The sequence below is a fragment of the Rattus norvegicus genome, chromosome 3 (assembly GCF_021556685.1).
Source record: "Rattus norvegicus strain SHRSP/BbbUtx chromosome 3, alternate assembly SHRSP_T2T, whole genome shotgun sequence".
NCBI classification, from domain to species: Eukaryota; Metazoa; Chordata; class Mammalia; order Rodentia; family Muridae; genus Rattus; species Rattus norvegicus.
Genome location: NC_141536.1, coordinates 118,748,061 through 118,820,149, shown reverse-complemented (window position 1 = coordinate 118,820,149; position 72,089 = coordinate 118,748,061).

The window sequence follows — 72,089 nt, the reverse complement described above, 5'->3', positions numbered from 1 at the left end:
CATGGGACTCTAGGAATGGACATACCTTTTATATCTATCGGGTTCCTTGCCCCGACATTCTAGTACGCAAACCTGGCTGAGGGACTTGTCCTGTTGGATTCCTGAGAGCTAGCAAATACAGACCAGAGTTCTCCATAGGGGTTCTACTCTCCCCACAAGCCTACCTGACAGTGGCCTCCTCCACAGGAAGGCTTGCCCTCAAGTAGACCCTCTGTACCTCCGCAGAGGTAGGTCTTTCCATTTGTCCTGGGAATATACCCGTCAGGGGCCACACACAGATCCAGAGCCCCTGCGGATTGAATTGGCGATAGTTCTCCAGACGAACTTTAGAGTCCACGAGCATACAAGAACAGTACTAAAGGAATGTCTAGAATCATACCCTACCTATATTCTGGCCGGAGCTGGCTACACAAATCTGTGTAATGTTGAGTGTTGGGCGGAGCTTGAAACTTCACAGCTGAAGAAGGAAAAGGGGAAGGGGCGGGGCAACTAATGCTCCACTGGGATCTGAAAGGAGTGTTACACTACAGGTGGGAAAATTATCCTCCCTAGGATCAACCAAGTAGCCAAGTAAAATTCACTCGAAGTCAAACGAACTGAGTTGAGTCCAAAGAAAAATCAAATGGTAACTTTGAAGGGTAATCTTCGTTAAACAGTGAAGGGCTCCATTCTCCCAAGTACAAAACTACGAAGTTAAGGAGTTTGTGGTGTAATACGGAGGGCAAGGAGCAGTAACTCAGAGGCACTGATCTGCCCTTGCCAATATGCCCCAGACCGGATAGTTTACCCTCTTATGCCCAGAACAGTTCCTCTCATCAGAGAGCATTTGGATCGAGAATGAAGAGTCGTTTACTGTTTGCCCATTGCACTCGTAGAAACAGGAAATGCTCCTGAAACGAATCAGTTACAGTTGAGTCAGACTGCTGAGAAATGACTCCTGGAAGGACAGGGCAACACATCTTAAACCATGAATCTATCCAGTGCTCCATCAGCAGCCAACGCTACTCTTTAAACAGGAAAGGCAGTGTTCGGGGTCTTGGGGGCTGCTATAACCAAACACCACCACTGGGGAGATTATAAACAACACAAATTCTCGCAATTCTCGAGGCTGGCTTGTTGGCTCACAGCCAGGACCTTCTCAGGGTCTGTTCACTTGGTGGAAGGGTCAAACATCTCAGTGGGCCTCCCTTTCTTATAGCATTAACACCAGTCAGGAGGGCTATCACCTCCCTACTTCCCACACGGTTTGAAACAACACAACAAATTTAGGTGTGTGTGGAAGCACAAATGTTTAGGACATACACAACAGAGATTCTCATTAGCATACACAAAACCTAACGCTCAAAGCATTCTTATTTTTGCTTGAAGATTTCAGATTCTGTACATTTTAAAGGAGCATAGCAATTATAAAAAGTTCATTCTCAGATATAACAGAATAAAGCTAGAAACCAATATAAAAAGTACCTGAATAAATTCCCCTGAATATCTGTACATTAGACAATGCATTTCTTTATAACATACAATGAGAATAAACAGGCTAAAGACGAATTAAAGATCTTTTTGAACAAGTTAAATGTTCGGGTGCAATCCATTGAAACACATAGGCTGCTGCAACAGCAGTGACTAGAATCTGTGGCAGTGAGTGTATATACTGGAAAAGAAGATGTGAATCCCGTCAGTATGGGAGCCCTGAGAAAGAAGAGAAATTTAAATCTAAAGCAGACAAGTCCAAACAAACACCAAACCAAGAGGAAAACCAGAAACAAACACAAACACAAGTGCATAGAAAAAAATCGGTAAAATTCATAAGTATCTAGCTTGCTAACTATGGAAAAAATCCACCCAAAATGCCAATATGCAAAATAAAAGAGAGGTCATCGTTAATGATGCATGGATGCTGTACAAATAACTAAGGAGCGCTATGAGCAACATCGAGCCCACAAGTTTGATAAGTTGGATGAATGGACCACACACTTGAAAGATGGTATAAAAACCCATCCAAGACAAAATGAAGAACATGATATCCCTGTCTGTCAAAGGGACCAAATCAAGACTTTGTACATTTTAATAAAGATCTTATTTAGTTTTAAATAAGACCTCACATAGATGAGGCTGCCTTCACCATCACTGAATATCTGAGCTCGACCTTGACTCTACCTCCCAAGCATGAGGCCAGCAAACCCAGCCATGAATAACTTAGAAATGAGATGTTTTCATGAGTTGAGAAAGGGAGTGGGTGTGGGGAATCACACCTCTTTAATCCCAGTACTCTGGAGTCAGAGGCAAATGGATCTCCATGAGTTCAAAGACAGCCTGATATACATAGTGAGTTCCAGGCCAGTCAGTACTGCATAGCAAGACCTCCTCTCAAAACAAGAGTTGAGAAAGAAGGAAAGGTTCTTAAAGACAAATTTCTTTTAATGTTTCTGTTTGGAAACATTAGGATTTGATACTGGAAATGAAAAATGGAAATGTTTTTACTGCGTTTACTATGTGCAAACCAAGAAGCTAACTACACGCTGTAAAATAAAGAAATAAGAATCCTGTTAAACACTCTGGAGTGTTCATAATTTCTCCTTAACTATGTGTTCATGGAGTCAGACTACCTGAGTTCAAATCCTGGCTGCACAGTTTGTTGGTTGCGTGACCACTGGCAAATTCATCTCTCCTCTGGGACAAGGAGAGAAATGTAAAATGGGGACAGTGTTGCACTTGCCGTGAAGAAAATTACACAATCTGCGTTCATTATAAGTGAAATCAGACTATGAAATCGGTGTTTTCATAGGTCAAAGCTGAAGCCGTTGTCAATTTCATGAGTCAGCTAAGGAGCACTCTGCCTGGAGTTACAGTCATCCCCCCCCCCCCCCCCCCCGCCTTGAGCTGATGAAATGTGAATGCGTTAGTATTTAACACATAGTAGCAAATACGGTGACATAGTAGTTATAAAAGAGGAACACACAGCGAAGCGATAAAACAGTTAAAGAGCCGGGCAACACCACCCTTCCTGAAGTGTAAATAAAACTGGAGACAATTTTGTCTTTAAAATTAGCAAGACTTTCTTTTTCTTAGTTCTTTGAGAGCTCCATCCCATGCCATTCCTCCCTCAACTCCTCCCACATCCACCCTCCCTTCCCTACTTACCCAACTTTGTGTCCTACTTTCTTTTAATCCAGCTCAAGCTCCCCAAATAGTCTTCCACTGGAGAGTGGTCAGTGTGGCAGGGGCTACAACCTTAGAGAAAACTGTCTCCCTTTCCCAGTAGCTAACAATTACCCACAGCTCCATATCTAGGGGTGGCATTGTATGCCGCTCCGCTCTCCGTGCTGGGATTCTGTCTGGCATGGGCCCACACAGGTCATTTGCATGCTGTTGCAACTATTCTGAGTTTGCATGTTCAGCTGCCCTGCTGTGCCTGGAAGACATTGTTTCCTCGTAGTCAGCCACTGCTCTGGCTCTCAGACACTTTTGGTCTCTCTTTTGCAATGATCCTGAGCCTTGGGGGTGGTGGTGGTGGATATCTATGTTCTCTTTAGGGCTGACCCTTCTGTAGTCTCTCATTCTCTGTACCCTGACCAGTTGTGGTCAGGATGGTAATTACCATCTAATGCACATAGAGGCTTCTCAGATGAGGGTTGGGCATACATTGAGGTGAAGTGGGTGTGAGAAGGGGCACAGGAAATCAAGAAGGAATTGTGTATTTCTTCTAAAGTTTTCCTTTAAGCAATCAGTGCTTGTGAGGAAGCATGAGAGGCACTTTCATTTCCTGATAGGGGCCTGGAATCCACATCACCTATCCATCCTTCTAGTAAGCAAACGAGTGATGGGAAACAACCATGCTTGTCCACCCATTACTTGTACTTCTAGGAGTTTATTTAAAAGCATAAGTCAATATTTTTCAGAGAGATATGTATGGCGAGGTTTGCCACAGTGGTTTTTATTTATTTTTTATTGCTATGCTGAGACACAAACCCAGAGCATGCCGGGTAAGTGTTATACCACTAAGCCATATCCCCAGCCCACACAAGCCCACAGAAAAGTTAATGTCCAACAGGGAGATGATATATTTTGTTGCAACCTTATTTGACACACATGCAGTCAGAAATGATTTTGAATACAATTTAGCAATATAGGAAAATACAATAGAACATTGGGAAGAAAATCGTCCAAACTGCATGTGCTTTGCTCTAGATTTTTGTAAATATGTTGCACTTGTAATTACTGAGTATGTTATAATCTCAGAAAACACATATTTTTCTACTTATTTATGACACTTCCTGCATATACAGAAAAAGAAACTCTCAGATTTGCATATGCAAATGAGTATATGTTTAAAATTATGTTTGTAAATGAAAGCAAGAGTGTGGACTCAGATCCAGTTGGACTTAAGTGGAAGATGGATGGAAAGGGCGAGGGGGCAGGCGTAGAAAGCTGTTAACAAATGTCACAGAGCTGCAGCTCAGTTAGGAGTGTGTGCTTCCCCCTGAGGGCTGGGCAGAGAGGCCTGGGGCACACTCTGCTCAGCTCTGGCTCTGTGGCCTCTCAGCGGGGCTGAGGGGCAGTGAGTGGGAGGAACGAAGCTTCCATGCATTAGAGTCGTAGCATTGATTGGACCCTGGCTTCACTCTGTAATCTGGGGAAAGCGTTTTAAAAAAAAATTTTTATGCATATGACTGTTCTGCTGCATGTACAGCTGCATGCCAGTAGACAGCATCAGTTCTCTTTATAGATGCTCACGAACCACTATGTGGGTGCTGAGAATTGAACTCAGGACCTCTGGAAGAGCGGCCAGTGCTCTTAATGTCTGAGCCTCCTCTCTAGCCCAGCGATCTGGTGAATCCTATACAGATTCCTTAGAAATCTCATATTTACAGAATAAAGTACTCAGAATGACAAAGAAAAACAAACACATCAAACTCTACTCACCCAACAACTTTACGAAAACCAAATCAGGCAACAAAGGAATAACTGTGCATCTTTTTGAAGGTATTCTGTAACCAAATCCAGCAGCCAGATAACTACCTTGCTGGAAAACAAATTCCAAATGTCAACAGCAGCTGCCACTTCAACTGGAAAGCAGGGCTCAAAAACTAGCACTGTTTTTCCATTCGAGCTCATGGGCCCTCAGCTCTGTGCATGGGGCCTAGGCTAAGCTCCTGCAACTGTCGAGACCCAGACCCCAGCTTTCCAGTCCTTCCAGGGAATTGGGAAATCAGCCTTTGATTTGTTTGTGTCCAGGAGAAACTGTGTAGCTAGCATGTCTGTGAGGAAAAAGCAGTTAAGACAAGACAAGCTGGGCTTGCTTGGCCTAACTAGAAAGGCAAATGCTCAGAACAATGAAGAGGGATGGAAGGTTTTAAACACACAGATGCAGATGTACACACGTGTCAAAAATTCCACTTCCTTACCACCACTCCAGGTACATGGTCAGTTACTCCCTCAGGCACTTGCAGATGCTTCCTACACTCCAACTGTCTCAATCCATTTTCTGTTGCTATAACAGAATACCATAACCTGGGTAACTTATAAAGAACAAAGGTTCCCTTTGCTCACATCTCTGGAAGATATCAAGGTGCTTGCATAAGTCAGCATCTGATAAGGGATTGATTTCTAGCATGGCAGAGGGTGTAATGTGGCAAGACAGATCACCTGTGCTGACTTTGATCTCTTTTTATCACACCACTGACCAGGGGAATCATTTTAGGACCTCATCGAATCCTAATTACCTCCCACAGGCCTCACCTCTGAATACCACAGGGATATACATTTGGTATTAAATTTACAGCCTATGAACTTTTGGGTGGACTGTTTGAACCAAAGCAAGGACTAGGGAGTCTCTGGGTTCCAGGACATCGTAGTTCAGGAGTGGGACCTGCTGGGTCTCATGGTCTCCACTCTGTCTTTCATTTCCACCAATCAGAGACTGCTTTTCTCACTTGAGCCTGTGCTTTGTTGAGACTGTGAGGCCCATTTATAACATTGCCTGTCACCTTCAGGGACTCCACAGTGAACCATCCTTTCAAAGTGATCTACGGGCCCCTCTCCCCAAAGATCAAGCAGGTTGGAGGACTAGCAGGACTCTATAGATCGGTCACACCTACATTGGGGATTATATTTCGTTGCAGAATGAAGATCTTTGTTCCATCGATGCCTTGAGCTCTGTGCAATCTGAAATGAATTTTGTTATCTTGGCTCTTCTTTATTGGCCTGATAAATCTCAGTTCCCTTTTTTTAAACATTTATTTTTAACCATTCGATACTGTTTTGTTTGGCATTTGTTTCTTGGAAGCACCATATAATTTAAGTTTCCATTTTAACCTATAATTTGAATCTTTCTTTAAAGATGTTTTTCTCCTGCTTTTGCTGTTGTGTATATGCAGGCTCTCTGTTGAAGGCACAGATAAGCAGGGAGAAAGACCGAAGTTACTCCATCTTCTCTCCTCAGAGGTAAATATGGGTTTCTGGACATGGCTTTGCAGTGTTCCTGGCTTTGCTAACACTCTTCCCTCTTCTTCCTAAACCACAGACTCAGCTCTCATGGCTCATCCTGGAGGCTCACACACTTTATCCTTCCATCGCCCAGGCTTGAGAAAGTTTGGAAGGGCATCTTGGAGTTCTCCACCCCAGGTTCCAGTGGAACTGCTCTTTCTCAGGGGTCACATTTTCTACTGAATAGGAAAGAGTGTTGGGGTCACAAGCAGAGTGAAGACATAGAGGGTAGAGCAGGGAGGCAACCGTGAAGGGTTTAGAACATCACGCAAGTGGCCATCACTTCTCCGTCGTCAATCTTGTCTTCTGTGGTGGTTTGAAAGAAAATGGCTCCCATAGGCTCATAGGGAGTGGCAGTGTTAGGAGGTGTGCCTTGCTGGGTGGCTTTTGTTGCCTCCTCCAGGACTGGTGCTCTCTCCCCAAGGAAAGCCTCTCTTTTCTGGAGCTTGACTCTAGTTCCTCTTTAGTTTGTGCCTCACCCGTGCCATCCACCTGCCTGTGGACTTTTTGTCTGTTTTCTTACTCAGTCTTGGGGTGACCATTTGTCACTAGGACATCCATTTTTTTATGTATATAAATTGCTGTTACTAGATTAAGAATTTCCTTTCTGCTGTTCTGTTTATGTTTTAGTGGATCTCGAAAGTGCAGAGGTTATATGCATGTGTCACCTGCTCTATTCTAATTCATTGTCTTACAATTTTAAAAAGGATTTATTTGTTTTATGTATAAAAAGGTTTTTTTTTGCGGGCATTTATATATATACAACACGTGTGTGGTTCTGTCTTTTTGCCTTGCCCCTGGGGTGTGGAAACGCTGCTGGGAGGCACTAGGCTGCATTTTACCCTATGTAGGTGTTCGGTGAACGCAGATTAAGATGAGGCCCCAGCCCAGGAGAGAAATGGTGCAGGCCAGAGCTGGTGTTCCCTAACTTGTGGATACTCAGATGCTGCTGCGAAGTTGAGAATGGGGGACTGATGAGCCCAAGGTAGAGGGGAGAAGAGAAACTCCAGTTTAACTCAGGGGGTGAGTGTCTGGGAGCACAAAGGCGTTCTTCAGGAGATGAGGAGGCATAGCTGTGTGTGACAAAGGCTTCCCCCCACAGATGACTATCTCTCTTGATGAGAAAGACAGTTCTTAGTTCCAAAATGTTTATTGATTGTTCATTGTGGAGAATAGGTGCATATGACTTCCTCAGGGTGGACCAGAGATTAAATATCTTTTGCAGGAAGGAATGTCTGGGAAGGGAAGCTTATTGGCTAAACCTTCAGGGCCCATCTAGATCCCTCATTAGCATGGAGACCTGTGTTCTGTGCTACACGACTAGTGGTCAAGTTCTTCACGTGGGTAGTTGTGGTCACGTGCTCCAGGACAGGAACCTGGTCAGGAGTAGATGAAACTCCTGTTGTTCTTAGGTATGAGGGTACCTGAGTTTCTGAACCCACTCGACCTTTCCAAGTTTCCCGGCATGGTCCACTGCCCCACAATGTGTGCCTGAGGAAGTCAGAAAAGGGCATAGGGTCCCTTGGAGCTGGAGTTACAGATAGATTTGAGCTGTCTTGTGGATGCTGGGAACCAAAGCTGGGCCCTGTGTAAGAGCAGAAAGTGGTCTTAACAGCTGAGCCATCTGCCCAGCCCCCACCAACCTATTATTATCTTCCTAACTCTTCTCCTCGAAATTCCTTTGTTCAGTCTTCTCACTGGAGTTATGAGAAAAGATCATAGCTGCATTTGACAGAGTATTCGATCTTTTCACCATTGAACTGAACAATGGGGTCTAATAAAGTCTCACCTCTGTGTGATTTTAAATTTCCTGGGGGCCTGCAGTAGAGTGTGGTATGCACAGGCTCTGGGTTTAGTCCTAGAGCTATAAGGACTAGCTCTAGAATTGACTCTTTTTTTCCTTTTCTAAAATTGTACCATTTTAAAGCTTGTTTAATCTTCTCTGTGACTGCTAAGTATTTCTCACCTCCATTTCTTCCTCTTTAAAATGAAATAGCTATTAACTATCGGGGAGGAAGGGAGCCACATCTTGAAGGTCATCTGGAGAACGGTTCAAAGAAAAGAGAGTGATTCACGTGATTCATACGAGCCACGTGAGCCAAGGCTGAGAACTCTTTGGCCGATGGATTTGGTAACGTGAAAGTTGTTGGTGACCTTGACAAGACTTGGGTTGTGGGAACAAATGTCTTGCTGGAAGGGATTCAAATGAGCATGGGGGACAGGAAATCATAGACTCTGACTGACACAGAAAACGTTTGAAAAACACTCTACAGGGACTAGAGAAATGTGGAGAAGAATGTAGGCCAGAGGAAGGGCTTCGAGGAGGGCAGCCTCCAGAGCGGACCTGAGCAGCCACTCACCTCCTGGGATTCACGATTCTGCAGTCTCCTTCCTTGTTACATCTGGGTTAGTGTGTGTGATGTCAGCATATGGCAGAAGACATGATGTGTCACAGTCACATGTGAGGGGAGTTCATAGAAGAGTGACGTTTCCAGTTGGGGGACTCTCTCTCTCTCTCTCTCTCTCTCTCTCTCTCTCTCTCTCTCTCTTCTGTGAGAAGCAATAAACGGTATCATGTGTGGCCCCATGGATAGCTCCTCCTAATGACTTGTACCAGCCGACAAGCGATGAGACTGAAGCCTGCCAGGAACCATGTAGAAGAGCGAGCTTGCAGCTGAGCTTCCAGCCTTGTTCGAAGCTTAGGCCCTGGAGTTATAACCAAGAAGGGAAGTCACTCCCAGTTCTCTGACCCTCACAGAGTGCCCAAGAGAATAAGTGTGTTGCAAGCTGCTGTCTTGGAGGATGACTTACCATATAGGCTCTCGTAGGCTTTTTAAAGAAGAGGTGGAGAATAGCACAATTGTGGGCTGATGGGAAGAACTGGGTGGCACAAGAAAAGTGATAGCACAGGAGAGAGGAAATTTCAGAAGGATGTTCTGTGCAGGTGGGACAAGCTGGGTCCCTTCCTTTGGCCCTCCTTCTTGGTTTCTCCTCTGCCTCTGTCCCTTCTGTACTTTCTCAGATTTTTTTCCTGTCATTTGGTTCTCTCCTCTCTCCCAGAGACTTAGAGATCTAGGTTGAACCAGACATTGCTAATTCTTAGATAAAGAAGCCACAGGAAGCATCTGGGAGGCAAAGCAAAGCTCAGAGATTGCAGATCACCAGATTGGAGCCCCAGGGAGCTCAGCAGGAGCTCATCTGCCACAGAGAGGTGTATCTCACATCCTAGAACCTGGCCTGCAGCGGCTTCATCTTCTGAAGAAGTTATAAATCTCTGGAGAGGGCTGCAGCCTTGCATTAAGGTATTTTACATCCCTCCCCCCTGCATTCTGCTACAGCATTGCATGGAGGCTACGAATGAACACTTTGTAATCTAGTGTCACAGGCCCAGGGATGGATGGGAAAGACTTTTAAATAACTTAGCCATTTTTAATTTTATGTATACTGGTGTCTGTCCTGGGTAGGTGAGAGTCGGATCCCCTGGAAAGGAGTTACAGATGGTTGTGAGCTGCCATGTAGGTGCTGGAAATTGAATCTGGGTCCTCTAGAAAAGCACTCAGTGCTTTTAACCGCTGAGCCATCTCTTTAGCCCTTGGGAGAGACTTTTAAGACACAAATTTTCATAACCCAGAGCGTCATGATCATCTGATTGATATTATAAGTATTTGGGCTTTGAAATATCAAAGAATGTTTTTATTGTGGCAAGAACACAACGTGGCATTTGTTTGCTCAGCAGACTTCAAATGCACAGTATCACACTGATTACTATAAGAGCAATATTGCAGGGCAGATCTCTAGAATTCATTCATCTGAAGAAAACATACGAATGGGCAATGGATACACGAAGACGTGCAACACCACTGACAACCGGAGAAGTGCAAATCAAAACCACAACGATAAAAAGAAGAAGTCAAAATATCACTAGATAAAAAGAAGTCAAAATATCACTATTTGCAGATGATATGCTAGTATATTTAAGTGATCCCAAAAGTTCCACCAGAGAACTACTAAAGCTGATAAACAACTTCAGCAAAGTGGCTGGGTATAAAATTAACTCAAATAAATCAGTAGCCTTCCTCTACACAAAAGAGAAACAAGCCAAGAAAGAAATTAGGGAAACGACACCCTTCATAATAGACCCAAATAATATAAAGTACCTCGGTGTGACTTTAACCAAGCAAGTAAAAGATCTGTACAATAAGAACTTCAAGACTCTGAAGAAAGACATTGAAGAAGTCCTCAGAAGATGGAAAGATCTCCCATGCTCATGGAATGGCAGGATTAATATAGTAAAAATGGCCATTTTACCAAAAGCAATCTACAGATTCAATGCAATCCCCATCAAAATACCAATCCAATTCTTCAAAGAGTTAGACAGAACAATTTGCAAATTCATCTGGAATAGCAAAAAACCCAGGATACCTAAAACTATCCTCAACAATAAAAGGACTTCAGGGGGAATCACTATCCCTGAACTCAAGCAGTATTACAGAGCAATAGTGATAAAAACTGCATGGTATTGGAACAGAGACAGACAGATAGACCAATGGAATAGAATTGAAGACCCAGAAATGAACCCACACACTTATGGTCACTTGATTTTTGACAAAGGAGCCAAAACCATCCAATGGAAAAAAGATAGCATTTTCAGCAAATGGTGCTGGTTCAACTGGAGGTCAACATGTAGAAGAATGCAGATCGATCCATGCTTATCACCCTGTAGAAAGCTTAAGTCCAAGTGGATCAAGGGCCTCCACATCAAACCAGATACACTCAAACTAATAAAAGAAAAAGTGGGGAAGCATCTCAAACACATGGGCACTGGAAAAAAATTTCCTGAACAAAACACCAATGGCTTATGCTCTAAGATTAAGAATCCACAAATGGGATCTCATAAAACTGCAAAGCTTCTGTAAGGCAAAGGACACTGTGGTTAGGACAAAACGGCAACCAACAGATTGGGAAAAGATCTTTACCAATCCTACAACAGATAGAGGGCTTATATTCAAAATATACAAAGAACTCAAGAAGTTAGACTGCAGGGAGACAAATAACCCTATTAAAAATGGGGTTCAGAGCTAAACAAAGAATTCACAGCTGAGGAATGCCGAATGGCTGAGAAACACCTAAAGAAATGTTCAACATCTTTAGTCATAAGGGAAATGCAAATCAAAACAACCCTGAGATTTCACCTCACACCAGTGAGAATGGCTAAGATCAAAAACTCAGGGGACAGCAAATGCTGGCGAGGATGTGGAGAAAGAGGAACACTCCTCCATTGTTGGTGGGATTGCAGACTGGTACAACCATTCTGGAAATCAGTCTGGAGGTTCCTCAGAAAATTGGACATTGAACTACCTGAGGACCCAGCTATACCTCTCTTGGGCATATACCCAAAAGATGCCCCAACATATCAAAAAGACACATGCTCCACTATGTTCATAGCAGCCTTATTTATAATAGCCAAAAGCTGGAAAGAACCCAGATGCCCTTCAACAGAGGAATGGATACAGAAAATGTGGTACATCTACACAATGGAATATTACTCAGATATCAAAAACAAAGACTTTATGAAATTCATAGGCAAATGGTTGGAACTGGAAAATATCATCCTGAGTGAGGTAATCCAATCACAGAAAAACACACATGGTATGCACTCATTGATAAGTGGCTATTAGCCCAAATGCTTGAATTAGCCTAGATGCATAGAACACAGGAAACTCAAGACGGATGATCAAAATGTGAATGCTTCACTCCTTCTTTAAAAGGGGAACAAGAATACCCTTGGCAGGGAATAGAGAGGCAAAGATTAAAACAGAGACAGGAGGAACACCCATTCAGAGCCTGCCCCACATGTGGCCCATACATATACAGCCACCCAATTAGACAAGATGGATGAAGCAAAGAAGTGCAGGCCGACAGGAGCCAGATGTAGATCTCTCCTGAGAGACACAGCCAGAATACAGCAAATACATAGGCGAATGCCAGGAGCAAACCACTGAACTGAGAACAGGACCCCCATTGAAGGAATCAGAGAAAGAACTGGAAGAGCTTGAAGGGGCTCGAGACCCCATATGAACAACAATGCCAAGCAACCAGAGCTTCCAGGGACTAAGCCACTACCTAAAGACTATACATGGACTGACCCTGGACTCTGACCTCATAGGTAGCAATGAATATCCTAGTAAGAGCACCAGTGTAAGGAGAAGCCCTTGGTCCTGCAAAGACTGAACCCCCAGTGAACGTGATTGTTGGGGGAGGGCGGCAATGGGGGGAGGATGGGGAGGGGAACACCCATAAAAAAGGGGAGGGGGAGGGGTTAGTGGGATGTTGGCCCGGAAACTGGGAAAGGGAATAACACTCGAAATGTAAATAAGAAATACTCAATTAAAAACAAAAAACCACAACGACACGATTTGATTTCAGATCTGGGGAGGTAGCTCAGTTTGTAAAGTGCTTTCTACACAGGCATGAAGACCTGATTTCAGATCCCAATACTCACATAAAAAGTTGGGCATAGTCAGGTACACCTGAAATCTCAGTGCAAGGGAGGCAGAAATAGGAAGATCCATCTCTGTGGTTCTAACTAAATAAACAAGCTCCAGGTTCTGAGAGATTCTCAGCTTAAAGATAATGGGAAAGCAACAGAGAAAAAGACACCCGGTATCTACCCCGGCCACATGCACTGGCATCTTCACTATACCTTCTCATCCAAGGAGATGGAATTCCACACCCTGTAAGAAGGCTGGTCTTTCGAAAAAAAAAAAGAACAACAAAAAAAAAAAAGAACAAAAAAAAAAAAAAAAGAAGGCTGGTCTTACAGATCAAAAGATAACAAGTGTCAAGAATGTGGAGAAGTTGTGTGCTCTTGGTAACAATTTCAAATGGTTTAGCTATGGAAAAAATGCAAAGGCTATGCAAAACAAAAGGAAAATTAAAAGAGACATTGCGGAAGCACCCACAGTATGTAGAGCGCAACTGGTCGTCTTAAAGGGGTAGAGTCATCTCATTTTGCAGTAACATTGTTCACTGTAGTCAGGATACTGTATCAACAGAAAAAAAAGATGACCTTAGACGATTTCAGTCTACTTTTAGTTGCCAGAGTTTCTCCTCCTGTGGAGGGATAGAACCTCACAGCAGTGGACTCGTGCTAGCAAAGCTGCTCCTCTCCTACATCCCAGCACTGTGCGCATGTGCAAAGTCTGCTCCCCGCCTCCATCATGGCACTGTGCGCATGTGCAAAGTCTGCGCACCTCCTCTATCATGGCACTGTGTTCACATGCAAGAGCTGCTCACCTCCTCCATCACGGCACTGTGCGCATGTGCAAAGTCTGCTCACCTCCTCCATCACGGCAACGTGCACATGTGCAAAGGCTGCTTACCTCACACATCAGGGCAGTGTGTCAAGTGGCAATGGCTGAATACCTCGTGGCAGACAGGAAGCAGAGTGGAGAGACAAGAAAGGGCCAGACGCAAGACAACTGAAGGAAGCTGTGCATCAGGGGCACATGCTTATAAATCCAACACTTAGAAATCTGAGACAGGAAAGTCAAAAGTTCAAGACCAAGTTAGGCTTCACAGGGCACTCAAAACAAGCATATATAAACCAAGACCCTATCAGAAAGGAAAATAACAACAAACGAACAAACAAAAACAAACAGAAAAAAGATACACACAAGGATTTGTCTCCAGTGTGGCATTCTCTTCCTACTAATCTGGATGTCTACATCCATGTCTGCCTGTGTGCCGCCATGCTTCCTTGTGATGATAACAGACTAAACCTTTCCTTTGTAAGTGTTGTCATAGTCATGGAGTCTCTTTACAGAAATGGAAACCCTAGCTAAGACAGAACCTCGTGTGTGCATTCGTTGATGCACAGTAAATGCTTCTGACAGATGCTTGTGGATATCTAATAAGTATCACTGGAGCTTTATGGTAACTTGATATGAAAACAATGGTTTGCAATATATACTTGGCACACATGCTTAGTAACTTGGGTTTTCATACCTTTGACCTACTTGTGGAAGGGAGAGAACGTAGTCCAGATGGAAGTCAACTCCCCCTCTGCCCTTCAGCCTACTCCAATTCTGGAGTCCTCAGCCCCAAGAAAATTACCACCATTCTTCACCACCACAGAAAATCACATGATACTTCTATCTGGTCACACCGAAGATCTCCTCATTAGGCTTGGAGGAAGAGAGAGGCATCTTTGTCCTTCTCTTTGTGGGAAGGTTCGTGTCGATGTGTTTAAGAAAATTGTTTCTTGAGTTCTCTACATCACTTCAGCTCTCTCTCTTGTTCTGTGTGGGAAAGGGTTTTGACAGAACCTGTGAAAATTCACATGATGATATGACAACTGATTTCATAATGTGTTGTGATAGCTTTATTTGAGGCTTCTGCCTCATTACCTAATTACACTGAGTTTGATTGGCATTTCTCTCTCCTCTACTAGAGTCAGCCTGCAAGGCTCCTCTTGCTTAAGCTTTGAACATGAGCAGTGAGGATAATGCCAGGCCCACACAATGGTCCACAAGCACATGATTCACTAAACAATGCACATGAAACCACTGGATCGTGGGTCCTGAATGCTATGTATACGTTTCTTATATTTCTCTTTTATGGAGGCTAGATAGAGTCATTTTCAACAGACCTTTTAAGAAAAGCCATAATAAATAGCTCCCCCCCCCCCCGAACTGCTCAGATAGGTAGATTTCATACTTGTGCCTAGGAGAGAACATAGGAAGATAATTTTTATACAAAAATAAGACTTCCCCAATAAAGTTTGCCTAAAAACCCTTCTCTAACTCAAAGAACAAAACCAGAATGTTACCTACATGTGTGCTTTACCCGACTCACTTGTATCAAAAATGCCAACCCTGACTTCTCTAACTAGAACATCCATCATGAGGTTACCCAGAGCAGGAACGAGGCTCTTCCTGTTCTAATTTTAAGGAAGTGCAATTAAACTGTCTGACTCATCCAAGCCATTCATGAGGAACCTTCACATGTTCATAAATTATGGAATGCGCTCAAAGAGTCTCAACGTCCCCTGGCAGCTCTTTCAGCATCTTGCTGGATAAGAAATGAACTGAGATCCTCTATCTTTTCAATTACTGTTACTCATTATTATCCATATTAAACAGTATGATTCATGTCTGGCTATCAAGAGAACAGAAGGATTTTAAGGGCAAACTATAAAAAACGAGAGTAAAAGAAGGAAAGGAGACCCAAAGTGAGCTAGAGTTGGGGGATCAATGGGTTCTTTCTGGCCATGCCTTTTTTACTCAGAGGTAAAGTAAGAGTCAAAATAATTTAGTACACACTTACTTGTGAGATGAGCAACATTTATTATGAAGCTTTGGTAATCAAAGCCCAACCCATTTTGATGTGACCAGAGCTCCAAAGCGAAAGGCTAATATATTTTATGGTGGATAGTTAAGATGTGAACAACCTTGGAGTGACATTCATCAGGACTGAAGCATATATAGATCCACAGAGACTCTGGCTGCATACATAAGACCTGCACAAGTTCAAGTCAGACAGTGTCCTAGGGAAGGGGACACATGGTCCCACCCCTAATCAAGAAGCTCTCTGCTATTGCTACCCACAGGCAAAGGGGAAAATAATCAGTTTTCCCTTTGTGAGTTTTTTGTTTCTTGCTTTGACAGAGAGAGACAGAGAGACAGAGAGGAGGGAGGGAAGAAGTGATCATAAAGTTGGGTGAGTATGGGGGGATGAAGGGTCTGGGAGGAGTTGGAGGACAGGAAAACATGACCATTGCATGAAAACATTAAAGGTATGACTGACTAGTGTTGGAGCAGAATGAGTTGTTTTGGGTGTCCGGGAACCATCTTCAGTTGGCAAAGTTGACCACAATGGCAAAGAAAGGTCATAAAAAGTGAAACATTTTTCTGAGAGAAGAATCCAGTAGCGCCACTCCTGGGCTGGTGGTCTTGGGTTCTATAAGAAAGCAAGCACCCTGACAAGCCCTAATGAATAAGCCAGTATGCACCCATTTATCCTTCTGCATCAGCTCCTGACTCCATGTTTCTGCCCTGTTTGAGTTCCTGTTCTGACTTCCTTTGAGGATGAACAAAGATACAGAAGTAGAAGCTTAATAAACCCTTTTCTCCCCAACTTGTTTTGGTCATGGTATTTCATCACAGCAATAGTAACCCTAACTAAGACACAGAGCTTTTAACATGTTATAAATATCGAGTTGAGATTTCGAATAACAACATCTGCATTGTTCTTTAGAAAGCGGCCAGTCTAGTTACCATAGTAACTTATTATAGACATCTACCTCCTTCTAGAAGTATGTACCTTGCTCGTTAATAGATGAGGGTTTTCATGATGTTTACATTTTATCTTTGAGTTTGTATTTATATCTCACATCTGCTCTAAATTATGCGGTTATTAAAATTATCAGTATATATAGTAAAATTAATTATTAATATATTAATTATTAATATATTATACCTTAGAAAGGCAATCATCAAACATAAAAGTTAGATGCCACTGGAAACTTTTCTTCCGGTGAGATGATTGAAAGCAGTTTTTCCCATTTAGTGTATGTCTATATGAATGATGTTACTTTTAAACTTAAGAATGAGATGATTTCAACAGAAACTGTAGCTCTAATTTTCACATCTCTATATAGGAGCACTAACAAGCCCATTCACAGATAGTGGGGAATGGAAGAAACTATGTTATAGCAATGCCATCCAATTTGTTGAGATCTTTCCTGAAAAGTTGTTAAAATTATTTTAATGATTTTAAGAAGTTGTAATGGCTCTCCTTCAGATTTTAAAGACATCATAACAATAAGAAAATAGAAGCTTCCTAAGTTATAAAAACTCAAAGAAAAAGATTTTGCTTAGTTATCAAATTCATCCACTTCTTCTGTTTCTGGGAAATGTACCAAAAAGACGACACCAAGGCTAAGCAGTGACTATTAATTATACCTATTTCTCTTTCACTTAAAAATTGTATTTAGATTACATCAAAATGGACATTCATTATGACCAAGATGGCTTCCTTCCAGGATGCAGGGCTGAGTCAACATAAACAAAACAAGAAATGTAGTACATCACATAGCTGGACTTAAAGCCGGATATCACGATTGTCTCAAGAGATACAAAAAGGCGTGCAACAAAATCCGACTTCCTTTTTAAAAATTATTTTATTTATTTACATTCCAGTCGTTGCCCCCACCAGCCGCCCTTCCTTCCACAGTTCTTCATTCCATTCCTCCTCCCCCTTGCCTCCAAGAGGGCCCTCCCTCCATCAGGTCCCCCCTTCCCTGGGACCTTAAGTCTCTTGAGGATTAAGCACATCTTTTTCCACTGAGGCCAGACCAGGTCAACCTCTGCTATATTTGTGCCAGGGGCCCCGGACCTGCTTGTCTATGCTCCTGGTTGGTGGCCCAGTCTCTGGGAGCTCCCTGGGGTCTGGGTTAGTTGACACTGCTGGTCTTATGAGGTCACTCTCCCCTTAGCTTCTTCAAATCTTCCCCTAATTCAGCCTTAGGGGTCCCTGACTTCAGTTCAATGGTTGTGTGTAACTATCTGCTTCTGTCTCAGACAGCTGCTGGTAGGGCCTCTCAGAAGACATCCATGCCAGGCTCCCATCTGTAAGCACATCATAGCATCAGTAATTGTGTCAGGTCTTGGTGCCCTCCCATAAGATGAAGCCCAAGTTGGGCCAATCACTGAACCACCTTTCCTCCAGTCTCTTCTTCATTTTTGTCCCTGCAGTTCTTTTAGACCAGAGCAATTCTAGGTCAGAAATGTTGACCGCGGGTTTGTAACCCTGCCCTTCCGCTTGTCTATCTACTGGAGATGGACTTTTCAAGTTCCCTCTCTCCAATGTTGGGCATTTTGTCTATGGTCACCCCCATTGAGCCCTTAGAGTCTCCCACGTCTCAGGTACTTTCTAGAGGGTCCTCCTGCTCCACCTCCCACCCCCTGAGGCTGCTCATCTCCATTCATTCTCTTGCCCCTCTGGGCTTCTCTGCTGTCTCTGCCACCATACCTGATCCTGTTCCCCTTTCCCTTCCTCCTCCTCCTCCTCCTCTCTCCCACCCAGATCCCTCCATTCCTCTGCCTCCTGTGATTATTTCTGTCCCCCTTTTAAGTGAAATTGAAATATCCTCACTTGGGCCTATCTACTTGTTACACTTCTTTTTGTTTTTCTTTTCTTTTATTGTATATTTTCTTTATTTACATTTCAAATGTTATCCCCTTTCCTGGTTTCCCCTCTGGAAACCCCCCATCCCTTCCCTCCACCCCCTGCCTCCATGAGAGTGCTCCCCCATCCATCCACTCCCTCCTGCCTCCCTGCCCTGGCATTCCCCTACACTGGGGCATTAAGTCTTTATAGGACCAAGGGTCTCTCCTCCCACTGATGCCCGACAAGGTCATCCTCTGCTACATATGCAGCTGGAGCCATGGGTCCCTCCATGTGTACTCTTCAGTTGGTGGTTTAGTCCCTAGGAGCTTTGGGGTGTCTGGTTGGTTGATATTATTGTTCTTCCTATGAGGTTGCAAACCCCCTCAGTTACCTCAGTCCTTTCTCTAACTCCTCCATTGTCGATCCTGTGCTCAGTCCAATGATTGGCTGTGAGCATCCACCTCTGTATTTGTCAGTGTCTGGCAGAGCCTCTCAGGAGACAGCTATATTAGGTTCCTATCAGCATGTACCTTTTAGCATCCCCATAGTGACTGGGTTTGGTGACTGCATGTGTGGCAGGGTCTGGATGGCCTTTTCTTCAGTCTCTGCTCCACATTTTGTCTCCATATCTCCTCCTGTGAGTATTTTGTTCCCTTTTCTAAGAAGTACTAAAGCATCCATAGTTTTGTCTTCTTGAGCTTCATGTCGTCTGTGGATGTATTCCAAGCTTTTGGGCTAATATCCACCAATCAGTGAGTACATACCATGTATGTTCTTTTCTGAGTGGGTTACCTCACTCGGGATGATATTTTCTAGTTCTATCCATTTGCCTAAGAATTTCATGAAGTCATTAAAAGCTGTGGGTTGTATCCTAGGTATTCTGTACTTTTTGGCTAATATCTGTTAATCAGTGAGTACATACCATGTATGTCCTTTTGGGTCAGAGTTACCTCACTCAGGATGATATTTTCTAGTTCTATCCATTTGCCTAAAAATTCATGATGTCCTCGTTTTGTTTGTTTGTTTGTTTTTATTTTTTTATGTCCTCGTTTTTAATGGCTAAATAGTATTGCACTGTGCAAATGAACCACATTTTCTGTATCCATTCTTTGGTCGAGGGACAGCAGGGTTGTTTCCAGCTTCTGGCTATTACAAATAAACCTGCTGTGAACATGGTGGAGCATTTGTCCTTGGGGCATGGTAGAGCATCTTTTGGGTATATGCCCAAGAGTGGAATATATTTACACAATAGAACCATTTCCAATTCTCCGAGGAACTGCCAGATTGATTTCCAGAGTGGTTGTACCAGTCTGCAATCCCACCAGCAATGGAGGAGTGTTTCTCTTTCTCCACATCCTCGCCAGCATCTGCTGTCACTTGAGGTTTTGATCTTAGCCATTCTGATTGGTGTGAGGTAGAATTTCAGTGTTATTTTGATTTACATTTCTCTGATGACTAAGAACTTTGAACATTTCTTTAAGTACTTCTCAAGCATTCGAGATTCTTCCGTTGTGAACTATTTAGAGCTCTGTACCCCATTTTTAAATTGGGTTGTTTGGTTTTCTAGAGGTTAACTTCTTGGATTCTTTATATATTTTGGATATTAGCCCTCTGTCAGATGTAGGGTTAGTGAAGAATTTTTACTAATATGTAAGTTGCTAATTTGTCTTACTGATGGTATCTTTTATCTTACGGAAGCTTTTCAGTTTCATGAAGTCCCATTTATCAATTGTTAATCTTAGAGCTTGAGCCATTGGTGTTCTGTTCAGGAAATTTCCCTGTGCCAATGAGTTGGAGGCTCTTTTCCTCTTTCTCTTCTATTAGATTTGTTGTATCTGGTTTTATGTTGAGGTCCTTGATCTACTTGGACTTGAGCTTTGTGCAAGGCGATAAATATGGATCTACTTTCATTCTCCTACATATAAACCACCAGTTGGACCATCTATGGTGATTGAGTGTTTTGCTGGGTATAGTATTCTGGGCTAGCATTTGTGTTCTCTTTAGATCTGGATGATATCTGTCCAGGGTCTTCTCACTTTTAGAGTCTCTGTTGAGAAGTCTGGTGGAATTCTGATAAGTATGCCTTATATGTTACTTGGCCTTTTCCCCTTATAGCTTTTAATATTCTTTCTTTGTTCTGTCCATTTTGTTTTGATTATCATTATGTGATGATATGACTTTCTTTTCTGGTTTAATCTATTTGGTGCTCCGTAGGTTCTTGTACATTTATAGCCATCTAGCCATCTCTTTCTTTAGGTTAGGGAAATTTTCATCTATGATTTTGTTGGAGATGTTTTCCAATCTTTGAGCTGGGATTCTTCACCTTCTTCTATTCCTATTATTCTTAGGTTTGATCTCTTCATTGTATCTTGAATTTCCTGTATATTTTTGGGTTAGGAGCTTTTTATGCTTTGTATTTTCTTTGATCGATGTGTCAATATTTTTTACGGTGTATCTTCTATGTCTGAGATTCTCTCTTCTATCTCTTGTATTCTGTTGGTGACGCATCTGTAGCTCCCAATCTCTTCCCTAAGTTGTCCATCTCCAGGGTTGCCTCCATTTGTGTTTCCTTTATTGTTTCTATTTTCATTTTTAGTTCTTGGACTGTTTGTTCAATTCCACCTGTTTCATTGTATTTCCCTGTATTTTTTTTCACACAGTCGACATTATTATTATTTTTTTTCTTTTTTTTTTTTATTAACTTGAGTATTTCTTATATACATTTCGAGTGTTATTCCCTTTCCCGGTTTCCGGGCAAACATCCCCCTCCCCCCTCCCCTTCCTTATGGGTGTTCCCCTCCCAACCCTCCCCCCATTGCCGCCCTCCCCCCATAGACTAGTTCACTGGGGGTTCAGTCTTAGCAGGACCCAGGGCTTCCCCTTCCACTGGTGCTCTTACTAGGATATTCATTGCTACCTATGGGGTCAGAGTCCAGGGTCAGTTCCACCTGTTTCATTGTATTTCCCTGTATTTTAAAAAGGGATTTATTTGTTTCCTCTTTAAGGGTTTCTACCCCATTGCTTGTGTTTTCCTGTATTTCTTTAATGGAGTTCTTTATATCCTCCTTAAAGACTTCTATCATCTTCATGAGATGGGACTTTAGGTCATTATGTTGTTTTTTCAGGCATGTTGGGGTATCCAGGAATTGCTGTGTTGGGAGAACTGGGTTCTGGTAGTGCTGGATTGCATTGGGTTCTGTTGTTTATGATCTTGTGTTTGCCTCTAGCCATCTGGTTATCTCTGGTGTTAATTGGCCTGGGGTATCTCTGATTAGAGCCAACCTCATTGGAGGCAGGTAGAGCCAGTCTCCTTGGAAGCAGGCAGTGCTATCTCTAGTTAGGGTGGGCCTCTTGTGTCTCTGGTTAGAGCAGCCTCCTGTGTCCCTGGTTATTGTGGACCTCCTGGGAGGCACACAGGGTACAGGAGTGGGTGAGTATCCAGCCGCTGATCTGGTCTGAGTCAAAAATCTAACTTTCATGTTCAAAGTCATGGAGGTGCTAGGAATGGAAGAACACACTAGGAATCAATTTCATCTACAATAGCCACAATAAAAATAAAAATATTTAGGAATATACTCAACCAAGAAAACAGAAGACCTCTACAATAAAAACTAAATTTAAGACACTGAAAAAGTTAAGGAAAACATTAGCAGATGGAAAAACGTTTTATACTTATGCATAAAAAGAATCAATGTTGTGAAAATGGCTATTAAAAGCAATCTACACATTCAGTGTAACCCAAGTCAAAATCCCAGGGCTATTCTACACACACACACACACACACACACACACACACACACACACACACACACCTTGAAATTTATATGGGAGTACAAAAGACCAAATAGTCAATGCAAAACTGATCAAGAATAGTACAGGAAGTGTCACCACTGTTGATTTCAAGTTATAACATAGAATCACAGTAATAAAAACAACATAATAACATAATGCTGGCACAAAAGCAGATATATAGATCAACAGAATAGAATAGAGAATCCAGATATCAGTCCACATAACAATAGGTACTAGATTTTAGACATGGACACGAGAAAACCATACACTGGAGAAAGGGCAGCATGCAATACATCAACATGCAGAAGAATGAAACTGGATCCCTACACCGTAGAGCACTCAACTCCAAATGGATTAAAGGTCTCAACTAGGACCAGACACCAGAAACTGTAAGAGGTGAGAAAGTGGCTGTAGTGGAGAGACTCAGGTGGAGACTTTCTCACAAGTCCACCAATAGATGAACGGGACCTCAGGAAACTAACAAGTGTTTGTTCAGCAAAGGGAAATGTCACTCAACGAAGAAACAGCTGACAGAGCGGGAGAAAAATGCTCATCAGTTATACACTTGGCAGAGGCCTAGAATGCAAAGAACTAAAAGAAAATAAAACCAAGAAAACAAACAACCCAATCAAAAATAGGCTTCTCAACTAAACAAAGAATTCTCAAATGAAGAATTTAAGTGGGAGCACTCAAAAAATTCTTCAACCTTTGTGGCCACCAGGGAAATGCAAATTAGAACTACTCTTAACATTCTGTCTCACCCCAATCTGAACGTTTATCATCTACACCAATGGTTGCAGATGTTGGAGAGGGTAAGGGGAAAAGAAACCATGATACATGGTTGGTAGGAGTGTAAGTGGTGCAATCAGTCTGCAGTTTTCTCAAAAACAAACAAACAAATCATCTTAGAAATAATATTACCATATGACCTACTGTACTACTTCTGGGCATATGCCAAACAGCTCCATATAACTTGCGAGTCCACGTTCATGGTGGTTCTACTGAAGTTGATAGGAAATAGAATCATCCTAGTGAATATTGCAGATCTAACTTGTACCCACTACAGATAGAACAGAAAGCATCTCCAGGCTGGAACAACCCATTTGAAGCCCAGTCCAAATAGTTGATTTCCCAGAATCATGAACCAAATAAATGGTACTGTCTCAATATACTAGGTTTGGGTGGCTTGTTACACAGAAATAGATAGCTGATACTGTGACCCTGGGAAGACAGTCATCTTGTGGTTCACACTCCCTAATTAAAAACCAGATTATACTAATGCCCACCTCAAAGAGTTACTATGACGATATAGAGATTTGCTGCTTAAAAGCCGAACATGCTTCTTGGTAATTACTAATGTGTAGGCTTAGAGTTTTCAAAAACTACTTTAATGAGGGTTCTTAAAAACTTTGACCACCCCTTTCTAACTCACTGTCCAAATGTAGGGGAGAAAAGATGGTAAGCAGGGCAAGAGGATGTGGACCTGTTTAGAAGTAGTTCTTTGGGGCGATTCTATTCTTTATTGTCAGGATCCTAACAGTACAGTTCAGTAGTTCAGGATGCTAATAGTCTAGTTCAAAAGAGTCACCAAACACAAGTCAGCAGCTGTGGCACGATCAGCAGAAACAGCCAGGCCTGTGCCGAACTGGCATGAGTCAGTGGGAATGACCAGGACCAGCCAAGATTCACAGAGAAGTTCTCTGCCGTGACCCAGCAAAGACTGAGACCTATGAAGCACTGCACAGCTGGGATGTAAGCGCCTGTCTGTTAGGTCCTACGTATATTCTCTCCAAACATCAAGTGTCCTTTCATGGGTCTGCTTCAGCAAAACATCACATGAGTTTGAATCACATGACACAACCAGAAATTTCCACTTCATAGACGGTTTAATAAATATTGTTATTGTTATTGCTGGCTTGAGCATGAGAAGGTTACAGGATGTGGCATGGTGGACACAAGGGGTTATTAAGGTTCCCCCAAATGCATTGTTCCCATATCTAGGAGGGAAGTGACTGAGTAGCTATGTCTACAGAGAGAAAAGACTTGGGAGAAAATCAGCCTGTCTTTACAGTAAGTAGCTAATCTCTGATTTTAGGTTTTCTAAATCTGGGTTTTTCTATACTTTGAGTTTTCTGGAAAAGGCTTGCCTGTTGTCAGGAATATTCTTGGCTACATCTAGAATTAACTAAAACCCAAGCAGCTGGGTACACCTGTGTGGATTTCCTTGTTCATATCATTTGAAGTGTGAAGACCCACTTCTGCTGAATATGAAAGAAGGGAGAGTTGCTACTTGAGAGAGATGATTAGATGTGGCCTTGTCAGAGTAGATGTAGCCTGACTGAAAGAAGTGTGTCACTGGGAGTGGGGTTTGGGCCTTTGAATGCTCAAGCCAGGTCCAGTGACTCTCTCTTCTTTCTCTTCCTGCTGTCTTCAGATCCAGATGTCTTCCTTCAATAAGACCACACCCACTCCAACAGACCACACCTACTAATCTCCTCAAGGACCAACACTCCCTAATGACTAAGCATTTAAATATTTGATCCCATTCTCTCTCTCTCCCTCTCTCTCTCTCTCCCTCTCTTTCAACCCTGACTTGAAAGACCCCCGGAGCTGGGAGACCCTCACTCAAGTCTCAGGATGACACGACCACCCAAGAACTCACAAAAGACCGTCCTTGCTGTAAAAACACAAGGTTTTTTGATAGGAACCAGTGCACTGGGGTCAAGACTCGTATCCCACGCAGGGGCAGAAGAATTTGACCCCCATTAGCTGAGAGAAGAGGCATTTAAAGAAAGAAACCACAACTCAAGGGGGTAGGAAGGGCATCATTGGAAAGTGTTGAGAATACCAGTGAAAAGTTGCAAGGAGCTTCCTGTTTCTCAAGATTACTCTTTAAGATTTTAATCTAGCTTTATAGTTAGCTAGTTCCTGGGAGAAAGTTGCTGAACTGGCTGGTGTAATTATGAGTTCTATGGTCAGTCAAGTTCCTGGAACAAAGTCACTGAACTGGCTAACCTACATTTTTGGCTCTACTCTGTTTGCTAGGGGGTCTGAATTTTCCTGATCCTTCAGACTAATATGTCTGTGTTAATATCTATGTTCTCAGTGTAGAATGTTAACGAATCTTTTCCCCTTTAAGGATTACAGGACCTCTACTCTGAGCACAAACTCTACTATATGGTATAAAAGGATCTGAATAATGTTTAGCTACTAATTGTGCTTGGATTATTTTTAATAAACTGGTTTTGTTCTGCTTATAATTTTACATCTGTGGATAACTTTATACAGGTAAAAAGTCTAATTCATCTTACAGACTAAAATATTACCAACCTAGCAATGGACAAGCCATAATCAAAGCAAGGAATTAATTGTCATAGTCTAGTAATTACCAAACAGCAAAGAGATTCATAAAGATTACAACGGGCTAGATTCCAATTTTCAAATTCTTTTTTGGACTTAGCTTCTGACTTATGAGCCAACTATAAATGTCTGCAGGAGAATTTAATGCCAGCCTTTGTCCAAGTGAAATCTCACCCTCTATTTAGGTAAGGAATGGAGGCTATTACAGCAGGCTGAGTTAGGATTCTTTTCTAAATCATCAGTTCCTTCCTAGGATTCAAACTGAGAGTCTGTGCCAGGCATGGTGGTGCAGAGCTTAATCCCAGTACTCAGGAGGCAGAGGACGAAAGATCTGAGTTTGAGGCAAGTCTGGTTTGCACAGTATGTTCCAGAACAGCCAGGGCTAGAGAGAGAGAGACAGAGAGAGAGACAGAGAGAGAGAGAGAGAGAGACACAGACACAGACAGAGACAGAGACAGAGACAGAGACAGAGACAGGGGGTGTGGAGAGAGAAAAAGGCCTGATCTTGAACTTGCAGCCCTAAAAGAGTTCTGGTTTCTGGCTTGCTCCTCATGGCTTGCTCAGCCTGATTCTTTATAGAACCCAGGACCACCAGCCTAGGTCCCCATCAATCACTAATTAAATCAGAGTTAAAAAAGAATTTCCTACAGCCCGATCTTATGGAAGCATTTTATCAATTGAGGTTCCTTCCTCTCAGATGACTTTTGCTTCGGTCAAGTTGGTGTAAAACTAGCCAGTACAGGATCAAAAAGAAATCAAAAGAGAATATAGTTTATATCTTTAGAGAAATTAAAATGAAACAACATATCAAAATTTATATAATGCAGAAAGTCAGCAATATAAGAAAGTTTATGCTGACATGGATCTCAAAAAAGAAAGATCTCAAACAACATAATTTTACATCTTAAGGAACCCAAGGAAAAAGATCAAATTAACCCGAAAATTAGTAGAAGAAAGAAAATAAAAGTTAAAATAAAAAGAGAAACAATAGCAAAAGCAACTGAAACAAAAGGTTGGCTTTTAGGAAAGATGAACAAGATCACAGACTTTCAGTTGATCTAATTAACAAAAAGGAAAAATGCTCAGCAAGACAGGAATGATAGCAAAGCGTTATAATTAATGCAAGAAACAAAAAAAAAGAGCACGAAGCTATTATGAGCAATTACTTACCAACAACTTAGAAGCACACAATCTACAAATACCAAGAGACAAGGAAGACAGATAAGATAAACAGATCAGTGATGAATAAGGGAATTGGATCAGTAATCAAAAGCAAGCAAAAAACAACAACAAAATCCCTCAGAAATTGATGACATGGCTGGGGAAATCTACCAGTTCTTAGAGAATTTCATGCAACGTGTCTTGAACATCTTCACTCAACTTCCCTCAACTCCTCCCAGATCCACCCCTCCTTCTTTTCCTTTATGATCTCTTTTATTCTTTTAGAAAAGACCACCTCTCAGCAGATGTCTGAGTTCTTTGGCTCTTACAATCCTTCTGTTCTCTTTTCCATCCTTTCTTCTGCACCTTAAGTGCAGGGGTTGCTTGTTAAACTGGTATTTATTGTTTTGCAGGCAGTGTATTAAAATGTGTTACATGGCACAGTCTGTCCTGGCAGGGTAGCCTGGAAACAATCAGCTCAGTTTGTGGAAGTGGGTGCATCCTTGTGTGAACACTGTCTACTGCATGCTCCCACTGACACAAATTCAGTTTCTCTGAACTGAAACCTTCCGTCCTGAAGGGAGTTCATTCAGACTCAGGTAGTAAAGAAAACCAACCAGGCTTAGGAAGTAAAGAAAACTGGCAAAGCTCAGGAAGTAAACAAAACTAGCAGGGCCCAGGAAGTAAAGAAAATTGGCAAGGTTCAGGAAGGAAACAACTCAGTGGTGCCAGGAAGTCTCCCAGAGAACTCTGAGAAGCAGTCATCACCTGTAGGCTTTTTGGTGACCCAGATTTTGGAAGTTACCCCTCATCCATTCTTCTGTAAACAACCCCAATAGACTCGCTGGTTCTCAGAGCTAGACTTGGGTAGAATCATTTCTTTGCTCTGTCACCAGTGCCTGATGTGGGGTGAATAAACATCTGTTCATATCTCCCCAGGAAAAGTCACACACCAGACTGAAACTCTGTGTGGCTGTGAGAAGAAAAAACAATTGTTTCCCTTTTAAGCTGTTTTGGTCAGATATAATGACCACGACAAAGCAAAAGCAACTTATGCATGCCTCGACTCCCCAGAGCAATGTGCGGATGCAACATTTTTCTCATAAAAATGCCGGTACATCCCTTACTAGAATGGATAAAGCGATCCTAACAGCCACACGGTATGAGGAAAGATGCAGAATTGGCAAAGAGATCTTGAGAGGTGACAAGGATGGGAGGTATCACATTTCCAGATTTCCAGATTGATTAGAGTTAAAATAGGATGATGTGGCATATAGCCAAGCATACAGATTAATAGGAAAAGGGTAGGCTGGAATAAACCAACACACACTCGCTGAACTGATCTTTGAGAACGGTGTCAAGAGTAACTAATGGCTAAAGTATAGTTTTTCCCCATAATAGGAAAACTGGCTGCACACTGAAAAGGGAAAACCTTGGATCTCCAATTTACACACATGAGAATTTAGAATGGTGAAGGACTTAAAAGCACAATGCCTGGCACTATAAAACGTCTGAAAGAGGGTATGGGGGAAGCCGACCGGGAGTGATATCCAAATTGCTTAAGTAGTGGAAGCAGAGCAGACTAGGATCACAGCCCACAGCGTCTCTGCAGAGCCAAAGGACAGGCCGCAGAGCTGAAACATTTAAATCATATATTTTTAAATGTTTGTTTGTTTACTCTGTCTCTGTGTGTGTCTGTTCACCACGTGCATGCCTGGCGTCTGCGGAGCCCTGAAGAGGGCAACAGATCCCTTGGAACTGCAGTTACAGATGGTTGAGAGCCACCATATGCATGCTGGGAACCAAACCCAGGTCTTCTGCAAAAGCAACAGGTGTGCTTAACTTCTGAGCCATTGCTCCAGCCTCCACAGATCAATGCTTTCGGCAGAGGAAGCATTTATAAAATAGGAAACTACCACAACTCCGCAAAGGACTTGGGAAGACATACAGATGGTCAGAAAATATGTGTTTAACATTACTGCAGGGAAACGCAAGCAAAACCACCTTAAGTTATCATCCCATATATATCAGCGCAACTACAGCATTAATAAATGTGTGTTGACAGAGATGCAGAAAATTTGGAACTCATGGCCTATTGAAATATGCGAAATCACGTAGTGGCTACGAAAAACACAGGGTTTTCCTCAAAACACTAAAAATAGAAGGATTACGTGATCAGCAAGTCCGCTCTGGGTATATATCCCAAAGAACTGAAGTCAGGAATTCAAAGACACGTTGACTATCCCATGTTCATTGAAGCCTCATTTATAATAGTCAAGACATGTAAATAAGCCCAATATGTATCAGTAGAGGAATGATTCAAGAAAGTCACACACACACATTCACACACAAACACACACACTGAAACACATACACTCATGCACACACACACACACACACACACACACACACACACACACACTATTAAGCCCTAAAATGAAAAAAGCGAAGGAAGTTCTATCTTGCTACAATACGGAGGGCATGGGAGACAGGCTAGATGGATAAGTGCTGCATGAGTAGTGTTTAGAGAGTAGGGAGAATGGGAGAGCAGTAGCTTAACAGTGCAAGTCACCACCACAGGGTTGTTCTATCCTCACATGGAGTCCTATTGGCAGCATGCATTCCACACCCTTTCCTTCCCTGTACTTTCCCATCCAACACGGTCTCCTTTCCCTGCCATGTTAGTTGGCTTTGTGTTACCAAGACAAAATAGCCTATAAAAACCAACTGATGAGAAGGGAAGCTTCGGTTGAGTTCATAGTGTTAGAGTTCCTACTCCTTGGTCAGCTGATTTTGTGCCCATGACACCTCGGCAAATCAGGAAAGCAAAGAGGTGCATATACCCTCCACCCTGACTTTCATATGCCATAAGTAAAAATAATAAAATAAATCTTAAAAAGGAGGTGAAGAGCCAGGCGATTCCTTTAAGAGCAAGTCCGCACAGCCCAACGTCCTTTCACAGGATACTTACTGGTCCTAAAGGTTCCAGTGCCTTCCAATAGTGTCATAGCCAGGTACAGACCCCTTGGCGCAGGTGCTCTTTTAGGCTGGTCAAATCCAAATGACAACCTCTGTGAACACAGTCTCTGGTGTTGGATAGGGTCCTGGCACTTTGGAGATGTTCAGTTACAAAAATCTTCATGGAGATACCAGATACCATAAAAATTTCCACTGTAGATTATGTAACTTAAAGAGATTTTTTTTTGTATATTTCAGAGTGGTTCAACTTTCAACAATTTTAGAACTTGTTTAATGTTGCATAAAGAAACTGTATACTGGCCAGCAGTCATCCCCCCCCCCCGCAACACCTCCCTGAAAGTCACCAGCATGTTCAGTCTCTATGGATTTCCCTGTGTGCTGGAAGAAAACATATTTTTATAATACAAGGGGCTTATAGCCAGAAGTGATAAGGAATGTTAAGTTTGACAATAAAAAAGAAAAACCCAGCCCACTCAACTTAAAATTGGGCCTGACATATTGCTAGTGGGATTGTAAAAAGGCACAGAAACTTTGAGAAAAAGTGTTTAAAAGTTTCTCGAAATGTTAAAACATGGAGGCTAAACATAGAAATACCATGTGACCTGATCATTTTAACCTTAGAGATATGATCAAAGGAAATAAAAACCACATGCCTTGTCCACACAAAAAACTGTGAGTGTTCGTTCATACAGGATTACTCAAAAAACATCTCAGAAGTGGAAACAATCCAAATTTTCATCAACTGAGGAGCAGGGTTTAAAAATAAGGTCTACCCCTATAATAAAATCCTTCTTAGCAGTAGTGAGGAATGAAACACTGCAACAGTGAAAACCTACTGTGCCTCTGAAGGCTGTTGGGATCGAGACAAAAATCCCTATGGTATAAGCAAATGTGACCAAGAGGCCCAGCAGAATGCCCAGTGTGGGGAAGCAGGCAGTGGGGCAGTGTTAAGGTCAGTGACAGAATCCCCAGACACAGGACTAGTTAGGTCAAAGGCTTGGTTAAAAAAAAATCTTGACAGCTTGAATTTCAACTCCAAGGAATGGCCCAGTTGACTAAAATTCTGAGACACATCTGACCCAAAATTGTGAATCTTGCTGTTGCTGATTGGGTGGAGAAATGTATCTAATTTTGTGGTCCAAGTCCCCACTTCAGGTGTGATAAAAGGCCACACATTCTCCCTGTGGAGTGTATCGGCAGCTGCCAATACAATGTGTAGAAACATTAATATTCTGAGGAGATTTGAACCTGGTCTCTGGGAAATCCAAGCTTGAGGCTCCTCCCTTGATGTTTTGGCCAATGGACCATTTACCCATCTACTCAGCGGCAATACAGAGGCACACACTGATGGAGAGATTGGCTTGTGGAAGTACTCACAGAGGAGACTCTGCAAGCCAAGTAGAGTCCTGCTTGTTACAGGAACCTGATCCCCTAGAGACAACGCCCTTGGAAGACCATCCTGGTCTGGTAAGATGGCTTATCTGGGAAAGCCACTTGCCACCAAGCCTGATGACCTGAGTTTGTTCCTGTTTGAATTCCTGCCCTGGCTATCAATGATGGACCATGATGTCGAAGAGTAGCCCAAGCCCAAGAATACCCCCAAGTTGATTTTGACCACTGTTTTATCACTGCAAGAGAGAAGCAAACTCATACAATATTGGTCATATGGAAGTTTTTCCTTTTTTTTGAAGATAGGGATTTGGCTGTGGTCTAGGATGGCTTCAAGACCACAATCCTACCTTTAGCTTCCACATTCTGAGAGCGCAGATGCATCCCACTATGCTGTTTAGTGACTCTCTCTCTCTCTCTCTCTCTCTCTCTCTCTCTCTCTCTGTGTGTGTGTGTGTGTGTGGTCTTGTAGTTACCTTCACAGTGCCCTAAAATGGCTGTACTAATTTACATTCCCACCAACAGAGCATATTGGTACTGTTGCCCACTCCCACATTCTTGACAGCATTTGTTATTTTATCGCATAGTAGTTATGGCTGGGGTGAGATTGACCCCCACCCCGTGTAGTTCTGATTGGCATTCCCTTGATGATTAAAGATTCTGAGCATTTTAAATGTACTTTGTGGCTATATGTCTGTCTTTGAGAACTGTCATTTGCTCATTTTTAAGAATAGCATTATTTATTCCTGTTTTAATAATTTTTAGTCATTATCCCCTTCATTTGTTCAATTGCTTATTGTTTTTAAACAATATTTTACTAATTCATTGAGAATTCCATATGATGTATTTTTATCATATTCACCCCACTCCCCAACTATTCCTCACATTCTCTCCCTCCCCCCCTCCCTCCCTCTCCCTCTCCCTCTCCCTCTCCCTCTCCCCCTCCCTCCCTCCCCCCCTATCTCCATGAAATTTGCAGACAAATGAGTGGAGATATTACAAGAATTACAGCGCATGGCATGATAATGTGTCCCCTAAAGGCCACTGACTAGGGAGACCCCAGGCATCTCATGAGAAACCTCTAACACTGTTGGTCAGAGAAGTTCAAGAGACCCCGAAACAGTACAAGCAATTGCTGTTTGCTTGTTTGCCTCCCGGAATTCAAAGGTAAGGCCCTGTTGCTAAACTTACCACTCTCTGAGCACAGGATTTAGAGGAATCTGTCTGGAATGGACCTGGAAGCCTCCTCTGGGACACTGGCTTATATAGTGCTAGAAGGTTTTGTGCACACTGCCAAGGGAGGAGCGCGATTGGTAATACTATACACATCTAAAGTCCATGACCACAACATGACTGGACTGGCATGATAGCCACAGCCTTGCAATAGTGGCTCTTGTATTTTGGGGAAACCAATAGCTCTCTAATTGGACTTAAGGCCAACTCAACAGGAGAGAATTCTTGCCTGGCACTGTGAACTTAGCTAACAATGTACGGCTGGAGAGACCGCAGACCCAGGATAAGAATGTGATTCTCATTTCCCTACATTAGTATAATTCCTATGTTCAAAACATCTATGCTCTCACCCCTCACTAATGAAATATAAACAAAGAAATCAATACAAATAATCAGTGAGTTTAGGACACAATTCTCTGAAAACATAAACAAGATCAACAGACACTTGGTCTATTTTATCAAAACAAAGAGAAAAGATACTCAAATTAACACAATTAGCAATGAACAGGGTAACAATGGAACAGATAGGAAGGACATTCAGAACATCCCAGGAGAATACTTTAAAAATCCATACTCTACTAACTTAGAAACTCTAAAAGGAACAGATGAATTTGAATAATCACCCAAACCACCAAAGTTAAACCAAGAAGAGATCAAAACCTTAAGCAAAACTATAACAAAAAAAAGATCAAATTAGAAAAAAAAGCACCTTTCAACAAAAATATCCCAAGCCTAGACTTGAAAATACCAGACTTTCAGAGAACTAACTGATATTTCTTAATTATTCAAAATAAAAAGGTAGAAAAAGAAAGGGAACATTCAAACTCCTTTGAAACCGCCATTAGTCTATTACCAAAGCCAGATAAAGACACAACAGAAAGGAGAGCCACAGACCAGTATATTACACACATATAAAAATTACAGTAAATATTTTTGCAAAATAAATACAGGCTACCATGAAGGGTATGACTTATGTTGTCTTCTAGTGGCTTTAACATTTCAGGTTGCACGTTGAGATTTTCGATCCAATGGGAGCTAATTTTTGTGCATGGTGATAAATACGAATCTAATTCCATTCTTCTACCTACGGACACCCAGTTTCCCCAGCACCACTTGTTATGTTTGAAGAGTTGTAGTCAGATATCAAATAGCTATAATTTCATGCACTCATTTCTGGGGTTCTACTTTGTTCCATTGACCTACACGTGTTTTTGTGCCGGTGCCATTTTATTTTTATTATAATAGCTTTTTAAAATTAAATTAATTTATCTATTCACTTTACAACCTATTATCACTCCTTCCTCTCCTCCCGATACCCCTCACATAAGTTCTCCCCCATTTCGCTTAGAAGGGGAAGCCCCCTCTGAGTGTCAACCCCCTAATCCACCCTCCCCCGCACGCACAGCGAGCTCATGAGGGACTAGACACAGCCTCTCCCACTGAGGCCAGACAAGGCTGTCCATTTAAGTGTGCAGGATCCACAGGCAGTCAGGTAGGCAACAGGCTCAGGGACAACCCCTGCTCCAGTTGTTGGGGGATCCCGCAAGGAAACCAAGCTGCTCATCTGCTACATATGTGCAGGGGGACTAGGTCCAGCCCATGTTCTTTCTTTGGTTGGTGGTTCAGTCTCTGGGAGCCCTCGGGGATCCAGGTTAGTTAATTCTGTTGGTCTTCCTGTGGAGTCCCTGTCCTCTTCGGGCCCCTCAGTCTTTAGCTCAGATGTTTATCATTAATGATCTTTGACTTTAGTTCAGCGGTTCCCCGTCTGAAAGTTTGAGTCTGAGCACTGTATAGATTCATTTACCAACACAGTTCCTGTTACTGAAGGGGCCCTAAAGCATTCCCCAACCCCAACCCGTTCTTACTGCTCCAGGGCGCCTATGAACTGCTTGCTAGATTATTGGCATATACTGAGTCTTGGCTGCCTCATACCTCGCTCATTTTCCAGTGGCTGCTCCTAGGTATTTCCTCAAATTTCCTGTGATGCGAGCTCTGCCCACCTCAAAGGCCACAGAATCTGGTGTCTAGGAAAAACCTAGGAAAAACATCTGGGATGGAGAAACAATTCCTTCTTGGCAGTACAGCTCTGTTACCTCTAGGGGGCACTGTTGATCCCAGTTGTAGAATCATGAATGGCACCAAATCCTTGTGCACCTTTGAGAACATTCTAGTGCCAAGACAGCCATGGATGCCAACACGTAGCACTCTGCGGTCAGCCATCTTGTGTTGTTGGATCCTGGCGACACTTCATCCTTAGATACAACGCAGTAAAAGTGTGGGAACTGCAATACTGGAACTACATGGTTCACGCCGTGAATTATTTCTTGTCCTCCCCAGTCAAATCCCAGTGTGCTCGGAGTTGAGGGCAGCACTCCAAGTGGTTGCATGTACATAAGGGGTACATTGCTCGGTCTTTCGAGACCCCTAGTGAGGGCCACCGGGTAGTTGGCTGAGTGGCCTTTCTCCTGTCTCCCTACCTGTGAGGTGAGGTAAGGAAAACTCACATTCCACAGTTGTATTAAAACTTTAGGCTTTTTTAAAAAAACCTTTAGGGTTGTATTAAAAGTAATGTGCTTTCTTCTGTGTTTGACACACTGGGGCATTATGGGTGATCAGAGGCAATTGCACGAATCTGCCTGAACATAGTGACAAAAACTACAATTCTGAAAGCACTGACTTCCGGTGTATCCTGTTTTCTGCTCCGGCTACTGTTTCTGACAGAATCCAGCTCTAATGTTCTGAGTTGGCTTTTACGAGCTATTCCACACTCAGGCTGTTTCTCGTCTCCTAGCAGCACAGTGCTAACCTCATCATCAGTAAAAGGCCGAGCTTTGAAGGAAAGCCTGCCGGTGGTGTGAGACACTACCTCCTCTTACAGCAACGACCTAAGGCAATGGAGCAGAGTGAGGACTTGGGAAAGAACTTGGGAAGTGGATGGATTTAGGAAAAAATATATCTTCATTTTTATGAATTTGTGGTTTAAGTTTGGCTCCATTATCAAAATATCAGTTAAAGCCAGTCATCGCGGTCCATGTCTGTAGTCTCAGCACATGGGAGTCTGAGGAAAGAGGAGGCCATCTTGAGATGCACAGTATCACAACAGATAACCCCGGACTTGACTGTAGCTCAGTGGTAGAATGCTGGCTGAACCTGAGCAGGGTCCTGGGCTGGCTTTTCAGCACCGCACAGAGCAGTCCTGAGTGTGTTCTAATGAAGTTAGCTATGACTGGGACTTGATCACCCATGGAATCCATTCGTATTTTCATGTCACGTGACAGTCATCAATTATGCTCGCTATGACTTCAGAGTCATATAATTCAGACCCACCAGTGGGTTTTGTAGTTAATGAAGAACCACAGAGACACAGTGGCCCATGACCTGACACTCAACTGTGAGTTAACACAGGTTGTGGTCAGGTGAGCTCAGGCACTAAGAATGAAACATTCTTAATGATTTAACAGAACAGTTTAACGTCTTTTGAATGAGATAATAAATACGCTGGTACTTGTGTTTCATCTTTTTATTTCGTGTTTTTCATCTCATAAAAGGTGTCAGTCTGAGAAGGGTGGGAAACATAAATCTGATCTTCTGCACAGACAGAAAACAACCCACTTAATGAGGAGGACAAGAAGTGAACTTTAAAAAAAAATTTGATAACTATACTTTGACATGGTTAGATCCTTTGTATCGATACCGTATTTCCCATGATGGAGGCAGTCTGTTTCCCAGATTGCCAGAATCCACAGTGTAGAGAGGTCAGTATTAATTCCTACAGTGTTCTCTGCTACCTGTGCATTACCAGGCTGATCCCAAATCCATTCCTAGACACACTGACTGCTTTGAATCAATTTTGGGCATCAAGATTATTGTTTCTTTCTTTCACTTACAAAACATCTCTATTTTGAGATCCCACTCTTCCTTCAGAAGAGCACAGAGCCACGTGTTCACATTTAGAGTTGTGATGCCGAGTGCCACTGTCCACAGGTTGTTGGCATTTTCTGGCTAACCTCCTGGTCCTTAGCCCTGAACCACCGAGTCTCGTTGGGTAATTACTAGGGTAATTTCTGTTCTTTTTTTTTTTTTTTCAGAGCTGGGGACCGAACCCAGGGCCTTGCGCTTCCTAGGCAAGCGCTCTACCACTGAGCCAAATCCCCAACCCCAGCAATTTCTGTTCTTAGATGGTGAAGTTATGAATTGAGTGCAGCAGTAAAGCACAGGATCCCTCATCTTTGTTATTGGACTTTCGTAGCCAGTGTCTCCATTTGTTTTATCTTCACGGTTCCATCAGGATGGAAAGTTCATATCTGATTTTGCTTGAAATCCAACTTTTCCATTAGAGGCCTTAATGTACTGCACACTATCCTGTCAGATTCTGGGTGATAGCTTTAATATTTGTGTCATGTCTAATAATGTTCCTTGGCAGTGTGTTTTTTCGTCTTGCCTTTGTATGTATCATAACTTTTAAAAGATGTGCATATTTATAAGCAATACTGTTAAAGTAAAAGATCAGATAGCCGAGAAAGAGAAATAGAGGTCTGCCTTGTCCAAGCAGGAGTTCAGGGGCCCCCGGTGCATCTGCTCCTAGATCTCAGACTTTGTTGAGTCCTGGACTGGAGGCACAGCCTTCTTCCACAGCTCCTGGCTAGGATGAAGGGCCGGTCTGTGCAGGGCCATGGCTCATCTGGTCTAGTTCATGCTGTCGCTGTAATAAGACTCTGACTAAAAGCGACTGGGAGGACAGTGCTCTTTCACCTCACACTTCCAGGCTGCAGTCCATCATTGAGGGAAGTCAGCAGGAACTCAAGGTAGGAGCCTGAAAACAGGGGTTTGCTGTCCCACCCAGCATGACTTCTGACTGGAGAGCTCACAGCCAAGGAAGTGTGGAAGGCACCACGGAGGGTACCACTTGCCAGCTGATCCACTTGCTTGTGTTTAGCCTCACACACTTCAGCCACAGTGCCCCATAAATGACCTTTTAATTGAATGTGTTAGTGTTTCAGAGGCTTCATTTCGTCTTATTTTGTTTTGAATCAGGGTTTCTCTGTTTCGGCCCTGGCTGTCCTGGACTCACTCTGTAGACCACACTGGCCTCAGTCTTACAGAGATCTGTCTGCCTTTGCCTCTGGATTGCTGGAATTAAAGGTATGTGCTACCACGGCACGGAATGTTACAGAGTTCTTGTACTGCCAAGTCATGCCTGTGAATCTGAAGAAGGAAATGGTACAATGGACAGCCTTATCCACCCATCATATTTGTATAGCCTAGACCCACTGACTAGGCATGGGTTGGAAGCGTTGGGCCCTCTTACATCAATTAAGACAGGCCAGAGACTTCCACTCAGATACCTCCGTAGACAAACATGATGAGGAGAATTACTCTATCGAGATTCTTTTTGCTCCTAGGTCATGATGGGCTGCAACTCAACCCAATTCAACTGAAATGTTGCCTGCACCAAGCTCATAGTTAACACTAACTAGGATACCACCCTTCCCTTGGTGTCTTGACTTCCAGTCCAACCAAACTTCCTTCCCTGGGTCTGCCAGAGTCCAGTCTCTTGCCTTTTTGACACTACACCCTTTTTACCTTTTCTGAAATTAGGAGTAAGTGCTCTTAGAATGTGTACTGGCCTGTACCCTGTTGGTACCAAAACTCAGCTGAAGTCCAACTTTCTCAACAGAATGCAGGAAGATGTTCCACCACACATCAAAATCTCTTCCGTCTCTGAATTCTTGTCCTGGTCCGACCTGGCAGATGGCCAGAAGGCTGGATGGAAGTGGGGGCAGTTGGTGGAGAGTGTAGCTGGGGTGAGAGCTATTACAGCCAGCCTAGTGGAGGACCATGCTAGACAGCACTATTAATACGTGCCAAGTTTCAGGGAGGTGAATGAGGATTTACATAGCCAGCAGATTGAAGAAGTGGGCCCTGTGGGTGTGGTTAATGCAGTACTACTCGCTGAGTCAGGTATGCATCAGGTAGGCAAGAAGCTCAGAAAGAGGAAGGAACAGCCGGGACACTTTACTTTTGTAAATAAATAATTAAAACACATTACTAACAAAATATTTCAAAATTTAAAAAGGCACAGACGTGTTTTATTAGGAAATTTCTTTAGATTTGTGTTCACCAGGAGGATCTTCTAAAGGTCTAAACCATGCCTATGTATATGCATGTGCATGTGAACATATGTATACACTGATATGTGTATATATACATAACCTTGGTCTAGTTCCTTTGACTATGCTTAGAATCGCTTATCTGCAAAATTGCAACAATATTCCTACCACCCAGGATTCAGTGAAGAGTAAATGACTTAATATTGGAAATATAAATAAATAAAGCTCAGTAAAGTGCTTGCTAAAGAATATCCATTTTATTGTCGAGGAATTGGAGGTAGGTAATATGTGCATGTGATGGAGAGAGAGAGAAAGAGAGGGAGAGAGAGGGGGAGAGAGAGAGAGAGAGCAGAGAGACAGGTTGAAAGAGATCTCCTCTTGCGTCTATGCTGATAGGCTTTGCCCCTCCTTACTAGTATTTGTCTGTCTGTTATTAAAGTCAGAGCTATGCCCGATTGCGCAGTGTGTTATGTGGTGAGACCATATGGGCTGGAATCCCTGGCACTGAAGGCCTCCTTTTCTTGTCACTCTTTGCTTATATAATGAGCTCCCTCACCCAAGCCATCTCAGAAACATATGAGAATATTGACATTTGCTCTTGACTTAGACTCACTTTCTCCACACAGCTTTGAAGGCCTCAGGTAAATAATATTCAGTCATCTGGCCTGTCATTAATATTCGTTAGCTCCTACTAGGTAAAGGCCTTAGCTCTTCTGACGGCTAAATTGGTTTCCCCTAAACTCTAACTTCTCTTTCCCCAAGAGAGGCCTCCACAGTGGGCATAGGCTCCTTGTACATCCTAATATTCGAGACCCACAGTGTGGCACTTAGGACACAAACAGTAGTCCTCAGTAATACCTGAGACTAAAATCTGAATGAGGACAAGACCCATGATTAGTATGAAAGCTGCCTCCAGACCTTCCCATCTTCCTCTGAAGCTGTCACCTTTCCCTGCCCTCTGAAATCATTCCAGGGTAAGGAAATGAACACCTGATCAGTCTGACAAAATGTCCCCAATTTCTGTTGGAAACAAGGTGAGCAATGTGACATCTCAACACCTAAGAGCAATGATGTCTTCAAACCCTGCATGAATGAGGGTTTCCTCCCGCTGCCACTTACCTCATTGCTGACAAAAACAATTAAGGAAAGATTTATCTTGGCTCATGGCTCTAGGATACAGTCCTTCATGGTGGGGAAGCCTTGGCTGTAGGAAGTCACACTGCCTCTGCAGTCAGAAGACCCCAGCCCATCGCATGGTTCTGCCCACATTAGAATGGGTCTTCGCATCTCACTGAACCCAATCTAGGAAACTGCTCGCAGACTTTTCTAGAGGTTTGCTTCCATTGTGATTCTAAATTCTGTCAAGTTGACAAGCAAGATTATGTACAATGCCTCCGAACTGTTCCCCTTCTCGCTATAATAACTACTCACTCAGACACAGCTCACACAATAACAAGGCACTGGGGTGGAGAAAGGGGATGGATGAAATGTAGCTGTTCCCCTCCTGTCTCTCTGACTGCCCACACTTGCAGCACCATCAATCCATTATCATTTCAGTCTCTGATATTTGTTACCTCTTACCATGCTCCAGGGGCTGAATCTAGATAGCTTCATTTAACCTCTGTCAATATCCCCATGAGAAAGAGGCAATCTGTCCCAGGAATTTTTGTCATTCCTGGGATGGGGGAAGGAGCCAGCTGACAGGAGAATAGTTAACGCAAAGCTCTGGGATCAGAGGACTTGAGTCAAATCTCAATCCAATATCTATTTATGAAACAAATTATTTAAACACTATACACTTTAATTTTATTCAACTTCAAATAAAGATAATATGGTCCCCATCTAGTCCCCAAGAATCACTTGAAAGCAGAAGGTAAAGGAGGGAAATAGAAATGGTTAGATACAATTATGGAAAAATGCTTTATTTTAGACAAGTAAATGGTGTGACTTGGCTCTAAGTTGTTGAAAAATTAATATGCATGTAAGTGGTTAAAGAGCACCCGTTAGATGAGAAGGTCTGAAACTTGCTCCAGAGGCCATGAGTGCCATGTAGTTAGGATCTCTGCTGTGCTCTGTTTCAGAGATTAGAACCCTGTGCTCTGAAATGACCATATGCTAGCCTTTCAGCAGTTACAAAACGCCCAAGATAGCCAATTTATACAGAGAAATCATTGTTTGGGTTCACAGTGTAGGAGGTTCCTGTCTGTGGTTATCAGTTGGTCCTCATTGCTTTGAATTATGATGAGACCACATCGTAGGATGTACATGTGCCTGAGAAAATCTCATGTTCAAGACACAAGAAAGAGGGAGGAAAAGGCTGAGACCTCACAATTCCCTTCAAGGGCTTTCCCCAATGTCCTAGAGATCTCCCATTTGGCCCCACCTCTTAGAAGTTCTACAACTCCTCAACAGCACCACACTCAGGACCTTTCTCTTGCTCTTTGCCTTATTTCTTTGAGACAGGGTCTCTCATTCATCTGGAGTTTGCCATTTGGTCTAGACTGGCTGGCACATAAAGATCTGCTAGTCTTTGACAGCGTAGAGCTGGGGTTACAGATGAGCATGTTGTCCATGACTTTTATATGGCCACTAGGGGTCTGAGGTCAGGTATTCATGGTTTCCCAGCAAGTCATCTACTCACCGAGCCTTCTTCCTGATCCTAGTAGCCACCTTTGTGCATGCGTAAATGTGTGTGTGTGTGTGTGTGTGTGTGTGTGTGTGTGTGCATGTATGTATGATGTGCATGTGATATGTAGGTGTGTGGCCACATGTGTGAGGGTCAGAGGTCAACTTTCAGGAGTTGCTTCTCACCTTCCATTTGTTTGAGGCAGTCTCTTGTTTCTGTTTGAGCACCGTGCACTGCGGGCCAGTTGGCCCACTTGACATAAGAATGCTAGGATCACAGATACATGCTATTGCACATGTATCTTATGTGGGTTCTGAGGGTCAAACTCAAGTCATCAGGTTTGCACAGAAAACTCTTTTATCTTTGAGTCATCTCTCTCGTCTCCAACAGAGACATTCTTCAAGTCCCTGTGTCCCCATAAAGTCACTTAATATGTCTGAAATGTATGCTATCCCATTTCAGTATTTATGAATGGAGTACCAAATGCTAATGTGGGATATCATCAAGACCATTTTTGTTTTGTCTTGAATGTTGACAGTTGATAACAGGAAAACTTAACAGAGCAGGAAGAATTTTATAATTCAATTAAGAATGTTATAGTCTCTGGACACACATAGGTAGCAATAAACGTTTCCATTTCCTTGAAGTTCAGCCCAGGCATTGCTCATCTCAACCTTGGCCAGGGTTGTTTTTTGGCTTACATTTTAAACTGCAGAGAGTGGGGGAGAAAGCAAGACAGATCAAAGAGGGAGGAGGAAGGCAAAGAACAAGAGGAGGAGGTGTGCTTACAATGGAATTCTGTGCTGTTTGGAGGAAAGGACACTGGCCACAGGCAGAAGATAAGTTGACAGAAAAGAGGCAGATTAGAAGTATGTCAAGGAGGGTAAATATTTGTCACAGCTTCCTTCTTGGATGCTGGCCAGAGCAGGGAAGGTGAGCGACAGAGTGGAAGGGATTTCAAGCTGCTCACTCTATCAGAATTAAATGTTGTCTGCCAAGTCTTCGGAGAGAAGGTATCTCTAACTGTGGAGTCCTTGTTTTTGTTATATATTTATAATAAGCACTAATCAGATGCTTACAAAAGTGAGCGTTTCTGTGATCTCATTCTGTGATCGTTCTCCAGAGTTGGACATTCACTTTGCCAGAAAATGAGATTCTCGAGTCCAAGCTACATCCTCTCACCCTCCTGCTGGGTCAGTGTGTGCCATGCCTTCAATCATGTGTATGAGCGCCCTTTCCCCAGGTCTCCTCAGTACTCCTGACCCACCCCAAACTCCACCTCTAATTGAGTTATCCGTCCTCATACGATCGAAAATCCTGATTAAATGCACAGTGAGTCTTTACTCCTGTGGTAAGAAAGAAAAAAAAAGAATTTTGTTAATGGAACCATTTCTTTTCACTAGACAGAACAGTTCAATAGAAATGGTTGTCTGATGAATCATCCTTGACTCACCGTCTATGAGTGGAAAGTTAAGCCGGGCGATGAATTTTCTAGCCTTTGTTCTCCAGTCTGGGATGTCTCAAAGGATAGATTATTGCCTAAGAAATCAAGATTGCAATAATTAGAGTCTTGATAATGAAAGTGCTTTTAAAGGTGAAGAATCCAAAATGTATGTGCTTAAGTATTATACCAGAATCAGATAGCTAAAGGATTCCCAGTAAATTATTTGTTAAATGAAACAATTTCTCAATTTCTGAATGAGTAAATTGGAAAGGAAGAGAGAGGGGAGGGAGAGGGGGAGGGTGGTGGGAGGGAGAAGGGAGAGGGAGGGAGGGAGGGAGGGAGGGAGGGAGAGAGAGAGAGAGAGAGAGAGAGAGAGAGAGAGAGAGAGAGAGCACGCTGAATATTTCTTTTAATTTTCTGTCTTAGGAACCATGAGGGCAGTGATGGTGTTGAAGGATGCAGGATTAGGGCTTGGAGGAGACTGAACACAACCAGAAAACTCTGTTTTGAGTTGTTGAGTTGAAGAGCCATCTGGATGTTGTAGGGAGTGTGCTTTATAACAGAAAAAGCTTGCTTCTGTGAAGAGAACCGTGCTTGTTAGGATTCAATTTCCTTCCTTCCTTCCTTCCTTCCTTCCTTCCTTCCTTCCTTCCTTCCTTCCTTTTCTCCACTTGTTTAATTTTCATTCTTACAAGTTTTTCTGTTTTCCTTTCATTAACATTTCTGAGTTTTGTAGAGGTGCACGTGCACACGTGTGTGTGTGTGTGTGTGTGTGTGTGTATCTGTGTCTAAGTGTGTGTATATGTGTCTATGTGTGTGTGTGTAGACCAGAAGTCAATGTCAACTTTCTTTATCTATTATGTCCCCCTTATCGTGTGGGACAAGGCCTTTCGCGTACCTTACTGACTGGCTACTCTGGCTGGTACTCTGTTTTCCCCCTCACCTTACCCTTTAGCTACTGTACTTGCCTGTTCTAAGGATCTGAGGATCTGAATGCAGGTCCCCATGCTCACACAGCATGAACCATCTCTCTAGCCTCTCAATCCAGAACGGTATGTTAGACACAGTCTTGACTCGATGTACAGTTCATTGACTCTACATCGCTGCCCTAGTTCCCAGTGTTTCAGTCATCACACCCATTGACACACTGCTGTCCAGATAAATGTGGTCCATTCAGAAAGACATTAATTCATTTAAGTGACAGGAAACAAACACATTCAATAAGTAAATAATTGGTTAAAAACCAAATACCATTTTTGTTTGTAGAGCAGGGCATTCTTTAATATAAAATATTATTTAAAATCAAATGTGAGGTAAAACAAGACAAACTTTCCTCTTCAGCAGGAATCAGTTGAGCCATTCAATTCTAGTCCTTCTGGCTGGGGGTTGGTATGGTGCTGTGGATACAAATGCTAAACTCTGAACCCCAAGATCTAGTTGCCTCCAGATGAGTGGATCTTCACACACACCGGCCTTTGTTGTGCAAACTTTGCTGCCAAATTTAAAGCTATTGATTAATAAAAGTCTAGAGCCGTAAGTGGACAGTCGACAGAGAAGGCGCGACCTGAGAATAAAGTGAGGGAGTCTCAAGAGAGACCACAGGTCAGGGGAGGAGAGGCAAGGAAAGAGGGAGAGGGAGAAAGGAGAAGAAGGCCACCATGAGAGGAGATGGACCAGGAGCATGTGACTGGAGAAGTGGCCCCTGAGGACAGGCTGATGGCACAGAAAGGCAACCCAAGCAAGACTCAAACGGCAAGTAACAAGGGACATGTGGCTGGGATGGATGTACTGAGAACTTGTGTCTTTTATACGGGCTAGCTAGAATAAATAATTTGTTTTACTCCTTCTTGTTCCATTGTCCCTTCCAAGCACATGTACTTCAAGTATGCAGAGAACAAATTAAACCACAGTGTAGATGGGGAAAATAAGCCACCCCTTAGGTTTCTAAATGTCTATGTTCCAGGAAGAGACAAGAGGCTTTGAAAGGGCCCTTTGACAATGAGAATGCAAACTTTTACTGGTGTCCATTACTGTAATTGCTGCCTTCTCAAGGTGAGATGATCTCATTCTATCCCCTCAGCGTCTCTCCACAAATGCAAATGTCCAAAACAACAAAACAGTTCATCTGCTCTGACTTTAATACTAATCCTGTCCTCATTGGGACATGGCATCTTAAAATCTTACAAAGAAACACAAATCAGAATTGTGATATCCAGCCAACAGAATATAGAATAATTAAAAAGTGGAGCCATCAAAGGTTGGCAAAGACTGGAGCTGTTATAATCACCATGTTTATCAAGAGTCAAAATTAGTGCACATACTTCAAAAATTACACTAGAGTTTCCTGTAAAGTTAATCACTACCTTATGATTCATGACTACATAGTAACAGGAAATGAGTGCCTATTTTTTCTAACAAACAGTGACAAAAAATGCCTCCAGCAACATAATATCTGAGGCTAGAAACAACCCAACTATTGGTCAATAATAAACAGTTCAGTTGGCGGATGTCCATGCTTCTATATGCTACTATTTGAGAATGAAAAATAACACTATTTGCCCCACACAATAGCATAGATGCTGTGTAGCAAAAGAAAATAAGAGGAGGAGGAGGAGGAGGAGGATGAGGAGGAGGAGGAAGAGGAAGAGGAAGAGGAAGAAGAAGAGGAAGAAGAAGAAGAAGAAGAAGAAGAAAAAGAAGAAGAAGAAGAAGAAGAAGAAGAAGAAGAAGAAGAAGAAGAAGAAGAAGAAGAAGAGGTAGAAGAAGTAGAAGAAGAAGAAGAAAAAGTCCCACCCCAAAACACATGATGCTTCATAAGCTCAGTCACCGACCCCTCAGACTTTGGAGGGGATAAAATGAAAGGCTGAAATGAAAATATCACTACAAAGTTAAGCATGCTCTCAATTGAACAGGTAAATGATTGGGACAGATGTTTCAGAAAGAACACGGATGGGCTCCCCAAGGCAGATGAAAAACAGGGATGCACTGTCAACAGTATCTCATGCTGACTAGAGCATCAAGAGCTGAGCCTGGCAGTTCCAAGTGCTGGTCAGAAGGCAGCACAACCAGGGCTCTCATTTCCGTGTGAATGTTAGAACATGATACGCCGAATTGCTTAAAATGTTTGATACACAGAAAACAAATTAAATTCCTAGGCGCCTCTCTCTCTCTCTCTCTCTCTCTCTCTCTCTCTCTCTCTCTCTCTCTCTCTCTCTCTCTCTGTGTGTGTGTGTGGGGGGCATGTGCACCCAATACCCAAGTGAAATAAAGGCTAATATCCATAGAATACTTGTATGAATGTATTTTGCTCGGACATAATGTTCGTCAATTCATTGATTTCCTACAAATGTCTTAATTTTATTTTTCTTTTCTGCTGAATGAGATTCCATTGTGCACATGTATCACATGTACTTTATGCATTCCTCTGTGGATGGGCCCCTGGCTGGTTCCATGCCCTAGCTAACGTGAGTATTGTGCCAATAAACATGGATGTCTCAGAATCTTTTTGGTATGTTGACTTGAATCCTTTGGGTGTACACCAAGAATAGTGTAGCTGAGTCATATGGGAGCTCTGTCTGCTTTTAGTTCCTTGATGAACTTCAGTGTTGACTTCCAGAGTGACCACACAGTTCATGTTCTACCAGCATCATGTAAGTTCCTTTCCTTACACTCTCAGCATTTGCCGGCATTTGGGTTTTTTCCCTCTTGATGATAGCCATTCTGCCAGTCCTAAGAAGGAATCTCAAGGCAGTTTTAATTTGCATCTCTTTGTAGCTAATGATGTCAAATGCTTCTCAAAGGCTTACTGGCCATTTTTACTTCTTTTGGAAATTCCCTAGTCAATGTATTAGCACATTTATTGATTGGGTGATTTGTCCTGGTATTTAATTCTTGCAGTCCTTTGTGAATGTCATAGGTACTCCTATCCCATTGGATGTCTGGTTGGCAAAGATTTTCTCCTATAGGGCAGGCTATCCTTTTGCTCTGGTGGTTGTTTCTTTTGCTGTATGGAAGCTGTTGGATTTTGTGTAATCAATCACACATGTCAGGCCTTGGGATTATTCCCTGCTCCATGGGTATCTCTTCCAGAAAATTCTTGCCTGTGCCTAGATACTGAGTTGGTTTAGTGATACTTTTGTTCTGGCAGTGTCAAATTTCCAGACTCTGATTTATTTTGAACTGAATTTAGGGCGAGAAATATGGATCCAGTTCCATTTTCTTCTATAGGTGGACACAGAGTTTTCTTGCTTATTGAAAGGCTGTCTGTTATGACCAATGTACACTTTTAACACTTGTTGAAAAATTGGTAGCTACAGATGGGCGTGTTTTGGGTCCACAGGTTTGCCTTTGAGAGATTCCCATGCTGTTCTGTTACAACAGACTGTGGGATGCAGTTTGAGACCAGGAATTGTTGTGCCTCGAGCATTGCCCTTTCTGTGTATGCCAGCTTTGGCTATTAGGGGTTTTTGTTTGTTTGATTTTTGTTTTTGTTTTTCTATATGAATTTTAGAATTGCATATTCTAGTTCTCTGAAGGCTAACATTACATTTTGATGTAGATTTCATTGACCCCGGAGATCACTTTGGATACTATAGCCATTTTACAACATTAATTCTGCCAACCTAACAGCATGAGTGTAGCTCAACCCCGTATCCCAAGAGACAGGGGACAGTGCACGAGAGCACAGGTGGTGTCTCTACTTGTGTGAAGTTCAGCTCGAATAAATGTCTATGTTCAGGTCAGAGAGAGGGTGGGTTGGGGTGAGATGGGACAGGACTTTCAGGGTACTGGAATGTACTACAACCTGATGTGGGTGTTGGTAGAGGTAAATTAAATTTCAAGACATATCCAAACTCTGTCTATTTTCAGTTAAAAATCATAGCTTTCCAATTTTTAAAAATTGTAGATTTAAAAAAATCATTTAACTCAAAAGATTTGAAGTGTTTACAAAGTAAAGAAAATGTGGACACAATTTAGCAATTACATTAGGATCTTCTCTCTGGAGAAGACTTGTTAATGATGTTATCATAGATTGTTCTGGTATTTTTCTATGTATACATCATTTTCTTTGTTGAATCAAGGTTTTTAAAGGTAATTTTACAGAAGAAGATACTATATTCCAGGTAGGCAAAGAAACCAAAGTAAATGTCTAAGTCAGATGTTTCTTCAGCCCTGTCCTTCCAACTCAAACCCTCTCACAGGACAAAAGGGCCTCCTGACTTATAGTAAGTCTAATACTAGCATATATACAAAAGAGCATATATATCTAGTCTTTGACAAACCTTCAAAAGCTCTTGAGATTTCTGTGGGTGGCTGAATAGTCTGAGGATGGAGTCTGGTCACTGAAGACAGGGGATAAGTCATTGGAGGGTTGTGACCTCCAGTCACTCGGTTCTGCCGCTGTGTGTGAAATGGCCCCTCTAGGCTCATGTGCTTGAAGACTTGGTCCCTTGCAGGCGCCATCATCTTAGGAGGTTGCAGAACTTTTGACAAGGAATCGAGCTGGCAGGAACCTGGGCTGGACTTATGAGCTCCAGCTTAACCCCAACACCTCTCTGACTCCAGTTTTGCTAAGGTTGGAAGAGATTCATCAACATATTCCAACTGCAATGAACATACCAGGCCTTCCCCACCAAGGTAGACTGCGCCTCTCTCAAGCTCTGAGCTAAACGAATCCTTCCTATCTCAAGCGGCCTCAGTCAGGGATGTTTTTACAGTGAAGAGGAAAGTAACATTCCGGTATCCCCTGGGAAGAGTCTGGAGATAGAGGCCAACTTCTAGGTTTATTATTCAATCAATTGTGGTTTCATAATGAAACTTCAGTGAAAAAAATCTAGACACTGGGGCTCAGTGAAGCTCCTTCTTGGCTGCTGAACTCCCGGGTGTGCAGGGTAAGCAAAGCACCCTGGCCCCAGAGCCGTCATAAATCATATAAATGCCCTTTGTGTAGCCTTCACAGTAAAACTGCAGTTAAGAGTACAGTGCCTTGGTGACTCTGTGAGTCTTTCTTGCGAATTATGAAAAGCCAGGAAGTCCGGGAGCCCCATGCATTCATACCTAGCTGGTCTAAAGTGGTCTCTCTGTTCCAAAGTACAGTTGGCATCTGAAGATATTGCCACCTTGTTGAGGGCATTGCCCATCACATGTGGAGTCTGTGCAAATTCCAAACACTTAATGTCTGAATTGAACTGAAGGAAAAAAATCAGTTGTTGGAAATACGTTCAAAGAAAGGTGTCAGCACTGAATTAGTTTTCTTTTTTCTTTTTTTATCCATCTTTATTAACTTGGGTATTTCTTATTTACATTTCAATTGTTATTCCCTTTCCAGGTTTCCGGGCCAACATCCCCCAACCCCTCCCCCTCCCCTTCTTTATGGGTGTTCCCCTCCCCATCCTCCCCCCATTACCGCCCTCCCACCAACAATCACGTTCACTGGGGGTTCAGTCTTGGCAGGACCAAGGGCTTCTCCTTCCACTGGTGCTCTTACTAGGCTATTCATTGCTACCTATGCAGTTGGAGCCCAGGGTCAGTCCATGTAGAGTCTTTGGGTAGTGGCTTAGTCCCTGGAAGCTCTGGTTGGTTGGCATTGTTGTTCATATGGGGTCTTAAGCCCCTTCAAGCTCTTTCAGTCCTTTCTCTGATTCCTTCAACAGGGGTCCCATTCTCAGTTTAGTGGTTTGCTGCTGGCATTCACCTATGTAGTTGCCATATTCTGGCTGTGTCTCTCGGGAGAGATCTACATCCAGTTCCTGTCAGCCTGTACTTCTTTGCTTCATCCATCTTATCTAGTTTGGTGGCTGTATATGTATGGGCCACATGTGGGGCAGGCTCTGAATGGGTGTTCCTTCTGCCTCTGTTCTAAACTTTGTCTCCCTATTTCCTCTCAAGGGTATTCTTGTTCCCCTTTTAAAGAAGGAGTGAAGCATTCGTATTTTGGTCATCCTTCTTGAGTTTCATGTGTTCTGTGCATCTAGGGTAATTTGAACATTTGGGCTAATATCCACTTATCAATGAGTGCATACCATGTGTGTTTTTCTGTGATTGGGTTACCTCACTCAGGATGATATTTTCCAGTTCCATCCATTTGCCTGTGAATTTCACTGAATTAGTTTTCTATTGCCACGACAAAGCATCATGGCTAAGACAACTTATAAAATAAAGCACTTGATTGACGGCTCCTGGTTCCAGAAGGTTGGAGCCCATGACTACCAGGGTGGGAAGTAGGACAACTAGCAGGCAGGCATGTTGCTGTAGCAGCTGAGGGCTTACCTTTCTGATCCACGAGCCAAAGAGAGAGAGAGAGAGAGAGAGAGAGAGAGAGAGAGAGAGAGAGAGAGAGAGAGAACAGAGAGAGACAGAGAGACAGAGAAGCAGAAAGACATAGACAGAGAGACAGACAGAGAAACATAGACAGACAGAGACAGATAGACACAGAGACAGACAGACAAATAAAGACAGAGTTTTAACTGGGAATGTCGTGGGCATTTGAAACCTCAAAGCCTATTCCCAATGACACACCTCTTCCAACAAGACCACACCTTCTAATCCTTCCCAAACAGTTCTGTCAAACAGGGACCAAACATTCAAACACATGCTATGGGCATTGCCTTACTTAGAGTTACTATTGCTACAATGAAACACCATGACTGAAACAACTTGGGGAGGAAAGTGTTTATTTGGCTCATACTTCCACATCACTGTTCATCAGTGGAGGAATCAGGACGGGAACTTAAATAGGGCAGGAACGTGGGAACAGGAGTTTATGCAGAGGCCATGAAGGATGCCACTTACTGGTTTACTTCTTATGGTTTACTCAGCCTGCTTTCTTATAGAGCCCAGGACCACATCACAGAGATGTCCCCCCACACAATGGTCAGGGCCCTTTCTCATCAACCTCTAATTAAGAAAATACTGCAGACTTGCCTGCAGTCCCATCTTATGGAGGCGTTTTCTTAAGTGAGGTTCCCTCTTCTCAGATGATTTTAGCTTGTGTTAATCCAGTACAGGCACCATTCTCGTTCAAATCAACATACCTACTCCAATGATCTGAATGATCCTAACAAGTCAAAACTTTATTCTTGACCAGAGGACTGAGCTTGGAAGAGCAAACACACCAGGGGAGGAAGTCCACCTGATTCTTATTCTAATGCTGGTGGGGTCTATGTCTTTTTCCCAGTGGCTGGGGTCCAACCTCACAATCTTTCAAGATTGGCTAGTTTTAAAAGAATCAAGGCAAAGAAAATGAAAGAGAGAGGGGAGGGGTTATCACTCCAGGCCACCATGTTCCAGGAATGCAAGGGTGCTGGGGATCAAAACACTCATTTGCATAAAAGTTTTACTAGATGGTAGAGATAAAAGGATTTGGATTCTTTGTCATAAACAGAAGTTTTATAGTTTCTTGCAGTCTCTGAACAGTCGAGGTGGAAACGGAGCCTTTGCCTTTCTGCTTTTTGAATTTTCAGTTAACTTGGTCCCCATCCCAGTAACACCTCCCTTACCTCCCTCCTAAGTGTGTGGCCCTTGGCTCTCCACATCTAAGACGTACAGCCAGCCATGTCAGTCAAACCGACCACACACTCAGCTTTCCCTCTAGGACAGACCTTCATACATCTCTCCCTTAGAGGCACAAAACACAGTGGAAGACATCATTAGCATCCTCCTGTGCAGGCAAGGAAGTATGATTCGGACAGGAGAAGCCACAGGGACACAGAATAAGTCATACACCCATGTCTTTCTACTGCACAACATTCCCTGCCAAGCCAAAGTCCCCACTGTCTCCCATCATCCCTTGACTCCTGTCTCTTAGCTCCCCATGTGAATCAAGCATATCCTTTTATTCCTCACCCTTACTTCAACAAATATCCCTTAATGTTTACTGATCCCAAGCACATCATCTAAGAAGTGGGGTTCCTGAAGAACAGGCATGAAACGTTCAGTTTGTACACAGTGTCATTGCTATATCCCCGATGAGCTTGCCAGCCACGGTGAAGTCTGATTAACTTTGAAAACTCTATATAGGCTTCTCCTGGCCTCCAAGGCATCACACACACAAGGTTTCCATGTATATGTGCAAGCAAAACACTCACATACAGTAAGTAAGAACAGGTAACTTAAAAAACGATCACAAAAGTAAAAGTCTCGTAATTTACTAAGCCTATCTGATTTCTTTCTTTTTTTTTTCTTTTCCTTTTTTCGGAGCTGGCGACCAAACCCAGGGTCTTGTGCTTGCTAGGCAAGTGCTCTACCACTGAGCTTAATCCCCAACCCCGCCTATCTGATTTCTTACCCCACTGGAAGTTCCTTTGTCTGTTGTCTGGGGGCAGTGTTCTTCTAATATGACTTACTGGGGTGAACTTGGTCCAATCGACTGTGAATCGTAGGGTATATGATTTAAATGTCTATATGGTTGCTCCCACAGTGAATGTGTGCATAGTGACTTTTCCAGTTTCAATGAGGGGAGTTGAAAAGATCGGGTACAAATAATAACTCATCATCGAAATATAATTTCTTCCCATTGACTACCAAAGAAAATAGCTTCCTCCCCTGTCAGAAGACTGGTGTTTTTGTGGGTTGTTTTGCTTCCTCTATAGAAGGAGGTATTTCACTGCTTCTCCTAGGCAGACATCTGCAAATGTCTGTGGGCTGATAGGATAAGAGGTAAAGTAACAGTGTTCTGGTTTTGAGTTTATGCTTTAAGAAGCACATACATTTCCACTTGTCTTCTTGGCCACTTGCCACCCACCGTGAAACGAACACAAAATAGTGGTCCCTGTTTCTTCTACTTCAGTCCAGAAAGGACAGGCATTTTAGACCTTGACCAGATCTTCAGCCTGAGCCAACAAGGCTCAGCTGAGTGCAGGCAACCCCAGACAAAGCTGTAGCCAATCACAGGCCTGCTTTTTTACAATGAACCACTAAGAGTTCCAAGTCCTTTTTTCTGCATTAGATGTTGATGGGTCTGGGAAGGGGACTGTGGTGGGTCTGTCTCAGAGTGTGCCGTGTTGAATGTTGAGGGGCTTGTCTATAATCTAAGTGAGCTGTGTGAAGATATGATTTTCATACTGATGAGCTGTGCATTCTGGGAGATGTTGCTGCCCCTCTGAACTTTCGAGGAATAGAGATGGAATAAATGTCACCTCACAGGAAGCCGTGAGGATTGAACCTGTTTTTAAGTACCCAGCACATGGGGCCACAGCTGAAACATTTGGTCCTTTCTTTTCTGCCATTTGCATGGAGATTATGATAGGTTTAAGCACCTTAGGGCATTTCTATGGAAACTGAAAGGTAGTGTCTACAAGACCGATAAACTACTGAACTTGGTTTAGCTTGGCTCTGGCAGAACCCCAGCAGGCTCTGGGAGCAGCGATCTTGCTGATCTAGGGGTACTTTACTTTTCCCTCAGAGTTTAGCATTTTAAAGAATGTTTCTGATTATCTAAGATGAGATGACAGACATAAAGTAGGGTTTCATTTCCCAGTGGGCCAGGGTGTGACAGGTGAATATCCTAGTCCTGGGATCAGTGGTCTCTAAGGAAATTGAAACTCAACTTTCCCATCAGAAAATTTTGCTGCCTTTATAGATCACCATCCCCCAACACACACATGCCATATGTCCATGTGAGTGACATTTAGGATCCAGTCTGGGAAGCAGAACCACTGAGATAATTATGGTATAAAGCATTTATGTTGAAACACTGGGAGAGCTTGGGAGGCAGGCATTCCTGGAGGGGGGCTGGGAAAGCAAGGCACAGTTTTCTACTGGCCTCCAAAGTCCCAGTGTGGGAAGGCGAGTCAGAGCTGGCAGGGGCTGCCTAGCGGGGCTATAAGGGAGGGACAGTCAATAGAGGGCTGCTGCCTCTCAGATGCAATTTCCAGCAAGATTGTTGCCCAGAATTGGAAGGAGGTCTGCTTTAGCCAGCAAGACCAGAGTCCATGATGGTGGAATGAAGGAACCAGGCAGCAGGTAGCAGTCATGGCAGCTGGAACAAAAGCTGAGAGCTCTCATCTTTTATACAAGCAAGAGGCAAAGACAGAGAGAGAGAGAGAGAGAGAGAGAGAGAGAGAGAGAGAGAGAGAGAGAGAGAGAGAGAGAGAACTGGTAATAGTACAAGTCTTTAAATTCTCAAATTGACACATTTCCTTTACCATGGCCATACTTCCCAACCTACAAAAACAGCGCCACCAACTGGAGGTCAAGGATTCAAACATTTGGGCCTATGAGGGACAATTTCACTCAAGCCACTATGGGGTAACACCCTGAAAGTCTTTGTTTTCTTATATATGTGTGTCTCATACACACAAATATGTGTGTGTATTATATACATATGTGTATATATTATCTCTATGAAGCTATGAATATTTCTTTGTAACTTCCTCACTCGGTGACTACTTTATGATTCCTGTTCACCTCAGTGGAGGGCTCTCCTATGTTAATTTCATATTCCACAATGCTGGTTTCTGTGGTTGGGGATTGACAGTGCTGTTTCCCAACTTCATTGCAAATGGTGCTGTACCACACACACACTTCTGAGCTGACACACACTTCCAGGAACCATATTTCTTGTAGTAAAAAGTCATTTTAAATTTTACATTTTAGTGACTTTAAATAAAGTGTCTCCCAAAGTTTGTGCTAATTTACACGTTCATTCACAGTGTATAATTTACCTCTTCTGCAAACTTGCTTGTGAAGTATATTGATCTTTCCAATGTATTACCTTTTCTTTGATTTAAAGATCATGTGCATATATTCTATAATTTTTATTACTTTTTCACCTTGTTAGTAGTGTCTTTTGAGTTTAGAAGTTTCTTATATTGATGTATTCAATCTTCTCCTTTATGTTTTGAAGGCCTAATTGGATTAGACTTCTGTACCATAGTGTGAAGAACTCTCACTCATAAATATGTTTTATAATACATCTTCAAACAACCTCAGATATGTCGCTATATATCTTATTCAGTCAAAAACAAATTATCCTTGCCCCAAATGAAATCTGGCATTTAACTCTGGTTTCTGGAATCCATCCTTAAGCCCTTAAATCTCTTCTTCCTAAATGCAGTATCTCCTTTGTTTGAGAGCTTTGGGCTAACCAGGATGCTCCCCCGATGGCAATTGATCGTGGTCCTGAGCCATGTCCTCAGCTGTACCACAAAGACCAACCACATGGTTTACAGTTGGAGTCTTTGAGACATGAGTTATCAGCTGACCTGTAGACTAAAAGCAACCGTTTGAATAGCCAACTAATCAATTCATCATAACCATGTGACTGAGCCCCAGTTAAAAAACACTCCGAAGTTCCCTGGCTGGCAGCACTGTGGGTATTATTGTGCACTGCAAAATAGTACCTGTGACTAACTCCGCAGGGAGAGGCCCCGGGAGGCTTCACGTTTGCTGCCCCACCTGGTGAGCGTCTTCTGGCTGATGATTTTTATGTTTTTTTTGCTAATAAATCACAGTCATGAGTGTGAAACAGCTTTCAACGAGGTCTGTGGTTCTACCAAATTACTGAAATGGAGGGCAGCTTTGGGAACTATGCAAACTCAACAGCTGCTGTCACAAGTAGGGGCGGCATAGCGTAGATTGTCCCCTAGTCCCAGGGCTGGCAGAATCCTTTCAAGGAAAGAACATCTTCTCTTTTCCAGATGCACAGCCAATGCCACCAACTCCTTCCCCCCTGACGTGGAAGGAGAGCTCAGTCGTGCACTGCAGCTAGGAAGTTGTTTAGAAATGAAATATTCGTCTATTTAAACAAGAGACACAACTGCCCCAAGAAGTCTGAGTCGGGTTGAGACACGGAGGAGGAGGATTAGGGATTCTTGAAACCATGTTGACTAATCAATCTGAGAGAATAAAGAAGGGTCCATGAGTGTTTCTGTGCATCCGTACCAGGCTTCCGGCTCCGCTCTCTCAAATAGGACACAGACCCGCCTCACCTGGATGACGCTGGAGCTATCTCAAGATGGGGGTCTGGTCTGAGAGTCCTTGTTTTCTTATCATGTGAGTTTCCTTTCCCAGGCCCTGTTCTGAGCCCCTCATTATTTTCTGTGAGACAGGCCTCCATAGAGGCCCAAGAACCCTAGACTTCACCTCAGGCTGAAGTTTTTCTGGCAGCTTCACTGCTTTGTTTTGATACTTAATCCAAAGCTCGCCATGCGTATTTGTGTAAGCACCATCTTGAAGCTAGGGGGTCACTTCTCTCAGAGTAAAAAGCCATGGGAGAGAACAGCTTTTTTGACCCATCCTGTCAGGGTTGCGAAGGACTGGCTTGGCTTCTCTAATTGCCACTTGCTCTTCCGTTCTCTCCTTCTTCTCTTTGAGCTGAGGGGACAGCACATTTCCTCAGAGGGCCAGCACATATTTTTCTGTCTGCAAAGGATACATTCCAATGAGGGCAGATTCTGAAAGTCTAGAAAAATCTTCTTTGTGCCTCTTTTTCTTCTACGCCAGGAATCCCACCTGCCTTGCCCCTCGTGCACCCACATGCTTGCTCACGAATTTTCCCAGGCTGAGGTTTGTACCCTCTGGCTGGCTGTCTCCAGAGTGACAACTATTCCATCAACTCTGCATTCCAAAGTCCCTGCCACAGGGAATGGAGGACAGCCAAACACTCCAAGCAGCTTAAGTTGAAGAAACACTGGAACCCAAGAATAAAACACAGCTCAGTGGAGAAAGCTCAATTCTAACTGCATGTGGCTACCCAAATTTAAATCAGTTGAAGTCTTTACAAGGCCAACCACACAGTTCTAGGTTGTGCTAACCACATGTCAAGTGTTCAATGGCCCAGGGTGGCCAGGAGCTGTCATACCAGGCAGTGCAGAACCGAACATCGTCATCACACAGAAAATCTTCAGTGATGTAACAGCAATTCTCAACCTTCCTAATACCGTGACCCTTTAATATATAGTTCCTCATGCTGTGGTGACCACATAAATAAATAAATTTATTTTTTGTTGCTACGTTATAGTTTTGCTATGGTTATGAATTGTATTGCAAGTATTGGTTGTGTAGGATATCTGATATGCGACCCCAGTGAAAGGGTTAGTTGACCCCAGGTTGAGAACCATTGATCTATAATGAGTCTTCCTCACTGTTCCTAGGGTCAGAGAGCTCAGCTTGCCTTGGAGAGCCTGACTCTCGTAGCGACCAACAGTTTCCCTATGATTTTGTCTTCTCTATGATGATGAACATTGTTTCACCTATGTGGTCCATAGTCTGATACAGAATTCTATTCTCCGATTTGTGACGGGAACCTGCATTTCAGTTCTCAGTAGAACTGCTAAAGAGTGAGTGCCACCCACTGCCAGCCCTGAGAATCCATTGGATTTAGATAAAAACATATGGGAATGGAAAAGTCCAGGGTTCTTTAAGGAACAGCTTTATTTTCATATTTAGTAAGTCACCATGCAAATAGGCACAAGGCTTAACAGAGCAGCGCTGTAGTGTCGAGTCTGTTTATTAACGAGGGCTCTGTACATGTCTTATGCCTCCATGCTGTCCCGGGAGGAACATCCGTGGGCGGTAACAGCAGGCTGCGACTATGGAAAGCCTCTGCCAGCGATCAGTCAAGCCAGCCTCCTGCACCCTTCCTTCCGCACTCTGCTCCTTTTTATAGGCCATCTATACAGTGTGGTGACATTTTTATTTTGCTGCTCAGTGATTCCTAGATTTTCTCAGTCCTGAGATCGTCCCCTGGGCTGTGAGTGGTGATGCTTCATAGCTCCTGCAGCATGGACAGGAAGTGCTATGGCATGTCCCCGCGCCCCTTATTAACAGCAACTGTAGCACTTGATTCTCTGGGTTATCGCAGTGCTCCCAGCAGCCCTTGGACATGCACCAGAGTGGTCAACAATTGCCCGGACGCCGGGCAGAAAACACACCGAGGTGAAATGACTTCTTCCTGGTGAGAAGCGAGGCCTTACGTGTTTACTTATCTTCTAAGGCTCTTCCCTCGGCTTCTGGAATGCCAGCTGTGACCTGTCCTGTGAGAACTACTGTCCAACTAGAAGAGGGAAGAAGGTTATTGCTTCCTGCAAATGGCTTGGCTGGATTGGGGGCGGGGCACACACTGCCTTGGAGTGAGTGGGCTGGCCAAGGATGCCACAGGTACAGCCTGCAGACACAGCTATGAGGGCAGAGGGCACTGAGCAAGCTCCACTTAGGAACTGCCTTTCTGCCGAGGGAGTCAAGGTGCCTGAGCTTCCCTCAGCGCGGGGAGGAAATGGAGGTCTTCCAAAGAAGCTGGAATGTGGTACTCACATGATGCATTTCTCTGATAGGAGGTGACTGGTGTTGGCTGCAGGCTGAAGACGATCTTTCCACTCTGGTTCCCACACTTGATGGAATGATTCTCCCAGTTGTTTACTGCATAGTTGCCATGATCCACTCTAGCTCTGCATTCTTTCTTTAAAAAAAAACAAACCAAAAACCCGTGTGTGTGTGTGTGTGTGTGTGTGTGTGTGTGTGTGTGTGTGTGTTTAATATACCCGCCCAGTGTCGCTCCATTGGAGAAAACTGGTTCTTCCTTTGCTGGCTGGTATAGATTATAGATAGCATCTTGGTTAGGGGTGGGACATGGTGTCTACTTCTCCCACTCAGTGTTGGGACCCCATCTGGCTTGGACTTATGCAGGACTTGTGTGTGCAGCCATAGTCTGTGAGTTCATATGTGCATCTGTCCCATTGCGGAAAACACTGTTTTCTTGAACTCATCCACACCTTTGGCCCTTACCATCCTCCCTGTCTTCTTCTGCAGGTATCCTTAGCCTTGAGGGGGAAGGGATCGGATGAAGACATCCTACTTAGAAAAGAGTGCTCCAGCGTCTCTCAACACTCGGCACACGATCCAGCCTTGGGACTCTGTATTAGTTTCTGTTTACTGCAAGAAGACGCTTATTGGATGCGGGTTGACCCACGGCTATAACAGAGTGCTGTTCTGTTCGGAATCATTTCATTACAATGGCAATTGCTGGAACTGCAGTCACTTGGTTCCTAGAATTACAGTAACTTGTTGTCTAGATATTTTTCTTCCCAGCCAAGGCAGCCATAAGGGAAGTTTATCAATTACCTGCCTTTTTTTTTTCAGCCACCATTGACCTTGTTTCCCTAGCTGCCCCTACCAATGACCAATCACCATCCAAAAGGGAGAAATTTTCATCCTTGTTTCTCCTCGTGTTTTCTGCCCTACAGCTACCCCAGCTTGGAAGCAGACAGCAACCGGCCCTGTGGTTCTAGAAAAAAGCCTGTGTGGTCACTGAGTCCCCCAATTCACTGTCTGTCTTTCTTTTCAGCAACTTTATAGGGAATATTGTCAGTAACCCTCTGAAACAACGGACTAGAATCAGAATATCGTTGGACACACCGCAGTGAGCGGTCATTTGGTCCATAAGTGTGTAGAAGTCTGTGATGTTGGGTAAGATAAAGGCCCCGAGAGAATAAGTGCTCTGGTGGTATGAATGGCCATGGGGAATGTCTGGTGACAAGATCCCTAGAAAAGCAAGTGACTCAAAGTGATGTCACTAGTTACATTAGAAAGGCTGAATGGCTCGGGGTGGGTGGGCAGGCTTTGGAGATAATATTAAAATTTCAATAAAAGACTGCTGTGAAAAGGTTAGTGAGAGTTGATGGCCAAATCAAAACACAGCCTCTTTCTGAAGCCGCCGGGCCAAGTCTGCTGCAAGCCGCCAGGCAGGGTTCTAGCCTCGCCATATTAGGTCAGTGTGGTCACCTACCTTGGCTAGAGCACTGGAGGATGCACACAGAGCTTCAGGGCTCTTTCTGGAGTCTGAGTCATTTAGTATTATTCAAATAGAGCCCACTTTTCTATGATGTGATATTAGGAAGCAAAGGGCATTCAGATTTTTGAATTACAGTTCATAGAATGGCCATTATCCATAAAGCATATGCCAGTGTTCAACAAAGTGCCCTTAGAGGCTTAGAGGTGTGATCTGAGGTCAAGACCAGAAACCAGAAGATGGCTTTAAAGTGAAGAATCTTAAGACTCACATCATCAGAATCACTGGCTACATATTTTTAAAGTTAGGAGTTCTCTTTCATGTTTTCTCTGTTAGCCGTAGGAAATGTTAATGCCACAAAACACTATTATAGACACTATCTAGTCCCCCTTTATAAGTGAAAATGGAGGTTCAGGGAAGACACATGACTTCTCTAAGGTAAACACACAAACAGACAAACCCTAATACATAGGCTGACTAGCCAGCCCCACCTCCAGATCCCATGCTCTCCTTAAGGCCTTCAACACATTGACTAAGTTAACCTGCATCTTTATAATTAATTCTCTGAGGATCTCATACATATATGTGCATATATCATGTACTCTCCTCTCCAAATTGTTCTTGACTCTTTGGGCCTAGAAAATAAGAGTGGGTTTTTTTTTAATAGAAAAATAACAAGAGCTTGGGGAAGTTGTACACCACAAGCACCTGCAGCTTAACAGCTTATCTTTTTAACTCTTTCTCCAAGGTTTTCAGTAAGAACCACATACTGATTCATAATAGTTATTGTTTTATGCATCCTTTAATTTAAAAAAACTTAAAATCACTCATCTCTTATCTAGAAGTGTGATTCATATTTGTAGCCATGTGTTTCAGGTATGAACTGAAATTTGCATACCCTAATGAAACTATTATACTTTGAAGTGTCCATACTTTTTACCTGAGTTATAATTTAAACACAGCTTGTCATCAGGGTGTATACCTGTAATCTAGCACGGGGGAGCCAGAGGCCAGAAGACTGGGAGTTCAAGGCCACAGGATGCAGTTCAATTGCAACACTTGCTTAGCATGGACAAGGCCTTATTAGATAGATAGATAGATAGATAGATAGATAGATAGATAGATAGATAGATAGATAGATGGATGGATGGATGGATGGATGGATGGATGGATGGATGGATGGATAGATAGATAGACTTATAGATAAATAAATGTTTTAGAAATTAAACTTGAATTTAAGTTTAGCTTCTAGTGGATACATAAACAGCAATGAAAACAACCCTAGTAGTCTGGTTTCTCCACATAGAAACCACGCCCTATTCTAATTCTTGGGGTCCACTGGGTAGAGGCAGATGTGTATAGAGCACAGGATTGGGATGAGGAACAGTGTGCCAGCAAGTGCACAGACCAGAGCCGTTGCGAAATGGAAGAGGCTGAGCAGGTGTGTGGCAGGCACGACGTAAGCAGAGCTTCCTATGGCTTCTGTGTTACGAAGGGTGACTCACACAGCTGTGCTGACAGGCAGCTTGCGTGCACAGTCCCAAGCTTCAGAAGTAACTGTCACAGTTTAGGAAGCAGTCTAGTGAAAGAGTTTTTAGAGAGCATATTTTTATCACAGACATTTAGAGACGCTGCTCCTACCTGACAAACAGCTATTTTTCCAGTATTGACTTTTTAAAACAATAATTATTTTATATATTTGTATTCATGCGGTGATAACTTAATGGTCGTATATAGTTCATAACAATCCAATTCCCATCCAATAGATGGGAATAGAATTCCCATCATCTTAAATATTTATAAAAAGTCTTTTGATTAATGCATATGAATTAGCGGAACACGGTGTGATATTTCAGTACATGTGAACCGTGTGTACATGTGTGTTGGGGTAATCAGTGTTTCCATCTCCGTGCCATTGCTTTGTGTTTGGAGATTTCCAGCTACAACCACTTTTGATAAGATATGTAATAGATTATGCGATTCATAGCTTCAGAAACTGGGACTTTGTGTTTCCATTAACTGTGGTGTTTGGTTTGTTGTGTGTGGGTTTTATGGGTGGATTACTGTGGCTGGTATTTGTTTGGTGCGGTTCTGGGATGCATGTGTTTGAGAGTGCACGTGCACGTGCTCCTCTGTGTGTGTGTGTGTGTGTGTGTGTGTGTGTGTGTGTGTGTGTGTGTGTGTATCAAACAGGATAGCCATAGATTGTCCACATACCTGCCTCAGCTCCTCATGTGTCAGGATTACTGCAGGCTTTTGCCATGCAAACTCGGTTTGCCATGCGTTGGTGCTAAGCATCCAGCCTCCCTCTATGCTCCTTCCTTTGAATCCTTCCTAATGTCTTGTCAGTTTGGTACTCAACTACCTTGGGGAGCCGCATACTGTTTGGGGGTCCACCGTCACCACTTAGGAAACGCCTTTACTCTTAGGAAGTGTCCTACTTTAACAGAAAGCTAGTTCTTTGGGGACAGTTCTCAGCTTGGGGGGAAGTGGTTCATATCTTTGCAGAAGTGTGAGGTGGGAGAGAAAATTGCTCTCTCAAACTCCAGTCTGATTTGAATTACAAAACAGGAGCGGGCACCCACCAACCGGGATTTGCCTTTTGCAGCAGGCAGACGTACATTCCCTGGAGATGCAGCCCTAGGAGCCTCGGGGGACCATAGGCCAGCAAAGAAAGATGGAGGCTCTTCATCCAGCCGCCCTTTAGCAGCCTGTCAGAACTGAGTGGGATGGATGTGGTGGGTACATGAGGAGCTCCATGCTGGCAGCAGCTGTCGCATAGTCCTCTGAGCCTGCCAGAGATGACGGCAAGGAACAAGCCCATCATTCTGAACAAATTATGGAAAGGGACAGCTTGTGAAAACTTACATGAAATTTGGAAAGACTGGGGGCTGCATTGTTCTTAGTCATAAACAGTTCTCTTAAGTTAATGTCCAAGGGACCGGTGCCAAATAAAGATCCTGGCAGATGTACTGTATTGAGTGAAGAAGATAAATGTGATTCTAGTTTATGGTCACATTCAACCAGGCCACAAGTGGTTAGGAGAGCTTCCTTTTACAATGTTATTTTTTCTGATTATACAGATGGTAAAAATCATTATAGAAGTCATAGACAAATATAAAGAAATAATAACCACTCACATTTTGTTCCTCGGAATCAGGAACAATTCACACTGTGGTGTGTTATCCATTTTAGAACCTGGACCTTTCCCGTGAGTGACAGGCTGAAGCCTGCTTCTCTGTTGTTAACTATCTCGTGGGAACACTTTCAATGCACGCATGTTATTTCACTGTGTACATTTGCTATCTGCTACCTTTATTTGTTCATGGTGGGCCATCCATATCGGTGGAGTTTTATATTTTCATTTTTATGAAAAAAAAAAAAAACAGTGTGACAAACGTCATTGCGGGTAAGTCCCTGCATATTTCTTTCTGAAGGCTTCGTCTGCAGAGTCCAGATCATAGGGTTGCTGACATAAACCTCTAGGACTTTCATTTTACAGATCCTGGTTCCTTGCATGACAGATTTATAAGACAGGGGCCCTCCTGCTACGTCCATCACTGAAGTTTCCTAGATTCTCCTGTTTCGGATAGAACAGAACAGTCCTTGCTGCTAAATGCTTAGAATGATTATAAAATACAAAAAAAAAAATCTGATCTGTACTTGTCTATTCTTGGAATTTCCTGAATGAAATAATGTGGATCTCCAGACAGGATCAGGGGCTGGAACAAAAAAGGGGATGTGAAGAGACGGGAAGAGAGAAGGGAGGTGAGGGAGGGAGAGGGGAAGGGAGGTGAGTGAGGGAGCAAGGACGGGAGTGAGGGAGGGAGAGGGGAAGGATGGTGAGGGAGGGAAGGAACTTGGGACCAGCTCCCTCTGAGCAGAGGAGCCAGGACAGTGACTGAGTTCATCAATGCAGCCATTTATTGAATTGTTCGTTGCTGAAGCCCAGTGGAGCTCCCCACTTGTAGAACCACACCCCTTTGCCAGGGGAATGACACACCCTGATCTACTCATCTTGGCAGTCCCTCCTGACTGCTCAGTGAGTCCATTTCTTCTATACAGTTGCCCTTCAACAGAGGAATGGATACAGAAAATGTGGTACATCTACACAGTGGAATATTACTCAGCTATCAAAAACAATGACTTTATGAAATTCATAGGCAAATGGATGGAGCTGGAAAATATCATCCTGAGTGAGGTAACTCAATCACAGAAGAACACACATGGTATGCACTCATTGATAAGTGGCTATTAGCCCAAATGCTTGAATTACCCTAGATGCACAGAACACATGAAACTCAAGGATGACCAAAATGCGGATGCTTCACTCCTTCTTTAAAAGGGGAACAAGAATACCCTTGGCAGGGAATAGGGAGGCAAAGATTAAAACAGAGACAGAAGGAACACCCATTCAGAGCCTGCCCCACATATGGCCCATACATATACAGCCACCAAACTAGACAAGATGGATGAAGCAAAGAAGTACAGGCTGACAGGAACTGGATGTAGATCTCTCCTGAGAGACACAGCCAGAATACAGCAAATACATAGGTGAATGCCAGCAGCAAACCACTGAACTGAGAACAGGACCCCGGTTGAAGAAATCAGAGAAAGGACTGGAAGAGCTTGAAGGGGCTCGAGACCCCATATGTACAACAATGCCAAGCAACCAGAGCTCCCAGGGACTAAGCCACTACCCAAAGACTCTACATGGACTGACCCTGGGCTCCAACTGCATAGGTAGCAATGAATAGCCTAGTAAGAGCACCAGTGGAAGGGGAAGCCCTTGGTCCTGCCAAGGCTGGACCCCCAGTGAACAGGATTCTTGGGGGGAGGGCAGTAATGGGGAGAGAATGGGGAGGGGAACACCTATATAGAAGAGGAGGGGGAGGGGTTAGGAAGATGTTGTCCTGGAAACCGGGAAAGAGAATAACGTTTGAAATGTAAATAAGAAATACCCAATTTAATAAAGATGGGGAAAAAACAATCACCCTAAAAAATTATTTTAAAAAAACTTGAGTACAATCTCCCGACGTCAGAGTTAGTATCTTACTTGGAATACTTGAGAGGGCGGGTCATAAAGGTTGGTAGGCTTTTGTCAGTATTCTGGGTGGTTCCTTGGATCTTATCACAGTTTACTGCCTTTAGAGATGCCATTTCTATGTGCTCTACATAGGTGCAGGTCAGGAGAGCTGGGTTGATAATTCCAATTAGGGTTGGTCCAGGAACCACTGCACTTCTGCAGGTTCTTGATGCATATCTTGAGTATGAAGAATCTGCAAAGGCAAAGCTGGAAATTCTGGGTTTTGCAGGTAACTTGACCCTAAATGGCAAGCTCACTACGGAGGGACAAGAGACCCCTGTGTAATGTGGGCCACCCATTGACCGATCCTCACTCCCATACGCAGAGAAAGGGGGCTCCTGTTACATAGAATAAGTCACGTATGCTCCTTGCCCCTGCCTCTGTCACAAGCACAGGTCACATAACCAGGCTTTTACACTAACTAAATCCCTTTAGAAAGTAAGGTAGACTCCCGGCTTCTACCAAACCAAGAGCTCGGAATGTTGTAGACAGCATCGAAACAGTAGCTGGGACGTCCCTGCTTGGCTGTGACTGTCTCTCTAATGTTCCAACCAGTATATTCACGAAGTGTCTCGATTTCTAATGTTGGCATTACCATCTCTTACAATTTCCTTCACACACACACACACACACACACACACACACACACACACACACACACACCCTAGAGTCTGCATGTGAAAGAAAACTCGTTATTGATCTTCCTGGGTATAACCTAGTGCTCTCCAGTTCCATCCATTTTTTCAAAGTGCCATGATTTTATTTTTCTTCATAGCTGATGAAGCTCCATCGTCACATTTTCCTTATTTCTTTATTCATCCATCTGTTAATTAGCACCCAGGTAGACTCCATTTCTTAGGTCCTGTGAATAGTACAAAAGTCAACGTGGATATGGAAGTATTTCTGTGTATATGAACCTGGAATCGGCTGAGCACATACCCACATGGGACGGCTGGATCAGATGCAAGCTGAGGTTTCAGTGTCTGAAGAACACTACGTGTTAGCTTCAGAGGCTACCCAGTTTACACTTCTACCAACACCATGAAAGATCCACTTTTCCTCCACAGTTACGGCTGTTTCATTCTATTTTTGTGAAGAGCATATTGGCAGTTTCGATGGATATTAAACTGAATTTATATGTGTTTTTCTTTTTTTTTTTTGGTAATATATTCCATTGTTATAATACTCATTCTGCCAATCCGTGCAGATAAAAGGTTTCCTATCTTCTTAAATTTCTTTCTCTATTGTCATAAAATTTTCATTGTCCATCCTTTCACATCTGTGGTTGGCTGTATTCCTCAGTATTTCATTTTATTATTGTGAGAAGTGATTATGGATGGGATTTCTATCTCCTTGCCCATTTTTTTCCCTCAGCAGTTTGATGTCGGTATACGGAAAGGCCTGTGGAGTGGTTTTGGAATCTGCTACTTTGCTGAGAATGTCTATCAGGTGGAAGGGTCTTCTGGTGGGACTGGTGGGATTTGTAGGTTCTCATGCCATCTGGAAATCAAGATACTTTGGCTTTTGGAGACTAAGATGTCTCATTTACAAACAGTTTCTCCCGTGCCGCAGGAACTGTTACACTTTGAGGATTAGCTGGGTGGTTTTTTTAGTTTGATAAAAATCCCACTTTTATTGCTTGCTTCCCCGTCAGTCCTTGGGATTATACTAAAAATGTTTTTCAGGATCTTTGTTTCTTTTAGTTTTAGGAGACGGCATCTCAGTACACAGTTCACTCACATCCCAAACTTATAATCCTGCTGGCTCAGCCTCCCAAGTGCTGGGATTACAGCTGTGCATGACACACTCAGCTCCAATTTCAAGGAGCTTTGCCTCCATATTTTCTAGTAAACATTTTATAGACTCATTTAAGTTTTTAGGTCCATATTGGGTTAATTTTTTATAAGCAGTATAAAATGTGGGTCTAATTTTATTCATTTATTTTGTAAACTGGATATCCAGTCTGCCTAGCAACTTTATGAACTAGAACATCCTTTGTGAAATTTCAGTGCTGACCCACTAGTCCGTGTTGCCTTTTATAGCCACACGGTACTGTTTCCGTTGCTATAACTTTGTAACATAGTTCTATCAAGAATGATCGTTTCCCTTGCTTCTTTTCTTCTTTCTCAAAACTGCTTGTATTGTTTAGGACTCTTTGTGGCTCTTTATGAAGTTATGGATCCCCCATTATTGTGGGAAATGCCTTTGGAATTTTTATAGGATTCATAATAAATATGTATATTAAACACTACCTGTCTGCAGGTCAGATTCACCCAACCATTGACTGAAATATTTGAGGGAAAGTGTCAACTAAACATGGGCTTTCCCCCTTGCCATTACGTCCTAAGCAATACAGAAGAGATGGCATCTATTTACACTGAATAACATGCTATAAGTAAGCTATGGTGTCCAGCACATGGAGGATGTTTGCTATATTTACACACCATATTCATACGGGTGATTGTGCACCTACAGATTTTGGCATCCTGGAACCAGTCCTCGTTAGATGACCAAATGTTAACTCTCCATCTCTGGTTAGTGTGTTAGTTTTGACACAGACTTTTTCCATTTGGCTTAATTCTGCCAACTGTAAGAAAAGTGGGCACTGGGAGGAGGTATGTGAGGTGATGATGGACTTCAGAGAAGCTGCCGTGAGAAGGTGCCATGGCCACCATGGCACCAAACAGGCAATATGCAAGTACATAAGTCGAATGCTGCTGAGCTGGTACACTCCACGATGACATATTAGTCCCCTCAATCAGATCCTCAAGGGGGACTCTGGCACATGCTCAAGGCTGGGCCCAGCCTCGGAGAATACCACTCTTCCCTCTAAACACAGCTGTCATCCTGCCCCACAATGTCACCAGCAGAAATTGAGCTCGAATTAACATTGACTTTGGAATCCATGCTTGGTGCCAAGCGTTGTTGACAGCGACGTCGCTTCAGCAACCAGCTTCTATGTTGGGATTGGCTCTGAGGTCCTCTCTTCTTGAAGCCTCTACTTGGGAGAGTGGGATCATTCTCCTTCTTCAGGACTCTTGCCAGCCATTGCTTTGGCTTCATCTAGTGATGCTGTCTTTTTCTTATGCAGGTCTTCTGACTCCAGCCCAAAGTCAGCTTTGCCTGTACTCTGCTCTCTTGACATGAATTTGGCTTCAGTCCCCTGGTCAGGCAGGCAGTCCTAAATTGTCCTTTAGTTGTCAGAACATGCAGCTATGGTCCTCAGACCTCCTCACTACTCCATGGCTCCAGTTACAACTCCCTGCATCAAAGCTGTAACATCCTACCCACTCCATTTTAATTGCTCAAACACATCTGCCTACCTCAAAGAAACGTATGGACTTTGGCTATATTCACTATACACAGAGAAAAAAGAGACAGCAGGCAAAACTCTCACATCAAACCATGAACACAAAATGGACAAGGTGTGTGGCCCTTGTATTCATAAGAGAAGAAAACATTCCAGGAAGGGCAGAAAGAAAATGCTACCTTTTTAAAATTTTTTTAATTTACATTTTAAATGTTATCTCCTTTCCTAGTTTCCCATCCATAAAACCCCTATCCCCTCCCTCCCCCCTGCTTCTATGAGGATGTTCCCCACACACCCATCCACCCCTTCCCACCTTCTGCCCTGACATTCCTCTACACTGGGACATCAAGCTTTGGCAGGACCAAGGACTTCTTCTCTCATTGATGCCCAGCAAGGCCATCCTCTGCTACATATGCAGCTGGAGCCATGGGTCGCTGCAAGTGTACTCTTTGGATGGTGGTTTAGTCCCTGGGAGCTCTGGTTGGTTGGTATTGTTGCTTTTATGGGGTTGCAAGCCCCTTCAGTTCCTTCAATCCTTTCTCTAACTCCTCCATTGGGGACCCCATTCTCAGTTCAACTGTTTGCTGCTAGCATTCGCCTCTGTATTTGTCATGCTCTGGCTGAGCCTCTCAGGAGACAGCTATATCAGGCTCCTGTCAACATGCACTTCTTGGCATCAGCAATATTGTCTGGGTTTGGTGACTGTATATGGGTTGGATTCCCAGGTGGAGGTAGTCTCTGGATGGCCTTTCCTTCAGTCTCTGCTCTAAACTTTGTCTCTGTATTTTCTTCTGTGAATATTTTTGTTCCCCTTTCTAAGAAGGACTGAAGCATCCGCACTTTGGTTGTCCTTCTTGAGCTTCATGTGGTCTGCGGATTGTATCTAGGGTAATTTGCGCTTTGGGGCTAATATCCACTTATCAGTGAGTGCATACCATGTGTGTTTTTTTATGACTGGGTTACTTCACTCAGGATGATACTTTCTAGTTTCACCCATTTGCCTATGAATTTCATGAAGTAATTATTTTTGATAGCTGAGTAGTACTTCATTGTGTAAATGTACAACATTTTCAGTATCCATTCCACTGTTGAGGGACATCTGGGTTCTCTCCAGCTTCTGGCTATTATAAATAAGGCTACTATGAACATAGTGTAGTATGTGTCCTTGTTATATGTTGGAACATCTTTTGGGTATATGCCCAGGAGAGGTATAGCTGGGTCCTCAGGTAGTGCAATGTCCAATTTTCTGAGAAACCACCAGACTGATTTCCAGAATGGTTGTACCAACTTGCAATCCCACCAACAATGGAGGAGTGTTCCTCCTTCTCCACATCCTTGCCAGCGTCTGTTGTCACCTGAGGGTTTTTTTTTTTTTTTTTGCAGACATTACACTTCTTTTTGTTTTTAACTTGAGTATTTCTTATTTACATTTCTAGTGTTATTCCCTTCCCCGGTTTATGGGCCAACATCCCCCTAACCCCTCCCCATCCCCTTCTTGATGGGTGTTCCCCTCCCCGTCCTCCCCCCATTGCCGCCCTCCCCCAACAATCACGTTCAGTCTAAGCAGGACCCAGGGCTTCCCCTTACACTGATAATCTTACTAGGATATTCAATGCTACCTATGAGGTCAGAGTCCAGGGTCAGTCCATGTATAGTCTTTAGGTAGTGGCTTAGTCCCTGGAAGCTCTGGTTGCTTGGCATTGTTGTTCATATAGGGTCTCAAGCCCCTTCAAGCTCTTCCAGTTCTTTCTCTGATTCCTTCAACGGGGGTCCTGTTCTCAGTTCAGTGGTTTGCTGCTGGCATTCGTCTCTGTATTTGTTGTATTCTGGCTGTGTCTCTCAGGAGAGATCTACATCCGGCTCCTGTCTGCCTGCACTTCTTTGCTTCATCCGTCTTGTCTAATTGGGTGGCTGTATATGTATGGGTCACATGTGAGGCAGGCTCTGAATGGGTGTTCCTTCTGTGTCTGTTTTAATCTTTGCCTCTCTATTCCCTGCCAAGGGTATTCTTGTTCCCCTTTTAAAGAAGCATTCACATTTTGGTCATCCGTCTTGAGTTTCAAGTGTTCTAGGCATCTAGGGTAATTCAAGCATTTGGGCTAATAGCCACTTATCAATGAGTGCATACCATGTGTGTTTCTCTGTGATTGGGTTACCTCACTCAGGATGATATTTTCCAGTTCCAACCATTTGCCTACGAATTTCATAAAGTCATTGTTTTTGATAGCTGAGTAATATTCCATTGTGTAGATGTACCATATTTTCTGTATCCATTCCTCTGTTGAAGGGCATCTGGGTTCTTTCCAACTTCTGGCTATTATAAATAAGGCTGCTATGAACATAGTGGAGCACGTGTCTTTTTTATATGTTGGAGCAGCTTTTGGGTATATGCCCAAGAGAGGTATAGCTGGGTCCTCAGGTAGTTCAATGTCCAGTTTTCTGAGGAACCTCCAGACTGATTTCCAGAATGGTTGTACCAGTCTGCAATCCCACCAACAATGGAGGAGTGTTCCTCTTTCTCCACATCCTTGCCAGCATTTGTTGTCACCTGAGTTTTTGATCTTAGCCATTCTCACTGGTGTGAGGTGAAATCTCAGGGTTGTTTTGATTTGCATTTCCCTTATGACTAAAGATGTTGAACATTTCTTTAGGTGTTTCTCAGCCATTCGGCATTCCTCAGCTGTGAATTCTTTGTTTAGTTCTGAACCCCATTTTTGATCTTAGCCATTCTGACTGTTATGAGATGGAGTCTCAGGGTTGTTTTGATTTGCATTTCCCTGATGACTAAGGATGTTGAACATTTCTTTAGATGCTTCTCAGCTTGATATTCCTCAGTTGAGAATTCTTTATTTAGCTCTGTAGCCCAATTTTTAATAGGGATATTTAATTCTCTGGAGTCTACCTTCTTGAGTTCTTTGTATATATTGGATATTGGCCCTCTATCAGATGTAGGATTGGTAAAGATCTTTTCCCAATCTGTTGGTTGCTGTTTTGTCCTAATGAAAGTGTCCTTTGCCTTCCAGAAGCTTTGAAATTTTATGAGGTCTCATTTGTCGATTCTTGATCTTAGAGCATAGCCATTGGTGTTCTGTTCAGGAAATTTTTCCTGTGCCCATGTGTTCAAGGCTCTTGCCCACTTTTTCTTCTATTAGATTGAGTGTATCTGGTTCTATGTGGAGGTCCTTTATACACTTGGACTTGAGCTTTGTACTGGGTGATAAGAATGGGTTGATTTGCATTCTTCTACATTCTGACCTCCAGTTGAACCAGAAACATTTGTTGAAAATGCTATTTTTCCCCCACTGGGTGGGTTTAGCTCTTCTGTCAAAGATCAAATGACCATAGGTATATGAATTCATTTCTGGGTCTTCAATTCCATTCCATTGATTTACCTGCCTGTCTCTGTACCAATACTATACAGTTTTTATCACTATTCCTCTGTAATACAGGTTGAGGTCAGGGATGGTGATTTCCCCCAGAAGTTCTTTTATTGTTGAGGATAGTTTTCACTATCCTGGGCTTTTTTGTTATTCCAGATGAATTTGCAAATTGCTCTTTCTAACTCTATGAAGAATTGAGTTGGAATTTTGATGGGGATTGCATTGAACCTGTAGATTGCTTTTTGGCAAGATGGCCATTTTTACAAGATTAACCCTGCCAATCCATGAGCGTGGGAGATCTTTCCATCTTCTGAGATCTTCTTCAATTTCTTTCTTCAGAGACTTGAGGTTCTTGTCAAACAGATCTTTCACTTGGTTGGTTAGATCACACCGAGGTATTTTATATTATTTGGGACTATTGGGAAGGGTGTCGTTTTCCTAATTTCTTTCTCAGCTTGTTTATCCTTTGAGTAGAGGAAGGTTACTGGTTTGTTTGAGTTAATTTTATGTCCAGCCACTTTGCTGAAGTTCTTTATCAGGTTTAGGAATTCTCTGGTGGAATTTTTGGGGTCACTTCAGTATATTATCATATCATCTGCAAATACTGCTATTTTAACTTCTTCCTTTCCAATTTGTATCCCTTTGTCCTCCTTTTGTTGTCTGATTGCTCTGGCTAGGACTTTGAGTACTATATTGAATAGGTAGGGAGAGAGTGGGCATCCTTGTCTAGTCCCTGATTTTAGTGGGATTGCTTCAAGTTTCTCTCCATTTAGTTTGATGTTGGCTACTCGTTTGCTGTATATTGTTTTTACTATGTTTAGGTATGGGCATTGAAT